General features: G+C 41.8%; 3 protein-coding genes across 4 annotated transcripts; 1 reads left to right on the forward strand and 2 right to left on the reverse strand.

The window, feature by feature from the left end:
- The first annotated feature begins 18,800 nt into the window (after nt 1-18,800).
- On the forward strand, nt 18,801-40,987 carry LOC117540494 (multidrug and toxin extrusion protein 1-like). Its single transcript, XM_034207210.1, has 17 exons — nt 18,801-18,932; nt 27,152-27,253; nt 27,344-27,412; nt 27,497-27,645; nt 29,144-29,186; nt 34,757-34,801; nt 35,360-35,457; nt 35,549-35,646; nt 37,024-37,137; nt 37,223-37,290; nt 37,404-37,512; nt 37,797-37,872; nt 39,259-39,328; nt 39,450-39,589; nt 39,705-39,799; nt 39,895-39,937; nt 40,900-40,987. The coding sequence occupies exons 1-15, from the start codon at nt 18,801-18,803 to the stop codon at nt 39,784-39,786; spliced, it is 1,395 nt and encodes a 464-aa protein (XP_034063101.1). The 3' UTR covers nt 39,787-39,799; nt 39,895-39,937; nt 40,900-40,987.
- A 399-nt stretch (nt 40,988-41,386) lies between these two features.
- LOC117540492 (multidrug and toxin extrusion protein 1-like) lies at nt 41,387-46,009 on the reverse strand. 2 transcript variants are annotated; one of them, XM_034207208.1, is made up of 17 exons: nt 45,643-46,009; nt 45,163-45,264; nt 44,918-44,986; nt 44,682-44,830; nt 44,326-44,368; nt 44,157-44,201; nt 43,943-44,040; nt 43,761-43,858; nt 43,532-43,645; nt 43,375-43,442; nt 43,114-43,222; nt 42,954-43,029; nt 42,770-42,839; nt 42,464-42,596; nt 42,282-42,376; nt 42,082-42,174; nt 41,387-41,910 (listed from the first exon to the last, which is right to left on the reverse strand). In XM_034207208.1, the coding sequence occupies exons 1-17, from the start codon at nt 45,760-45,762 to the stop codon at nt 41,611-41,613; spliced, it is 1,782 nt and encodes a 593-aa protein (XP_034063099.1). In that variant the 5' UTR covers nt 45,763-46,009; the 3' UTR covers nt 41,387-41,610. The 2 variants fall into 2 exon arrangements, with proteins under 2 accessions (XP_034063099.1, XP_034063098.1); XM_034207207.1 differs by having other exon boundaries at nt 42,067-42,174; nt 45,643-46,005.
- A 4,297-nt stretch (nt 46,010-50,306) lies between these two features.
- Nucleotides 50,307-54,537, reverse strand: LOC117540493 (multidrug and toxin extrusion protein 1-like). Its single transcript, XM_034207209.1, has 17 exons — nt 54,430-54,537; nt 54,185-54,286; nt 53,895-53,963; nt 53,658-53,806; nt 53,132-53,174; nt 52,970-53,014; nt 52,761-52,858; nt 52,578-52,675; nt 52,371-52,484; nt 52,207-52,274; nt 51,950-52,058; nt 51,770-51,845; nt 51,615-51,684; nt 51,395-51,527; nt 51,173-51,267; nt 50,974-51,048; nt 50,307-50,790 (listed from the first exon to the last, which is right to left on the reverse strand). Exons 1-17 carry the CDS (start codon nt 54,535-54,537, stop codon nt 50,491-50,493), a joined length of 1,752 nt encoding a protein of 583 aa, XP_034063100.1. The 3' UTR covers nt 50,307-50,490.
- Between the last annotated feature and the right edge of the window lie 1,701 nt (nt 54,538-56,238).

Consider the following 56,238-nt stretch of genomic DNA (forward strand, 5'->3'; position numbering starts at 1 on the left):
AAACCCTGATGCCATGTCACACACTAAAGCATCCTGAAACCCAAAAGACATGATGTGTCCCCCAAATAGCAGCGCAGAGCCAGCACACAGCTGGACCACAACAATGAATCAGCTGCTCAATGAGCACTACACAAACTTTTTAAATAAATAACCCGTTGGACGAGCCCCCATTTGTTGCGACCTGGCTCAAAAGGCCACAACAAAAAGGAGACACAACATGTCAACGGGTAGGTAAAGGTGTTTATTTTGCACAACACTGGTCAATTCAACACATTTATACTCATCAGAGCCGGGTGCCTGCAGGAAAACAGAGCGAGAGAGCAGACAGGAGCAGAGAGGCTTTAAGATAGCTGCAGAGCACCAGACCCAGGTGCCCTGAGTTACTGCAATCGGTGCAATCACTGGAGCCAATGCAGCACAGACAGAACAGCCACACCCTATCTACTGATGCACCCGCAGGGGCATCACAGTGGCGCTGTAACTTCCTCCCCAAAAGCAGCGAAGAAGCATGGTTGTCATGGTTTCCCTTCTGTTTATTCTCCGCGGTGGGGGCCGAGGGAACCGGGCAGAGTTTTTCGCCAGTCAACGTGTATTAAAGTTTAAATCTTCCGACAAAATTATAAAAGTGCCGGTCAAAGGTCTTCTAGACTTCACTCGCGTTTATGTCCATATCGAGAGAAAGATAAATAATCTGAATTCAGTGTGCAGTTTACTTTGACGCGGGGGTGAGCAGCAGAGGTGGGGATAGGCGGGGCTATTGCCTCATCATTATCAGAAAATGATCGTATAGGGCAGGGGTACTCAAATACAAATCTTAAAGGTCCAAAATAAATGTTTCAATAAGACAAAGGTCCGTTTATTACGATCATTCAAACTTTTAAACAATTGCAACAAGATTCTTAACACGAGGTTGCAAAAACAAAAATAATCTGTATGCAGCCGTTTTCATTGTTATTGTGTCTGTGCTTGACCCCTCAGAGTCGCAGTGTAAGAGCTGCACAGTTATGAATAAAGGCATTCCCATTCATTCAGCATTCCCATTATTGCTTTATAAATGTATGCCCCCTTGTGTGTCCACTGAGGTTCGTCAGGCCCAACACATCTTCAACAAACTCCCCCTTTGCCTCATCATACAAACTCACAAACACCAGCAACTGAGCATTGTCAGTGGTGTCGACTCACCCACAGCTAAGGAAATGCACTGTGCATTTTTTATTCCATCATAAAGCTGATGAATCAAATCACCAGCCAGTATTTATGTTCTTCTGGTTGCTGTGGAATCTGAGAGGAGATTTGCTTGATTTGACCTGTTATTTCCTCTTTTTGTTTGCCTTCAACATGGTCTCCATCACTTCAGTCATGCATTCTTTTATACTTCAGTTATTATCCAGTGGAAAGTCCTTACCTACTGGCCTAGTTAAATCAAAGTGGTTACTTTTTTTGGCTGGGCAGTGTAGTTTTACACAACGTCTGATTTGACTTTCTCAGGACTTAAAACAGTTTTTTGGGGGCAGACCCCCTCAAAGAAAAAAATATATTTACACACGTAAGGTCATCATCTTAATAGTTGTGTATGCTCATTCGTGAGCAGAGCATCAAGTTGGCATGTCTATTACAGCTGAATGCGGCGATTACCATTTTGTTCAGCAAAACGCCTCACAAACGTATTAAGATCAACAGCTGTAGTGCGTTTTGATTCAATGCTGAGTACAGCCAAACTGACAGTCTCTTCTATGTCATTGTAGACCGCAAATACCTCATTCCTTCAGCGCTTGGGTCCGAATGCTTCTCGTTTTGCGCCGTCCAGTTCAAAATGAAATCGCCGGCAATCATATGTCCACGCTCGCGCCAGGACCGGGGGAGGGGTTACATGACGTACATCTTGTGCTGCATTCACTTGCACTCGGACATTAGAGACTTTCTCTCATAAATGTCCGATGAGCCACAACTTTTCTTTCAAAACAAAGCTGCCAACTGGGGTGGCAGCTGGGGTGGCAAGGCCTATTTTCAGGGTGTCAGTTGCCACCCCAGTAGGTGAAACTAGGCTACTAGCTACAGTACATATGGAACTAGATGAGCTGTTAACTCTCGCTCTGAATTTTTTTGTTTTAATTCTCGCTCTGACTTAGACAGGTTGAAAGAGACACACACATTTTTCCCACCCGCAGTCCGTGAAGACCCGCCCTACTGTGCCTCTGATTCGCAGATTGTTTGGGGGGGAAAAAACGCTGACTGGATGCTGAATGTGATTGGACCAAAGCGTTGACACACACAGGTGGAACACAGTGGAACAGTCAGACATGCAGAGTGCTGTTTGCAGTGGACATAGCGGAGAATTTTGACTCGTTGCGAATGCGTTGTGGCGATGTCTCACATATAATACAGAGAGATAATACATATGAAAAGTATAATTTGCTCAGAGTCCGGAGACAGTGGTGGTTCGGTCCGGATCCGGACCGGAGTCCGTAGTTTGAGGATGCCTGGTATAGGGCATACACACGGAGCCGTTGGACCCCCCAGAGCGTTGCGTATGCCGTTCTATCCAACTTGGGACCCGTTATCGTTTCCGCAGTCGTTTAGTGCCGTATTTCGGTCATTCTCGTGTGGCCGAATGGTCTATATGACACTAAACAGTAACGCAAACGACCGTTTTCGTCCTCGTGTGGCCGGGGCATTAAATGATTACTAAGGTCACAATCACATTAATAAAACTGTACTTAGGTTTTAGTTTCACTTTTACAAAACAGAGTTCCACATGTACTTTCTAGCATGTATGGCCATCTCCTCACTAGCCGTATGCTGCTGCTCCCCTGCCAGCTCTGTATCTCCTTTACTCATCTTCATCTTAAAATAAGAAGAGATGTCTGTTTACTTTCTCTTCATTTTCTGCAAATTGACATTACACACAGCAGTGATTAATAGTAGCCTACGCATTACACCAGCCCAGCATACTAACATCAGCTAACGTTAGCTTAGCAAGCTAAACTAACACTAACTAGGATAGCTGCCAAAGTGTGTTTACAGACGAATTATACCTGAAGTCAAGCCAGCCTTTACTGAGCCCCGAGCCTGTTTTCCAGGTCTTCCAGCGTTTTTCTCGTTTTAATGCCATTGAACACAATATTTGATCAGAATAACAGTTAGGGTAAGCATATCTCCGTTTTTTGCTACCTAAAGCTAACACACTAAAGCCTAAAGTGTTGTGGGGCTTAACAGGAAACAAATTTATACGACTTACCTTCTAGAAGTCTGGTGGATTTTTGGCAACTCCAGTCCAGTCAGTAGAAAGAAACGTTTTGCTGCAACCTGCTGCTCTCTGTGCGAATCTCAGAGTGGTACGCGCGAGTATCAGAGTTGTGCGCCGAGTATCAGAGTGTTACCATGGTAGCAGAGGGAGAGGGAGGGGCTGCAGTATGAGCGTTAGAAGCTCAAATCAAGCGACTCGCTGGCTGTGTATTTGTTGTTAAATATCAGATAAACTACTGCGCATACGTGACTGGCGAGGCGGTGTGTGTGGTGGGGGGGGGCCAACAAATATATCAGGGTGGCCATGGCCCCCCCTGCTGGCGCCAATGCTGACATAATGATAATAATAATAATTCAAGTACATCCTTTCAAACTGCTAGTCACATTCTCATGTAAATGGCAATTTATCGAGTTCATTTTTATTTATCGTACGATAAGTCAATTAATTGCTTATTGCGACAGGCACACAATAAAACAGTGGAAACAAACATGTGTTTGACTTTCATGAGTGAATGAAACTTTGTGCCCTTTATAGTCTGTGTCCAATATTGTGTATTTGTATATATTGTATATATATCCTATATGCTAAGGTCCCGCTGCTGACACAATAGCAGTCATTTAGTGCACATATGTGTAATTAAACCCATGATATCAAAATCTCACTCCAGCCAGGTACCCAAAGTTGGCAACCCTGGTAAACGTTCCCTAAATCTACTAATTTAGGGATAATCCCCTGACATCCTTTAATACACATGTTAATTTGAATCAGATATACTGATAATATCCACAATATAAATCTTTAAACTTCTTCTTACCTTTAAAAGTCCGTCACGAACGGTCTATTATGCTGCAACTCTACAGCTCTGCTAGCCTTGGCGCTAACTTCCGGGGAACGATTGAGAGGCTCCACGATCCGCCATTACCGTAAAAAAGTGGTCCATTGGAGTGAACGGAGATGTCGTAACTCTTATATTATATGGCTATGGGGAGGTCCTAAGCTAAAGGAGGTTATAAAGGAAGTTTGAAACCTCCTTTCCTTTCATTTGGAGAATTGGAACGGCACTTATCATGGCTGCCAGTGACGTACTTCCGGGTCATTTCACTCCGTAAGGAAGGTTCCTAAGCTAAATGGACTATTGGAATGCATACAGTCGGCAAGCGAGGGAACGCCCACAAAACGTCACATCCGGTTCGCGCTGAGGGGGAAAACAAACCGGCTTCCACAATGCCCAGGGTTGCATTCCAATAGTCCATTTAGCTTAGGAACCTTCCTAACGGAGTGAAATGACCTGGAAGTACGTCACTGGCATCCATGCTAAGTGCCGTTCCAATTCTCCAAATGAAAGGAAAGGAGGTTTCAAACTTCCTTTATAACCTCCTTTAGCTTAGGAACCACTGGACCTCCCTAACCAAAAGGAGAGGAGAAAATGCTGCCCCACAATGCATTGCAGCCGCAGCATTTGCCATCACAACAGTCGGCCGTTCACGGAAACAACCGATTATGATGGAGAAATTATATCATGAAAGTTACGGTTCTTATTAAGCATTTAAAAACGTATGTGGTAAGTTGCCAAAGTGCTTTTTTCTGAACGTTCATCAGTATTATAATCAAAAAGAGAAATATGAACGTTAGTTTTTACTGAAATGATCAAATAAAGTCAACATCTCACAGTCTTTACTGAGCTGTGTGGGGTTTGTTCAACTTTTAAAAGATGTTTGAATGGTGATGTACACAGTGATAGATGTTAAGGACTAACGTTTATAATAAATACATTTGTATTGATTTTAAGATATTTTCATAGTTCATACAATCATACGTATTGGGATCATTTGTATTAATGTGGACCGGAGGGAGAGGGTGACGAGCACAAGTTTCACTTTCCTTTTTTATTTCAATTCCAACTTTGGTCATGAAGAATATGTTTCTCTGTTGTCCACGTTCATAAAGCATAAAACAACAGCATCAGAGCACTGTGCAGAGTCTCTAGATGAGTCCCTCGTTCTTATTAAACATCCATGTTGTAGTCCGCTGTATAGAAAACTGTAGTTTCCATAGTTTCCCCACAGCAGCAGATGCACATTCATGACGTCCACTGGCGCATCATAAACACGTCGGATAGTGAAAGTGCATTCGGATTCTCTAAAGTACCGCGGTCTCTTCTCCTAAGTCCTTTTGAATTCTCCTATCCACTATCCCTTAACCCTGTGACGTTTCACTCAGAGGTCAAGGAATAGGAGATAGGGTTAGAATTTAGGAGCTGATTTTTGGATTATCGGAACGCAACCCAGGAGCTGCTGTGTGCTCTTTTGTACAACTAACAAGCTTAAAAATCCAAATCTAAAATGTTACCCAACGGGAGCACAGAGCCCAGGAGAAGAACCCGGTGGCTTCAAGCGATCCGTCGGGAGGATGAATTTGGCCACCTGTGGGATCCAAAATCCAAACATGTGTACGTCTGTAGTCAGCACTTAATTATATGTATGACAACGTTATTCACACAATAACAGTGTTAAATTGTTTCGTAGTTAACATGAATGTTCAATTACTAGTTTTAAGAAAAGTTAACTAACTACTACGTTATGCAGGCTACCTTGCTTGAGTATACAAAAACACAGCTATGCTAACAACACTGGTGGTAGCTTCCGAGCTTTCTGCAGTTAAAATGTATTTCACCCCCTTCTATCCCCTTCTCATTTTGTTTGTGAACTGTCTTGCCCTAGGCTTAAAAAACGAGGACATAGCCCACCCAGACTACACACCCTCGCTGTTCCCACATAAAAAGACAAAGTCTCCCAGGTCAGTACTTCAGAGGCTAGAGAGAAGGAGGAAGCGTGAGGGTGTTCAGTCTGCCCAACCAGAATCCCCAACATCAGAGGGCCCAGCACCAGAAGCCCCGGCACCAGAATCCCCAACATCAGAAGCTCCCATACCTCTTCAGGAGTTAGAGAGAAAACAACTTTATGAAGAATTGTATAATTTAAGAAGAGAAAGAGATGAGGCCATGAAGGAGCGAGCTGAAGCCATCAGAGAATTGGAGACGTTCAAAATGTCGGTAAACACTGTGAGAGAAAATGACACTAAATGTAAAGTCATGACAGGCCTGTCATGGACAGTATTTGACACTCTTCATCAGTACCTGGTACCAGGCTTGGAATTTCGTCATTTTAGGGGCAAGGCCTTCCCGTTCACATTTTTTTTAAGGGCACAAAGGCCACAGGGCACAAAGGCCGTTTGGTTAAATTACGCTGGTCAATCAACATGACTGAAAAGTGTAGCACTAACGTCAACACCAGTCGTTTTACAAATGGCTGAATAGCAATAGTGTTTCTTAAACGTATACGTTAAGTTCAGCCATAAACCACATAAGTCAGTCATGTATTATATCAAAACCGCTTAGCAAGAAAAATACTAGATTCAAAGGTGACACCCCTTGAAGGGAAGACGTTAGCGCTATCCAAACTAGCTAGCTATCGCTAGTTTTCATGACAAAATGTAACGAGTCGACTTTAAATAGGCTAATACAATGGTAATTACCTATCAATAGTACTTTCTATAAACACGTAAATGTTAAGTCCTTTCAAATACTACCACATACTTCAGTTAAATCATATCAAAACAGCTTGGTCCGCTTGCTTACCTGTGCTTGTCTTGCTCCCGCGGCTGAGGAGGAGGCTGTCGGGCCCCTTCAGGCATTTCTGACGGAACAATCACAGCAGAGCAATCGCTCTGATCCACAGACACGGGACTATCCTACTGCGCGCACTAATATGACTTTACTAGCATTGTTTACACGGCATGTCTGACGGAACAATCACAGCAGAGCAATCACTCTGATCCACAGGCACGGGACTATCCTACTGCGCGCACTAGTATGAGTTCACTAGCGTTGTTTACACTGGAACTTTTGACAGGGGCACAAAGGCCACTTTGGCCGTGAATTGCATTTTTTTTCACAGTGCATTGATAGATTGATTGATTGGAAAGTTTATTAACAGCTTGTATATTGGGTACAGTACAGTACAGCTCAAAACATACAATTGTTAAGGGGATGCAGACCAGAGAAAGACTTTCGTCTTGTTTACATCAGGGTCCCCCATTTCCAATTCATCATATCATTTAAGACATATTTGACATACAGATGGCTTATTTACAATTTACATACAGGTGGTTTTTTACATACAGATTGCTTATTTACAATTTTCATTTTAGATTTCGTTCTAATACATCCTAACCGGACATTTAAGACATACCAAGTCTACAGATATACAGTTAGTAACAGAGTAACAGAGGTTCTCTTCCTTGGGTCGCCGCAGCGGGTATTACCAAGTCCCTCTTGCCCCGGAGGCCAGACCAAAAACGTCTTTCTGCACCGGCCGAGGACTATGGCAGTTCAAGGTCCTCAGTTTTGGGCTGTGTAATGCCCCGGCCACCTTCGTGCGGTTGATGGACAGGGTGCTGTCTGGGATTCCCCGCCAACAGTGTTTGGTTTACCTGGACGACATCCTGGTGCATGGCAGCTCGTTTGAGGCGGCCCTAGGATCGCTAAAAGTGGTGCTGGAGAGGATCAGAGCCGCTGGGTTGAAGCTACATCCAGATAAGTGCCATTTCCTACAGAGAGAGGTCACCTTCCTGGGCCACAAAGTGGGGGGGGAGGGCATCGGCACCCTGCACGAGAAAGTGCAGGCGGTCACAGGCTGGCCAAATCCTCGCAACCAGAAACAGCTGAAGAGTTTCCTGGGCCTGGCCTCGTACTACAGGAAGTTTGTACGGGGTTTTGCCTGCATTGCCGCACCCCTGTTCCAGCTGCTGCAGAAGGACAGGGAGTTCCTGAGGTCTGAACAATGTCAAGCAGCGTTTGACGGCCTTCGGCGTGCCCTGAGCGAAGCCCCGGTTCTCGTCCCAGCCAACCCCCGGCTGCCGTTCACCCTGGACACCGACGCTAGCGGCGTTGGTGTAGGCGGAGTGCTCTCCCAGACTACACCAGAGGGGGAGCGGGTAGTGGCATACTTCAGCCGGGCGTTCAACAAAGCGGAGCGACGATACTGCATTACCCGCAGAGAACTTTTGGCAGTGGTGCTGTCCATCAAGCACTTTAAGTACTACCTGTGCGGGCAAGCGTTCACGGTGAGGACGGATCACTCTGCATTACAGTGGCTCATGACGTTCAAAGAGCCAGAAGGGCAGGTCGCCAGGTGGCTAGAAGAGCTCCAATCGTTCGACTTCAGGGTGGAGCACCGGGCTGGGGTGCGCCACACCAATGCAGACGCCCTCTCCCGGCGGCCGTGTGCCGGCGGCGGATGCCACTACTGCGAGAAGAGAGAGACTCGCGAAAAGGAGCTGCTGGAGGAGGACATCGTCTGTGCGGCAGCGCAGCAAGTGGAGGAGGCTATCTGCAGGGAGCTCCAGACAGTGGATGCGTCAGAGTGGAAGCAACAGCAAGAGCTGGACGCCGTTCTTCAGCCTGTAGTGCAGTGGGTTGAGTCGCAGCAGCGGCCACCGTGGGAGGAAGTGGCAGCGCTCTCCAAAGCAACAAAGGGGCTGTGGTCTCAGTTTGAGTCTCTACGTCTGTGTCAGGGCGTACTGCAGCGGGCGTGGAAGGAGCCAGCAACGGGGGAGAACAGGTGGCAAGTGGTGGTTCCTAGGGTCCTGCAAGAGGTCGTACTCAAGGCCATGCATGGCACGGCAGGCTCTGGTCACTTTGGAGTCACTAAGACCCTCCACCGCCTTCGTCAGGGCTGCTACTGGGGACAGTGCAGGAGGGATGTCGAAGACTTCTGTCGACGCTGTGATCCGTGTACGGCACGGAAGGGCCCCCCGGGGCGTTCCCATGCTCTGCTGCAACAATCTCCCGTCGGGGACCCGATGGAGAGAGTAGCGGTTGATGTGGTGGGACCGCTACCCTTGTCAAACAGGGGTAACCGCTACGTTCTCACGGCCATAGACTACTTCACAAAGTGGACAGAGGCGTATGCGCTCCCTGACCAAGAAGCAGAGACAGTCGCGGATGCCTTGGTGTCCGGCATGTTCAGCCGGTTTGGAGTACCGGATACCCTGCACAGTGACCAGGGGAGGAATTTCGAGTCCCGGGTGTTCGCCTCCATGTGCTCTCAACTGGGCATTCACAAAACACGCACCTCCCCCCTGCGACCACAGAGCGACGGACTAGTAGAGAGATTTCATCGCACCATGGGACAGCAGCTGGCCATCCTCACGTCGCGGCATCAGCGCGACTGGGACGAGCATCTGCCCCTGGTGCTCATGGCATGTCGGTCTGCAGTCCAGGAGTCATCAGCCTGTTCGCCGGCCCTCCTCATGCTGGGGAGAGAGCTGCGAACCCCTGCGGTGTTGGCGTTTGGTCGGCCACCAGATTCACTGGACACGCCTCCTGGTCCTGAGTACGCAAGGAGGCTGCAGGACAGGCTTGAGTCCGCTCATACCTTTGCCCGCGAGCAGCAGAAAAGTGCTGCGGTGAGACAGAAGCGGAACTACGACATCAGGACCAGAGGGCAGCATTTCCGGGCCGAGGAACTGGTTTGGGTCTACAGCCCACAACGAACAAAAGGCCGGTGCCCAAAGTTGGACAGTCAGTGGGTGGGTCCTTGCCGAGTACTGGAGAGGGTGGGGGAAGTGGTCTACAGGGTGCAGCTGCCACCAAAGGGGAGAAAAGTGGTGCTCCACAGAGACAGGCTGGCTCCGTACAGAGGCGTCGCTTCCCCACAGACCGAAGGAACCTCGGGACACACAGACGTCCCATCGACATCCCTCCGCAGACCCCCCGGCGGACAGAGCAGCAGTCCCCCATCAAGGACTGAGAGTCCCCCAAGTCTTTCGGCGCCTGGGCCAGATCCGGCAACCCCAGCCCCCCTGCCGAGAAGGCAGACACGACCCCCGGGTCGTTTCAGAGACTTTGTGTGGTAGTAAGGTTATAGTGAGACCCCCCAGTTCCTGTAGAGGGCAAGAATGCGCCCTGGTCTCACTGGAAGGGATGGTAGTCCACCCAGCTCTTCCTAGTCAAAGTTCAGTGTGTAGGTGTAGTGTGGGGCTGTGTTTAGTTGTTCCTCGTAGGCGAGGAATTTTGTAGTGGGGGGGTAGACACTATAGAGGGCTGGGATTGTGGTGGGTTTTCTGTGTTTTCAAAGGCTACTGGCTTGGTTGGGGACAGCCAGTGGGGTAGTCCCTGCAGTGAGCTGGAGAGGGTGGGGGGAGTGTTTTGTACTGTGTTTTATATGTTCCTCGTGGGCGAGGAACTTTGTAGTGGGGGGTAGTGTAGCGATCCTGATAGGCTACTCAGGGTGTCACATAGGCATCCCCCGTCTCTCTGCCAATCATAGAGCTGCACCGTGATGGTGGCTGAGTTGCGGGCCGGTGGTTGGTGGAGCGGACGGGGGAGGGCGGGGAGTTGTGACGTAGACAGTGCTATATCTTGTGGTTGGTTCAGGAAATAAGTTAGTGTGCGGTAGAACCCACGAAGTGTACTTGACCTGTTATCATCTGTCTTCAAACTAGTTATTAAAGCCTAATAACTACAAGCCTGTCTCCGACTCATCTTGGGAACGTTACAATATGGACAAGAATCCGATCCTATTAAATAAAAAATGTTAAGGTATATATCCCTGTAAATGGGCTGCAATGAATCAATGTATGACATGTTTGTTTAACATTTAAAATCTGCGCGCTTACAGTGCTCCGGGCAAGGGGGAAAGGATTGTTTTCCCCCTCGAAATGCCCCACCCCCAACTGTGACGCGACGCCGACTGTATGAAAATAGCTGGAAATAAGGTCTGTGGAAAACAAACCTGTTTGATAAACGCACGTTTTGTTCAGCCGGATAATCTCCACATGTCTACCCTACTTTTATAATTTTCGAATCATAAATCTAATGGATAGATTATAAAAGGGTTTTAGGACGCGTCACTGCAGCCAACTCCATCGATCAAGCTGGCTGAAACTTTCTCTCCCTCTTCTTCTCATACTCCCTGTCACTCTCCTTTAACTCCTCCGGTGACTTTCTTTTATTTGAAGATTGTTTTTTGCCCGGCGCTTATATATCATAGAGCGACCAAGTAATTTCATTGGACGAGAGGCATACTATGAGAGCTGGTCACAGGGATGCGTTCAAATGTAGTCAGTAATTTGAGGAACTGTCGAAATGGCGAACGCAGATAAAGTTGAGCTGAAAATCCTCCAGCATCATTGAAGTCTCCGGTTTGGGAACATTTTGGTTTCGCAGTTACGTACAAGGATGACGGACAAAGACAGGTGGACCGAACCAAAGCTGTTTGTCGGTATTGTTCAACTAACATTGGTTACGCGGCTGGCAATACATCACACTCATTTGAAAAGGCATCACCCGAATGTGAATATCACCGGTACCAAAAGAAAAAAGACTGAAGTGCAAACCCAACTCCTACTAGCATGTAAGCCTCCACCACTCGCAGAAAGTTCAGACCGAGCCAAAGCTATTACAAACGCCAAATATCCTTATGTTGCCATGTTAGCAAAGCGCTACCTGGCTGTGCTACCTCTGTCCCTAGAGAGGGTGTTCTCCACAGCAGGAGACATTGTTAGTGCCAGCAGATCTGCCATTTCAGCAAGCAATGTGGACAAGTTAATCTTTCTTTAAACAACATGAAAATACAATGACAAGCAAGTCCTAATGTCAAGCTGGCTGCTTAGGTACTATTACAGTTCAAATACAGATTATTTCAGTTCATCGAAATGCTGCACCTTAATGTTTATTTTACTATATTTTGTATTTATTTGAATACATTAGTCACAGTTTAATAATAATAAAAAAAATGTTTTTAATGTTTTGTGATAATTTTTTCTGCTTTACCGAAAACGTAAGGAACCGAACCGTGACCTAAAAACGAGGTACGTACCGAACCGAAATGTTTGTGAACCGTTACACCCCTACAATCAATGTTAACTTGGAAAGCCACAATATTAATATTTTAACTCAATCACATAGGTGATATTATTGTGGCACATCAGTAAAGCCTTACATATAAGGTGGCAGACGTAATTTAATGAATTTTAACTGAACAATAACTGAATGAGTTTGTCTCACTCTTAGACCAGCAGGGGTACCAAATCTATGCAGACTGCTGCAATAAGTACATTAATTAACTGTCTCATCGATGTTTGTCTGAATGAATATGATACTATTAACAATCATATTATTCCTATCAGCTGTCAATCACTGTTAATAAATAATAATAATAATAATAATAGATTTAATTTGTTAGTGTTTTTACAGGTGCTCAAAGATGCTTTACAGATATAGTGAAGAACTGTTATGATTCACATATTCATTTATTATTGAATAAACTATATTTATTTTTTGGAGGAGTTAATGATGAATGTTCATCAAGATGCTTGCTCACCCTCCTTCAAATTTGAAAAACAAGTAATTATATCATTATTGATATACAGTTACAACCTTGACTTTACATCAGAAAGAACAAACATTAAAGAAGTGACTAACTGCATCAGTTAGGGTTAAAAAACGTGTATTCAGCTAAAACATCGCTGCAGTTATTATCCAGTGGAAGGTCCTTACCTACTGGCCTAGTTAAATCAAAGTGGTTACTTTCTGTTGGCTGGGCAGTGTAGTTTTACACACCGTCTTATTTGACTTTTTCAGGACTTACAATTGTTTTTTGGGGGCAGACCCCCTCAAAGAAAAAAATATATACACGCATACAAGGTCATCATCTTAACAGTTTGTTATTCTCATCGAGTCATCCGTGAGCAGAGCATCAAGTTGGCATGTCTATTACAGCTGAATGCGGCGATTACTATTTTGTTCAGCAAAACGCCTCACAAACCAGGGTCGGCTCTAGAACAAATCGAATGGGGGGGAAATCATTTACCAAGGGGGGGCACACACTGCCGTCAACAACCAACACACAAACACCAACGCAACTTCAATTTAAAAAAAAACATGCTGTAAAGTATATTGTCTTTCACACACATTGCAGCTGACATCCTCGTGGATTCATCTTCTTATTACAGACACATGCATTTCCTAACATTCGGTCTATATGCTATAAAATTATCTCTTCGATTTACACACGGCATCTATTGCACGTCTGTCCGTCCTGGGAGAGGGATCCCTCCTCTGTTGCTCTCCCTGAGGTTTCTCCCATGTTCCCCTTAAACTGTGGGTTTTCTCTGGAAGTGTTTCCTTGTACGATGTGAGGGTCTAAGGATAGAGGGTCTGATGACAGAGGGTCTAAGGACAGAGGGTCTAAGGACAGAGGGTCTAAGGACAGAGGGTCTAAGGACGGGGGTGTCGTTTTTCTCATACTGATATTCTGAACAATCTGTGCTGTTGTATCTGCTGTAAAGTGTCTCTACTGTAGGCTATTTTTATTATATGTACAGCACTTTGGCTCGACCAAAATCGTTTATAAATGTGCTATATAAATAAAACTTGATTTGACTTGATTGCAGGGGTGTAGTGCTATTTTATAGCGCACCTATGACTTGTGCATACATTCACGGTTGTGGCACGACCACCAAAACAGAAACATATGGACATAGGCCACCATGTAAAAAGTGTGCAAATGTATTTAGTATCCTATCCATGTGAACATGTTTTAGGTGGGGGTGGACGTGGACCTAACATTCTCTAGGAGGGTCTGGGGGCAAGCTCCATATAACAAAAAATATTGAAGTTAAATGCATCAATCTGGTGCACTTTGAGAGCAACATAAAGAGATCTATGGATAGCCTACATCTCTCAACACCCATTTGAAACAGAACTGTAAACAGATTTACTTTTTCTTTATGGATACTTTACTAATCACTCCCCTTTTAAACTGTATTCTTGTGTTACTGTCCTGTATTTCATACACGTTTTTCATTTATTCTCTTATTTTTTAATAACTATAATGATCATATAAAGGTGTTCCTCGCAAATACTTGTTTACATAAATGGTGACCAAACCGTTTGAGATCCACTGAGATAACTTACACCAAAGTTAACTATCTACACACTGAGAGAGTCCTTACCTCACTGAGCTGAGGTTATACGATCCTCTCAGTCTGACAGGAGAGGACTCTCCTCCACCTTGGTGTAGAAACAGCTCTTTATATCCGTTAGCATAGCGAGCTAACCAGATGCTAACAACAACATTCCACGTTACCGCTCGCGCACTCACAAAATGCGCTCGTGCCACACACACACAGAGCCGAGCTTGAATGAAACACAGAGACCCAGAAGTCGGCTACTTGTACTGTACTGTCAGTGTATATCATATTATTTTCTATGGCTTTACTGTATAATCACTAATCAGTATAACAGATGGACAGATCGCCACCGGGCTTTCATCTAAACACACAGCCACGTAATGATAACAAAACAAAGGTCGGGGGTCATTGGTCAAGCAACACACCAATCAGAGAGCAGCAGTGAGCACACCTCAGGCTGTGTTTTATATTTGTATTCTTTATTTCGGATGTATTTCACACAAAAAACCTTTAGTGGAAACGTTTTCACTTATGATTACAAAAAAAAAAACGGCAAAGTGGCAAGGCTTGCCCACCCTGCGTTGGGGGGGCACAGTGACTCATTTGGGGGGGCATGGCCCGCGAATGACCCCCCATGACACCGACCCTGTCACAAATTTATTAAGATCAACAGCTGTAGTGCGTTTTGATTCAATGCTGAGTACAGCCAAACTTGACATTCTCTTCTCTGTCATTGTAGACCGCAACTACCTCATTCCTTCAGTGCTTGGGTCCGAAAGGCTTCTCGTTTTGCGCCGTCCCGTTCAAAATGAATTCGCCACCAATCATATTTCCACTCTCGCGCCAGGACCGGGGGAGGGGTTACATGACGTGCATCTTGTGCTGCATTCACTTGCACTCGGACATTAGAGACTTTCTCTCATAAATGTCCGATGAGCAACAACTTTTCTTTCAAAACAAAGATGCCAACTGGGGTGGCAGCTGGGGTGGCAAGGCTATTGTTTAGGGTGGCAGTTGCCACCCCATGCCACCCCGGTAGATCCGCCCCTGGTTAGGTGGCGCGATAGTCTGTAGTGAAGGAGCGCGCTCCCGGAGCCTGCTCGCGCTGCGCTCCGCAGCAAACAGCTGTTTGCTTTTCACCCAACAACGACAACCCACTCACGGAACGCTATGTTGTAGCGTTAATAAACGAAACAATTTAACTAAATTGCTAGTCAAAATACCAATACCACAGGACAATTTTTTTAAATCAATATTTTTAGTGGGCCGAGCGGGCAAGTGGAAAGTACGTTATGCTGGCCCGGGGTGTCTACCGGCCCACTTCAGTACCGACCCATCGGGATTCGTCCCGAACGTCCCGATGGCCAGTCCGCCCTGGGTATAAGTTTCATCCCTGTGCGATCAAAACTCACTGTTCTGTATGATAAATAAAAGAACCTTGTACCTCGAAAATCAATAGAGGGTACATTTTACCCGTTGGCGGTTTTAGGTATACAGCGACCTCTGGCGGTTCTAGTGTTAATTATTCTTAGAATAAATCAAACCATCCTGGAATTTGATAATTGGGGTTTTAATGGAAAAGAGAATAAAATCCATTGGATACTTTTTGAGGCCAGCCACAACAATAGTTTTTGTCAGACCTCTAATATAACAATTTAAGGAGGCACGCACAAACTCAATTATCTTATCTAATAACCCGTTATATCTTAATTTAAGGGTATGAGTGTCATGATTTCTGAAAAATGGGATAGTGGAAATCCGCGAATTTTGGGTTTAATTTATGTATTTTTTATTAAAAATAAGCATAATAAACAATTTTTTTAAATTTCATGCGCCTAGTTTCATTTTATTTTCAATTTTACTGCGCCCTCTCAATGAAACGAAATACTTCGGGAATCGTCGGGAATCTTCGGGTGATGACGAGAGCATAGGAAGACGGGCACAAACAATGGCGGACATTCAATAGCATTTGCATGTGAATAGCCGACCTTTATTATGGTACCGAGTATATTGCCATAAATATGATGATTGATTATCAGTGAAAAATTCTACGTGACACAACGACATTGGATTAACCTTGAGATGCGTTTTTTATTCCGTTGAACACAACTTTTGATCACAAATCAAAAAAGGTAAGACGTAATTATTGTAATATTTTTGGAACCGGATGTTGTTTACTTTCTCTTTTCTGGCTGATAGCTCCAGGAATTCGAGGTCTTACAGTGATGACATTACATGTGTGGAATCTGTGGAGTCTCAGCTTTAAATCGTATATCTTGTTTGTGCAGTTAAGATAGTAATAAGGGCATTTCTTACCGTGTGTTGTGTGTAAAAAAGCGTTAGCATTAGTTAGCATTGTTTCGCTCAATGCTAATTCAAAGGCTTGGTATTACTCGTGTTTTTTTCTAGCTAACAATTGTTCTTATTGTCAGTTAGCGGAGTTTCTTACCTTTAAAAGGGTATGAAACATTAATAGTTTCATAATGTTAAGAAGCCCTGAGACATGTGAGAGAAAAAAAACTGTGGGAGGGGTCCACTGGGGGGACCTTCGGGCTTAACTGGTTAACAATGATTAATATTTGTAAAGGCTACAGGTGATCTTAAGATGCGTGAGCTATGCTTAGGGACCTACCAGTCAAGATTATTTGTGCGTAGGGGTGCATCATCTGGCGCCTGGTCCTGGTCATCCTCGCCATTGCCCATGCCGTGAACCATCACCTCGGGCTCGGGCTCGAACAAATAAGGACGTAATGGTCCATCGTCTGGTTCAATATTGTCACCATCGTCGCTTACTGAACCGGATTCAGATTCAGTTCCTAAAACGACATTTTCGTAGGAAAGCCGAGAGGATGTTTCTGACTCGCTATCATCACTGGATACCTCGTACAATCCTTCTTCTTTGTCTGGTATATTTGCCCTTCCACGTTCATTCTGCATAGACGCAATGATTTGTTATCGTATCGTCTTTGTTTTCGTCACTTCCGGTTTGTCGAACATTTCGTTTCTAAAAAACTTCGGGGAAGCTGCAATAAAGTGCTTCTAACATGCGTAAGGCAATTATTATATTTTTTTAATCAGGTGTAATTGTTTTGGTACGTAATTATGCTTGTATATAAGTTAAAACGAAACTATTTGAGGTTCCATTTCCACTATCCCTTTAATAGAAAAAAAACCGTTACAAATATATTTTGTACTTACATTTGTTAATTTTACTAACTTTCAGGTATTAATGTAGGAGTTATTTAATCGACCTTATTCTAAATGAGTCTAATAAGGCCAGTGACTCATTAGTTGCCCTGTAAATCATTAACAAAAGTCAAGTTATTTGTAACGCCTTATGAATCTAACAAGTCTTCAACAACATGTAGAGCTAAAATTACGTATTAGGGCTAAGTAGTAGATAAAACAACTAATACAAATTCAATAATAATAATTCTTAAAAAAAAGGCGATTTGGAAATAGGCCTATTACATGATTGAATAAGGACCAGCATCTTCAGTTAAGAGGTTTGGTGATGAATAATTTATTTGATCTGTGATGTGATATGTTTGTAAAGACTTTGGAAAGCACTGAGACACTTGAACTTGAAGAACTACGGTATGGTCAGATTGAATGTGTTGTTGGGAAATGGCTCCATCTGTTGGTACATAACAGCACCAACATCAATGTCTCTGGTTTATTGAGTATTTAATGCCAAATAATCAAGTTTCCATCGCTCTGTGGGATAAATTGTCTATCAGAGTTGATATATGCAATTTTATATAGGCTAAGTAGCTCTACTATGGTATAATTGCAAGTTAAAATGTAAAAATGTAAGATATAATTTAGGTCTCCTGTTTCGAAAATAATTTTTAAAAAAAAAATAATATTAGGCCAACTCCTAATTAGTTTTGCAGACACGCTATTTAAATGTAGTGTCATTATATTTGCGTCCAACAAAGTCAAGTCATGCTGCAACCTGCTCAAAATATTTAAACTATAGTAATAACTGAAGCTGAATTTCAGGCTCTGAGAATTAAATGTTGATATAGGCTACTGTTTTATTTTGTATTGAAACATAAATAAAGCGATAGGATTTTTAAAGTTTGAGCATGGATGTATTTAGTCAGTAGCTTGATTTCACCGTTCTCTGTTAGATTCACATTTTCCCAGATAGAATTTTTACAACATTTACAGCATTGCCATTATAATCCTCGTGTCTTTTATATTGAAATAAAAAAAATAAAAAAATTCCGGTCCACTTAGGCTAACTGCTTTTCTTCATTCTTCAATACAAAACGGAACATTTAATGAACCGTTTTTTAAAAATTGATATATAATGACAAGATTCGATTAAAGCTTATTTTTCTGGGAAAATGTACCGAAGTCTTGGTGAAACTGAAACCTAATAGATTTGCTGTCATGGGGATATCGGTGAGGCGGCATACCCCATTGAAATGTGACCTTTTCACCGCCAGGAAGTGACTAACTTACTTTCACGTGATTGTTTATTGCAGCGTTCATAGTACACACTCTCTTTGACTGAGCCGAGGGGCCCTGACAGCATGATTCAGTATAGACGGAGCAATACTGAATCATGGAGAGCAACACTCAGAGCTCCCCTCTGTCTTCATGGAGGGACTGCTTTGTATTAAAACGGATCCGCATGTTGGCCCCTGTTGGTTTCAAGACAGAAATAAAAGAGTTGTGCACGCTGGCCGGACCAGTGGTGAGTAGCCTGTATATATGTAGGCCTACCTACAGTCAATGTCCATGATGATCTATTCTAAATAATGTACTAAATAAAACAATCAAAAGTAACATTAGTTTAATTGGACTATTATTAATTAAATGTGTGTTGTGTAGACAGGCCATGTTAACATTGAACAAATAGGCTCATATCTTATTAGGCTATTATGTGTGGTCAGGGGCGGACTGGCCATTCGGAATACCGGGAGTTTCCCCGGTGGGCCGGTAGCCGTATACCGAAGTGGGCCAGTCGGACAATTCACTAGCACACTTTGAGCCGGTGTTATGCCGTAGGTTGAAGCCTTGCCGTGGATTGAAGCCCTGTTCGCGGGGACGCGCAAAGGTGACGTCATCGCCTGTATTGAGCGTTCGCCGTTTTCTACGCTTTTTTCTCTCTTTTGAATGATATATCAGATTAAACAGCAAACGGCTGAATAAATAATGTGCTGTGGTGACCACCTTTAATACACTGGGTGGGTTACATAATCCACACATGGAACTAGAGTTGGGGGTATTGTTTCCACACGGACATATATGTGGTTACCTTTATATGTTGTGTGCACTCCTGGCTCTTTCTCTTGTTGTCCCGGGCTGCGACCCGACAACACCTGCATTTCTGCTGCTCATTTAAAGACAGTTTTGCACCTTCGATGCACCGCCTCCGACTCCCTTTCTCTCGGCACTACACTGGTGACCCCGACAGCGTCTTGAGAAGTTTCCGAGACGGACCCGAACACGGCAAAGGAAACTCAGGTTTCTTTCTCGAAATGCCGGGGATTGATTGGAGACGTCCGTGGCTGCCACCGGCGCGCGGACTGAGGCTCGGTGCGCGCCCCGCGGAATGGCTGGGGACGTTGCTCGCCATTCCCGCATCGGCCCTTCCGGCTACAGGGAGACCATGCACGACCTGCTGGGTCGACCAGCAACCCGATTGCTGCCTCGTGGGCTTGTTACTTCGGGGCATGCGGCTGCACGTCCCAGCTGCGCTGGTTGACGGCAGCTAGTGGCTAACCACGTGGGGCTAACCACGTGGGGCTAACCACGTGGGGCTAACCACGTGGGGCTAACCACGTGGGGCTAACGACGGCTAGTGCTAACGGCTATCAGCCCTTTTGATTATTATTTTTTTTTTCTGGTGCCGGAGAGGAGGTTCGACCAGCCGGTTGACCTCATGTGGACACTCTCACCTTTTTCACCACCTCCACGGCGGTTCCAGACGCCACTCACGTTTTCATCGACGCCTGGGTGGTGCACTCCTGGACCCCGTCTCGCCTCGACGGTTTTGGACGTCGCCCATGCTGCCATCGGCCTGTGGGTGGCGCGCTCCGGAGCCTGTCTGGCCTCTCCTGCCTTCCGGGGATATCCAGACGCCACTCACGTTCATCGGCGCCTGGGTGGCGCACTTCTGGACCCCCTCTCGCCTCGACAGTTCCGGACGTCGCCCATGCTCCATCGGCCCATGGGTGGCGCGCTCCGGGACCCTGTCTGGCCTCTCCTGCTTCCCGGGGATGACTCAGCGCCTGCTGAGGACTTCATGCCCGCCGCCGCGGCACGTCTGCCTGCGGCCGGGTTGCTCTCCTGCTTCCCTGGGATACCTCGACACCTGCCGAGGACTTCGTGCCCGCCGCCGTTGTGCGTCTGCCTGCGGCCGGGTTGCGCTCCTTCCTCCCGGGGGGACTGCTCCTCTCTTCCGGGGATACCTCGACGCTTGCCGAGGACTTCGTGCCCGCCGCCGTTGTGTGTCTGCCTGCGGCCGGGTTGCGCTCTTTCCTGCTGGGTTCTCCGTGACACCTACTGCGGCCCCCTTACGACGGCCCGCCCCCGGTGTGGGTGCCCTCGCCCTCGTTAGGGCCCCTGCCCTCTCCTGCGGCCCCCTTTCGTGGCCCGTTCCATGGCCCGGTCCTCACCTACGGCCCCACCCTCCTCGGCCCTTGTGGTGCTTCCTCCACGGACGTGGGGATATTATTTTTTTTGCCATGTTTGAATTCTGGGGGGGGGCTTGTGTGGTGACCACCTATTTAACCACTGGGACATAATTCAAACTTGGAACTACAGTTGCGGTTATTGTTCCCACACGGACATGTTATGGGTTACCTATAAATAGTGTGTGCCCTCTTGGCTCTCTCTCTTGTCGACCCGGGCTGCGACCCGACAACATGTCCTTTACAGCTTGTGAATAAATTACTATTCTTGCACCTTCCTTGCACCGCCTCTGACTCCATATCTCTCGGCACTACAGTGCATACAATTGCGAGGAGGCTCGTTTTAAGGACACGTTTTTCAGATCTGTCACAATCTTCGTATTGGAATAAACTTCCGTTTTTGAGTGTATAGTCCCACTCTGTTATATTCCTCCTTCCTACAGAACAGACAATGACAGGATAATATGTGATTTGTCAGTATCGTCCTATTTCTTAAAACCTTCTCTGTTGTTTAAGTGTTGTTATGGAAATCTTAGACCTAGTCAATACTGTGGAGATACACAAGTCAGAATGATCAAACAATAACTGGTGAAACAAACAGAGTTGTCTTTCTGGTTATTTAATTGAAGCTTCAAAGACACAGGTCTCACAGAAAACAGGGTATTCTGAGAGAGTGCGCGTCGATTGAAAGATGCATACAGGTTATATAGGATCTTGCCAGTTCAACAACATTCCGTCACTTATTAGGAGGGGCCCTGGCAGGAGAGATAAGCTTTCCAAAGGAACCAAAACTGTCAATCACTAATAGGTTAAACCAGGAACCTGTTCAGCAAGAGGGAAGTGAGGAAACTTGTCAGCAGCAGATGGAGGGGCTAAGAAATGGGGAACTTGATTATAAGATTACCGCAGATGGTGTGACATCCACACGGGGCCATGAACATAATGTGTCGCATGTGATTCGTTTTGGAAATGTTTCTCATTAGAATTACTGCCCCTGGGTTCGCGAGATCTGTTGTTTTCCTGGGGCCTTCACCGTGGGAAACCCTACAGATGCCCTTTGCCAGTATTCTTCTTCTAACTCTTCTAGTCTCCCGACTATAACGAAATTTAAGCAGAAGTGCTTAATCATGTTGCTTCTACTTCTGTCTGGTATTCAGCCTAATCCTGGTCCTTTAATGGCATGTAATACCCCAACGGACTTTAAGAACTTGTCTGGGTTACACATCATCCATGTAAATGCTCGCAGCCTGCTTCCCAAAATGGAATGTTGCAAATTTGGTCAGAGTCAACTGGAGCTGATCTAATTATTGTTTCTGAGACTTGGCTTTCAAAGAAAATATTGGATAAAGATGTCGGAATTGACGGCTTCAATATTTATCGTTCGGACCGCCCCAGGAAAGGTGGTGGCGTGGCGATTTACGTAAAACATAATCTTGCTGCACAGGTCATCTTCTCCAAATCTGCTGTTAAGCAGTTTGAAATCTTAGCACTAAAGATTGATTTATCTGGTGGTCAGTTTTTAACTGTTGTTGGTTGCTATAGGCCCCCTTCTGCTACAAACGACACATTATCCTCGCTAATGCAGCTTTTATCTCAACTACAGTTTAAGGAAATCATCCTGGTAGGTGATTTTAACTGGGACTGGCTTTCACCAGTGTCTGATGATTTTAAAATTCATTGTATGTCGCTAAATTGTACACAATTAATTGAAAGTCCTACTCGTCTTAACACCAGGTGTCTAAATAAATCATCTCTTATCGATCTTTTAATTACTAATCAACCCCATAAATATACTGCAACCGGGGTCTTTGCTAATGACCTAAGTGATCATTGTCTAGTTGGTGCTATTAGGGATACCAAAATCCCCCGTACCAAACCCTGTGTTGTTCTGAAAAGAAATGTTAAGCACTTTATAGAGCAAGCCTTTCTTCATGACTTAGTTCATTTTAAATGGTATCGTATTTTATTGATTGGTGATGTTGACCATACTTGGAAGTATTTTTATGACAGTTTTAGTTATTTTTTAGATAAACATGCTCCGTTTCGCCGGTTCAGGGTGAAGGGCCGTGATAACCCCTGGTTCACTTCTGATCTGGCAGCCCTCTTACGCAAGAGGAATCTCCTTCGGGCTGCTACGAGGAAGACAGGTTCTGAGACTGACTGGCTTCTTTTTCGTCAACTGCGTAATCGCTGTACTGCTTCCATTAAAAAAGCCAAAAGCGATTTTTACTTATCCCAGACCACAGACAGTTTAAACGATCCTAGGAGATTTTGGCATACCATAAAATCCCTCTCTGCCAGCTCTCGCTCCTTAGAGCTGCCTCCTAACATTGTTGTTGACTCCACCCCTGTGTCAAATAAGACAGAGATGCTTAATTGTTTTAATAAACATTTTATTGCCTCCAGTTCCTTGTTTGACACATTATCTTTTGGTAAATCATCTCCCTCCATCACCACCAGTCATGCCACTAGTAGCCACACTTTCTCCTTCAACCCCTTCAATGTTGGGGAGGTTTGTAAGGCTCTAAAGGGCCTAGATCCCAAAAAATCAGCAGGTCCGGACGATCTCCCCCCTTATTTCTTACGGCTAGCTGCAGATATTATAGCCAAACCACTTTGTCATGTTTTTAATCTTTCTATAACAAGCAATGTCATTCCAGATGTTTGGAAAACTGCAAATGTTCTCCCCTTATTGAAAGGTGGTGATCCCATGGTGATGAATAATTACAGACCAATTTCCAAGCTCTCTATTTTAGCTAAAGTACTTGAAAGGCTGGTGAATGATCAAATCAAAGAATATTTAAGCTTGAACAACATTCTATCTCCTCACCAGTCAGGCTTTAGGAAGCAGCACAGTACAGTAACGGTTGCTTTGAAAGTAGTGAATGACATTGTTGAAGGCTTGGACGCAAAGAGCTACTGTGCTGCCCTTTTTATAGACTTATCCAAGGCATTTGATACTGTGGACCATGGCATTCTATGCCAGAAGTTATCCCATATAGGCCTGTCTGACCAAGCTGTTGGTTGATTTGCAAACTATTTTTCAAATCGCAAGCAATGTGTAAAAATCAGCGGTCTCTCCTCAAGCTTTCTTAATGTGCCCAGAGGCGTTCCTCAAGGTTCAGTCTTGGGACCGACCCCTTTTTACTATTTATATAAATGATGTGGGTCAAAGTATGGATGCCTCTGTACATCTATATGTAGATGATACTGTTGTGTACTGTTGTGCTAGCACTGTTGCCCTTGCATTTCAACGTCTGCAGTCTGCTTTTGACACTTTTCAGTCACATCTGTTCCACCTTAGGTTGGTGTTACATTCAGATAAGACAAAAGTCATGTTGTTTTCCAATAAGAAAAAGTTACCAACTGTTCTTCCCTGCATCATGTCTGCACAGCATAACCCCATTGAATCTGTTAACACCTACAGATACTTAGGCATCACTGTTGTGGAATATTTTCCAAGGCCCATAACTTTGACCCAGTGTATCAGTTCAAACTGTCCTGACTGAGCACAGGCACCTGTAACCTTGGCTGCTGTGCTCTCAGTGTTTTGTCTCCCTGTTCCTGCCTGTTGGCGTCAGCTGATAGAGGTGTTATCATTCTATCTTGTTATGCAGCATGTTGATGATGCTCTCTGAACTAGCTAAATACATGGGTCTGGGGTAGAGTTCTTCAGAATTGACGTGGCAACTCTACCGTGAAGTCAGAACCTCTGACTCTTGGACTTGTGATGTGAATCCTCCGGCCGTTAACTCCAAATAAACCACCAGTGTTTGACATCAAAGTTACTGCTCTTCCCGTGTCTCCTTCCTGAGTCGGTGACTCCCACTGCATTGCTACACAGAAGTTTCCTCTACAATCACTATAGATGAAAATCTCTGCTTCAAACCACACATTGACAATCTTTTAAGGAAATTGAAATTAAAGCTGGGATTCTTTTTTAGAAATAAGGCCTGCTTCTCCACAAGTGCGAGAAAACGGCTTGTAGCTGCCACATTTTTGCCGCTCTTGGACTCCGGGGATGTTGTGTACATGAACGCCTCAGCTCACTCCCTTCATCTGCTGGACGCTGTTTACCATGGGGCTCTGAGGTTCATAACCAACTGTAAACCCCTCACACACCATTGCACGCTGTACGCTTTAGTCAACTGGACATCATTATCAATGCGCAGATCACTGCACTGGTACAAACTGATCTATACCGCTATGCTTGGACTGCTACCCCTCTACATATCTACTTACATATCACACAAACAGTACAGCTATAGACTAAGATCTCAACATTACATCACTCTGTCCGTCCTCTCAGTACGCACGGTGCTTGGAAAAAAAGCCATATCATACTCTGCCCCCTCGACCTGGAACACACTTCAGCAGGAACTTAAGCTGACCACTTTGATACCCATCACGGATTTTAAACTCATTTTAAAAAAGCTGGAGAAATCATCTGTGGGTGTTTGCACCTGCTATATCTGACTGTATATGGATTTTAATGACTACTTTTTTACGATGTTGTATTTTAGTGTTGCCTCTGTGTTTAGTGTCCTGTCTGTCTGTAACTTTGTGTGGTAGTGTTACCACTGACAGGTCTCTCTTGAAAATGAGACCTTGTGTCTCAATGAGATCTACACCTGTATAAATAAAGGCTAAATAAAAATAAAAAAGACAGGGAAACTAACAGGAACTTGCCCATTGCCCTGCGCTTGGTACCCAGCCCCCTCATGAGGTTCAGACCTTAGGTGACCTTAAAATGTCACTCTCAAGGCAGGCAAAGGACATGAACTAGAACACATCACCCAGACCTTACTCCGACGTTTTAAAAGGTCATGAGTGTCAATACATCATTACAGAAACTGTTGCAAATGCTGACAGAGGTTATAAGCTAAAATACATTATTCTAGGAACTGCTGCAATTGATGTGTCCATGTAAGGTAAAATATAAAGTCTGCACTATAAGAAATATAAAGTCTGCACTATAAGAAAACTTTAAACTACATATATGTAAATGTTGCCATTACAGTGTCTGATAACCACGAATAGTAAGCAATGATATAACAGTAATGATATCATATATATGATCATGTCAGACACTGTGTTATTTTCAATCAAGCCTAAAAGATAATGTGTTCAAACTGGCTTAACTCACTTGAATTGCTCCTTTGAATATCATTTTTATATATTGCTACTCAACACATGTTTGTATTGTAATGCCACTCATATTTTTTTTAAATTGTATTTTAAGGTGACATTGAATGCTTTGAAAGCTGCCGTAAAATAAAGTGTATTATTGATCTTATATCTGTGCCTCTATTACATTACATTTCATTTTCTATCACACTATTAATGTTCCTTATTTTAGACTAGGTTAATCCTTGTAGCAATAGGGAAGATCTGCACTGTTCTCTACATAACATGTTCAGAGCAGGTATTTCTCCTGCCGGATTTGGAACCCCCACTATATCTTTCTCCAGGATAGTCACAACTTCACCAAAATCACACTGGTGCTTGCTGTTCCCCTGTAGTTTGTGCTCACAAAAGCATTTTACTCTGGGCCCTGCAGGTGAAAAACTAAAGAGGGGCTTCAAAATCCGGCAGATCAGGTGTTGGTGCTGCCGGCAGCACGACTGACAGTTAAGAAGTAGACAGAAGAACAAATACTTTATTAATGCCAAAAAGGGAAATTCAATCTGTCAATATATTACAAATGCACACATACAAACTGAAAGTAGTTCCAAGTTGTGTAATTAAGTGCAAGTCTATTGTAACATTGACTAAAAGACCTGTCCAGGGTTTCACTGATATTCATTTGATCAGCACTGCTGGAAAATGTCACACGATCATTTATGTCCTCTGCTCTGGTGTTTTGAGTGGTGTTGCCCTACACACCCACTATACGAAATGGAAATATGATGTCTTCAACAGCAAGTCTGACATTGTTTGAGGATACCAGCAAACACCACATATAACACTGCTCACACGTACCACAACACAGGGAATACGATTTAAAAAGAGTTAGCTTCTTTACAGTAGCTAACTCTGAGGATGCCCTATAGTCACAGTCCACCTGTTGAAGACCCATGGACTAAATAATAGGCTCGATGGTAAATGTAGTAAAACATTTATTTAAAAAGGCCCAAAATAGTTTGCAGGCAAAAAGGTAATTTAACTTACTCAAAGTTAAAGGTAGCTGAAACACTCCCCAACAGTGTAAACTACTACACTGAGTATGTGTTTGTTGTCTTAGTTACTTTTGATTCATTTTTATTTTTCTCAACAGTTCTTGTCCCATCTTATGGCTTATACATTGGGTTTTGTAAGTGCTATTTTCTGTGGCCATCTGGGTACGGTGGAGCTGGCAGGGGTGTCTTTGGCTACATCAGTAAGTACAGTACAGTAATGTTCTTCCAGTGAAAGGTGAACCAATAAATAAAACTGAAATCATCCACTAATGTTTTGGTTAAATCCTCAGGTTATTAATGTTATAGGTATATCTGTTGGAAGCGGTTTGGCTTCAGCATGTGATACTTTGATTTCTCAGGTATGAGCTTTAGCCTGACATATAATATTTTTCATCAGGTGTGATAAGTATCGACTGAAAAATTAAAATACTTTCTGTTTTTAGACTTATGGGAGCCAAAACTTTCTGAAGATTGGGGTCATTCTTCAGAGGGCAATCCTCATTTTGTTACTGGCTTGTTTCCCATGTTGGGCAATTCTCATCAACACAGAGGCCCTTCTTTTGGCTGTCAAACAAGAGCCAGAGGTAGCCAGGTAAGCTATGAACTGCTTTAGTTTGTTGTTTTATTCTTCTTGTTCTTTATTTATTGTAAGAAAAGAGTATACAGTGGAGGAAATACGTTTTTGATGCCCTGCAGATTTAGTTAGTTTGCCCACTTACAAAGACATTAACAGTCTATAATGTTATAGTTTTCTTTTACTAATGAGAGAGAAAATATAAAAAAGAAAATCCAGAAATTGACATTATATAAAAGATACAAATTGATTTGCATTTAACTGTGAGAAATAAGTATTTGATCCCCATGCAAAAACATGTCTTAGTACTTGGTGTACAGAAACCCTTGTTGGGCAGAGGTCTTGTAGTTAGTCTCCAGGTTTGTGCACATCTCAGGAAGGATTTTGGTCCACTCCTCTCTGAAGATCCTCTCAAAGCTTCAGCTCCCTCCACAGATTTTCTATGGGATTAAGGTCCGGAGACTGGCTAGGCCCCTCCATCACCTAAATGTGCTTCTTCTTTAGCTACTCCTGTGTTGCCTTGGCCGTATGTTCAGGTTTATTGTCCTGCTGGAAGACCCATCCATGACCCATTTTCAGTGTCCTGGCTGACGGAAGGAGGCTATCAGCCAATATTTTCCCGGTACACGTACATCCTCTCCTCGATGCAGTGAAGTCGTCCTGTCCCCTTAGCAGAGAAACCTCTCCAAAGCATAATGTTTCCACCTCCATGCTTGACAGTGGGGGTGGTGTTCTGGAGGTTATAGTCAGCATCTCTCTTCCGGCTTGTAGGCGCTGCATTATGGTGTAGTGTGTTACCAATAATTTTCTTGGTGACTGTGGTCCCAGCTGCCTTGAGATCATTAACATGTTCCTCCCGTGTAGTTCTTGGCTGATCCCTCACCTTTCTCATGATCATTGATACCCCATGGGGCGATATATTGTGTCGCCCGACTGAGGGCGATTGATGCTCATTTTGTCTTTCTTCCATTTCCGAATAATCGCACCAACAGTTGTCTCCTTCTCACCAAGCTGCTTTCTGAAGGTCTTGTAGCCCATTCCAGCCTTGTGCAGTCATCAGAGGGTGCGCAGCTCAGGGTCAATCTTGTCCCTGAGGTCTTTAGACAGCTCTTTAGTCTTGCCCATGGTGGAGAGGTTGGAATCTGATTGATTGATTCTGTGGACAGGTGTCTTTTATACAGGTAACAATTTGATATTAACAGTACATTTTAAAAAGAAACAGGACTTATGTAACCGGTCTGTGGGATTCATAATTCTTGTTTGTTGCAAGGGGATCAAATACTTACTTCCCACAGTTAAATACAAATACATCTTTTATATAATGTCAATTTCTGGATTTTCTTTTTGATATTCTCTCTCTCATTAGTCAAATAAACCTACCATTACAATTATAGACTTTTCATTTCTTTGTAAGTGGGTAAACTTACAAAATCAGCAAGCGATGAAATACTTATTTTCTCCACTGTATATTTCAAAGTATATTTAATGTTGATATTGAAGTAAGATTTTTTTCTAGGGTGTCCCAGTTGTATGTGAAGATCTTTTTGCCAGCTCTTCCTGTGAGTATTTCTAACCTCTTAGTATAAACCTATCCTGTCTGCATTCAAAAATAAAAATGTTCTATTTATTTATATATATATATATATTAGGGTGGTCCTTAAAATTGAAAGTCTAAGATCCAACCCCCAGAATTAATTCTATTAGTCGAGAAAACTCTCCTGGTGAATTATTTCCTCAATCTGACAACATTTACCCCTCCCTCATCGACCTTGAAGTTTCACCCTGAGGATCCCAGAGAGACGTTTTTTATCTGGGAATAAATATAGTTTATAAGGATTAAAATGAAAATAAAAAATGAAAATGAATAAAATCAATCCTCGAAAACAAGTGCCATTTATTCCCAAAATGTTAGCTTTTAACACACAACAACATCCAGTGTTTTATTGAGATTCAGATACCGTTGAATGCCATCTTTGCAATGAATACAAATAGGAACTTAGTGTGGCATTAAAAGTGCGACAGTGTAAACCATTTTTTCACAAGTGCAGACAAGACAAAACAGTGAATAATGAATAACAACAACATAAGACAAATCAGTGCAATGAGTGGACAAATCAGAGCAATGGAGTTGTATAAATGGTTACCTCATTACACAATTAAATGTATTAAACTATAACAAAAATCTTAAGCAAAATGTCTTTCTACCTCAAATACATTGTCCGACTTAGTGCTCCTGCTCCTGCTCCTGCTGGGCTGCCACACAGCTACTAAACTTCAAGGTTGATGAGGGAGGGGTAAATGCTGTTGGAATTTGAATACAATTCACCAGGAGAGTTTTCTTGACTATGATAACAAATTCCGGTGGTTGGAGCTTAAAATAAATGAATTCGAAAATGTACCTCTCACGAAGGACCACCCTAATATATATACACTGAACAAAAATATAAATGCAACACTTTTGTTTTTGCTCCCATTTTTCATGAGATGAACTCAAAGATCTAAAACATTTTCTATATACACAAAATAACCATTTCTCTCAAATATTGTTCAGCAATCTGAACAAATCTGTGATAGTGAGCACTTCTCCTTTGCCGAGATAATCCATCCCACCTCACAGGTGTGGCATATCAAGATGCTGATTAGACAGCATGATTATTGCACAAGTGTGCCTTAGGCTGGCCACAATAAAAGGCCACTCTGAAATGTGCAGTTTTGCTTTATTGGGGGGGTCCGAAAACCAGTCAGTATCTGGTGTGACCACCATTTGCCTCACGCAGTGCAACACATCTCCTTCGCATAGAGTTGATCAGGTTGTTGATTGTGGCCTGTGGAATGTTGGTCCACTCCTCTTCAATGGCTGTGCGAAGTTGCTGGATATTGGCAGGAACTGGAACACGCTGTCGATCCAGAGCATCCCAAACATGCTCAATGGGTGACATGTCCGGTGAGTATGCTGGCCATGCAAGAACTGGGATGTTTTCAGCCTCCAGGAATTGTGTACAGATCCTTGCAACATGGGGCCGTGCATTATCATGCAACACATCCTCACTCCCAGGTCGGCCTATGTTGACGTTATGTCAAGTTCCCTGTCGGCTTTTTCCAACGCAAGGGGGGGGGCCTTAGCGTCCATTTTCAACGCAAGGGGGGGGCCCTTAGCGTCCATTTTCAGCTTTCCGGGATGTCCATATGCTTCTATAGACGCTCATGGAAGCACGGCATTCGTTTGTGTCGGCTGCCCTTAAAGGCAATGTGAGCGTCCATTCTCATTGGATAACGGAGAATTGTACACCCGGAAGTAAGTATTCCCCTTACTGTCGATTGATTTTACAGTGATATCTGCACTACTCATCGACTAAAAAACACCAGATTATCCTTGTTAATTACACAACATTGATTGGTTTAAATTGTGTGCAATGCTTTTGTATTTTTCCCCTTCGATTCGGAGAAACAAATGTTTTTTCTGAGTAAAGGATGGCAGAAGACACTACACTACCCAGAATCCCCAGCTATCGTTTGGACTACACCATGTGCTCTGTTTGACAAACCCCGTGATAGTCCTCAAGCTCTGTGATTGGAGAGTGTGCTCCGAGGGTTACGCCGAGCCTCGAACAGCACTTGAAATGGGATGGAACCACGCAGACTGTCCAAAACTGGATTTGAACGGGTCCACCGCGTCCCCCCCTCCCCCACCCTGTCCCCAGAACTACAAATGCTGGCTATTCTGTTTCGCAACATGTTCTGTATCTATGGCACGTCTCTACTGGGAGTTGTAGTTTTAAAAGACGTTTTCGTATTTCCCATAATAAGAAGTTGCCAGTATTAAACTGTGTACATCCCTGGAGGTTTAGGGGATAGGAAACACTCACATTTAAAACATATAATTAATAAATGGGTGAAAATTGCTTGTGCCCATAATGGGCAGCATTAATATATATATACACACATGCCAGCTAAGGTCAGAAGAGCTTTATTTAACAGCTGGTCTTATGTTTGTGACCCCTGTTGTTAATTGATAACATTACATTACATTACATTAATTGATAAGCCTGAAACATGCACTTGTTAAGGTTCAGAGGCACATTTTGCAAATATGGCAGTATAGCCATCGATCAGCTTAAGATAAGATATACTTTATTGATCTCAAGTTGGAACATTTGCGTTACATCAGCATGTGTAACAGTTAAATATGCAGTGGTGTTTATTTATAAATAATTTAGTATAATCACACAAATTCTGTGTTTTATATTCAACAATTCTGTGTTCTTTATTTATTGATTGTTCAATACCTGACAAGGTCGGAGATGAAATATCTACATACATCTTATAAGAGTATAATACATTATGTATAATATCAGTTAAAATAAGTGCTTCAACATAGTTAACATTGCTGGAGGTACGCACAAATATTGATAGATGTCTTGTAATGCACTATTGAGGAACCTGCGACCCAAGTTTTTCATTCAATGCATAACTACACCATAGTTGTGTAGGCCTATATGATATGTCAATAAACCTTAGAAAATCTTGAAATCTTGAAAGGGATGTGCAAAATAGTCATTATATACAGTCTTTAATGGACTATTAGTAGAGAATAACGAGTAATTAATATACTTTATAGGGATCCTATTAATATCTAATGATACAAATAATGAAATTCAATAACATGCTTTAACCACTAGGTGTCCCTTTATATCAGCTGTGCACCTTTATGGTGTAAATACAGCCTATCTACCAATTGGATCAAATATAAAAGTCAGCCGAATTAGTGTTGATACTGCAAGGAGACGTATTGTGTGAAAAGAAATGTAAGATGTTGTTTAATGGTTGATATATTTATGATCCACGTCACGTTTTCAGTTCCTCATGTTTGTCTAGAAGTCTTCTCATCAGGGCTCTATAAATACAGAACTACGGCAGATATGTAATATGTAATGCAGCCGAACCGTGTATTACAATGCCGTTATGTGATGACTTCCAAAGAGAAAAGCAAGCACACTCGGAATAAAGTATTATTGTATTTTTTTTCAATGTTTTCGGTCTGTTTCCGTTATTTGTTCATGACGATGTGCTGTGAGATGTGAGACTGGAATTGCACAGGGGAAAATAACGTAGGCTATCTTTAGATGCGGATTTTGTTAAACTAATATGTTTTCGCTGTGGACCAACACTATACATTGACGGGGAAGGGGGTAGCAATAAATATAACACCATTAAACAGTTAAACAACATAACAGAAATAATATCGATAGCAGCGTCCCTAGCAACCACCTTGGTAACAATGAAAACGTTATGGACGCAATTTCCTGAAGTAATCTTCGTAATAACTAGCAAACTAAAGATCATGTACATCCACTGCACACATAATCTGAAATAACAACTCATATTTCTCGCATCAAATGACATCAAAACGCATTTTAATGGCCAAACTAACTTTAAAATAGGCATTTTCCATCGAGAATAAAACGAAGTTCGGCCATGTTTTTTTTTTTCTTCAGGGAGAAATTTGAAGATCACGTGACGTCAAACAGAGCACATGGTGTAGTCCAAACGATAGCTGGGGATTCTGGGTAGTGTAGTGTCTTCTGCCATCCTTTACTCCGAAAACATATTTGTTTCTCCGAATCGAAGGGGAAAAATACAAAAGCATTGCACACAATTTAAACCAATCAATGTTGTGTAATTAACAAGGATAATCTGGTGTTTTTTAGTCGATGAGTAGTGCAGATATCACTGTAAAATCAATCGACAGTAAGGGGAATACTTACTTCCGGGTGTACAATTCTCCGTTATCCAATGAGAATGGACGCTCACATTGCCTTTAAGGGCAGCCGACACAAACGAATGCCGTGCTTCCATGAGCGTCTATAGAAGCATATGGACATCCCGGAAAGCTGAAAATGGACGCTAAGGGCCCCCCCCTTGCGTTGAAAATGGACGCTAAGGCCCCCCCCCTTGCGTTGGAAAAAGCCGACAGGGAACTTGACATAACGTCAACATAGGCCGACCTGGGAGTGAGGATGTGTTGTATCATGCTGCAACATGAGGTGATTATTGTGGATGAATGGCACAACAATGGGCCTCAGGATCTCGTCACGGTATCTCTGTGCATTCACAATGCCATCAATAAAATGCACCTGTGTTTGTCGTCCATAACATACGCCTGCCCATACCATAACCCCACCACCACCATGGGCCACTCGATTGACATCAGAAAACCGCTCACCCACACGACGCCACACACGCTGTCTGCCATCTGCCCTGAACAGTGAAAACCGGGATTCATCCGTGAAGAGAACACCTCTCCAACGTGCCAGACGCCATCGAATGTGAGCATTTGCCCACTCAAGTCGGTTACGACGACTAACCGGAGTCAGGTCGAGACCCCGATGAGGACGACGAGCATGTAGATGAGCTTCCCTGAGACGGTTTCTGACAGTTTGTGCAGAAATTCTTTGGTTATGCAAACCGATTGTTGCAGCAGCTGTCCGAGTGGCTGGTCTCAGACGATCTTGGAGGTGAACATGCTGGATGTGGAGGTCCTGGGCTGGTGTGGTTACACGTGGTCTGCGGTTGTGAGGCCGGTTGGATGTACTGCCAAATTCTCTGAAACGCCTTTGGAGACGGCTTATGGTAGAGAAATGAACATTCAATTCACGGGCAACAGCTCTGGTGGACTTTCCTGCTGTCAGCATGCCAATTGCACGCTCCCTCAAAACTTGCGCCATCTGTAGCATTGTGCTGTGTGATAAAACTGAACATTTTTAGAGGGGCCTTTTATTGTGGCCAGCCTAAGGCACACCTGTGCAATAATCATGCTGTCTAATCAGCATATTGATATGCCACACCTGTGAGGTGGGATGGATTATCTCGGCAAAGGAGGAGTGCTCACTATCACAGATTTTTTTCAGATTTCTGAACAATATTTGAGAGAAATGGTTATTTTGTGTATATAGAAAATGTTTTAGATCTTTGAGTTCATCTCATGAAAAATGGGAGCAAAAACAAAAGAGTTGCATTTATATTTTTGTTCAGTGTGTGTGTGTGTGTGTGTGTGTGTGTGTGTGTGTGTGTGTGTGTGTGTGTGTGTGTGTCCAAATATATAATTGAGATATTTTCTTCTTTGTTGTAGGCTACATTCATGTATGCATTACAAACAAGTTATCTGCAAAACCAGGTAAGTTCATTAGATAACTATCTGATGAGATGAATTAAGAACAGGACAGGCTGATTACATGAAAGAGAAGTCATAAAGCCAAAATGTATCCAAAAAGGATATTAGCTGAAATGCTATTCGTCAGACTTCTATTGCAGTAATACAGAGTTGCACCAGGTTGCAAGTTGATGTGATATTAGAGGTCAGCGTCCGAATTATGATGAAAATGAGGTCAGGGCATACTAATGTGTATCAAATCTACATTTGGACCACGGTTTTGTTTTGCATTTATTGACTTTGGTAAATCAAATTCACATATTTCCTGTCCAGGTGCTGAGTTCAAAACCTGTAAATTCTGCATCTCAAGGACTCAACAACGCTATAGAATGGTCCCTTTACATTTAAAAGTTACAAATGCTCTTTATCAGGTACAAGGTATCATTTGATAATCATACTTCTGTGATGGGATGATGACTCAGTGTAGGACAACCCTTCTTCTGTAGTAATCTTTGTGTTCTCACTTTGCCAATGTCTAACAAGACTATATGTCATTTATATTATATGTGGCTCTTTTCTCAGAGCATCATATGGCCGCCGGTAATCACAGGCCTTATAGTCAACATTCTCAATGCTGTCATCCAGTATATCTTCATCTTTGTATTACATCTGGGAATAGCGTGAGTATTGCCTATTGACTTGTTTAGTAACGCCAATATTGCTTTTTTTCTCCCACAAAACCAATATTTTGTTATGAAATACTCTTTACAGTGGTTCTGCTGCTGCCAACGCCTTATCCGAATACTGCATGGCTACAACTCTGTTTGCTTATATCATTTGGAAAGGTCTTCATAAGCCCACCTGGGGAGGTGAGTAACACATAGACTGACAGGGTTTGGCAAGAGTGCGGACCCAAATGCAGAACAAACAGGGGAGGCAGATATACTGTAAGGACAGGAACAAAAAGCTACGTTTATTAAATGAAAGCTGTACTTACAAAAAAATGGCAGGAGCAGGCGAGGTGGAACAAAAATAAAAGAAACAAAGAAAGAAAGAACTAAACGGGAACACTCGGGAGACACGGGAGGACAGACCAGGGAAATCCAGAAAAGACTGTGACTACTCAAAAATAAAACAGAATATAAACCGATCAGGACATATAAGAGGCCCAGCATATCATTAGCAGATGCTAATGAATCATTCCAGGGTTGAAGAAATCTCAAAGTGGTAGGATTGTAGCTCAGAAGAAACAAAGTGTTTAGATTATACATAGTTTGGAAATAATAATGATTATTGCTGGGACGGGTGGTGCAGTGGTCTGTGCATCCGATCATCAGATCAAGGGGGGTGCTGAGGAACTCCAGTTCGAAACCCGCTCCTGCTGCCACTGCGTCAGGCCGTTGTGTCCTTGGGCAAGACACTTCACCCGGATTTGCTCCTGTGGGTAATGTCCACAGTACATGTATAATACCAATGTGTACTTGTAAAAGCACCTCGATGACTTCGAGGCGTGAAGATGGACGGTGTGGCGCAGTGCGCTGTGCAATGATCATCAGATCAAGGGGTGAAACCCATCGCTGCTGCGTCTGTAAAGCCGTTGTGTCCTTGGGCAAGACACTTCACCTGAACTTGCTCCTGTGGGTATTGTCCACAGTACATGACCATTGCATGTATGATATGTGTAATGTGTATTTGTAAAGCGCTTTGAGCATCTGGAAAAGCGCTATAATAAATGTAAGGAATTATTATTATTATTGGATTTCTTATTTGACTGTTACAATATATGGAAAGCAAACATTGAATTATGATAGAAGTCCTCCAAGACAACATAACACTTCCTACTATATTAAGAGACAGATTCAAGGCTGTATGTGCAATATGTTGGTTCAGAAGCATCTTGTGACAGTTATTGATATATTGTAAAATAAAAGAACGTCAATAAAGTGAAGGATAGTGTGGTTACATTCTTTAATTTATGAAGAAAAGTATCAATTTCCCCATATTTTGTCCTACAAAGCAATATAAAGTGCATTCAGACTTCTCTCTGTTTTATTTAATATTTCAGCCTTTCTGCATACTGCAAAGGAACCCTTTACTGTGTATTGCTGTTTTTTCCTAATTATTTATTTGCTTTTACATTTTTTATCGGAAGTTAAGATAATTTATATCATAGTTGATCAGACCGACTCAAAGATGAAATGATTGAGAGATTGAATTATTTATTGATTTGTTATTCTTCCAAACAGGCTGGACCAAAGAGTGCCTGCAGGACTGGGGCTCATACATGTACTTGGCCATCCCCAGCATGGTCATGACGTGTGTTGAGTGGTGGTCGCATGAGATTGGAAGCCTTTTGGCAGGTAATGCTACAGTCCACTTTGTGGTTTAAAGCATTTGTGTGAACTAAAGTTAGTAAGAAATCTAACGGCTGTTTGTCATTAACAGGTCTAATAAGTGAGGTGGAGCTTGGGGCTCAATCAATTGTGTACCAACTGGCAAATATTGCATATATGGTAATCTGTCCTCTAAAAATGACTAAATCTGCATAAACGGTTATGGTGTCAAATGAATGACCAATTTTTACACGCAGTGTCACAGCATTTTAACGTAGTATTTTTGTTATTAGTTCCCTTTGGGTTTCAGTATAGCTGGCAATGTAAGAGTTGGACAAGCGCTGGGAGGCGGAGACACAGAGCAGGCTAAGCTGTCTGCTAAACTGACAATATTCTGTGCAGGTCAGTATGCTCTTCAAAACTATTAATGTGGTTTATAATATCTTATACAAATATATTTTAAGTCAAGATAATTGTAGAATAATTTATATTTATAACTGTTATTTCACTAAAGAAATACTACAAGGTTGTCTTTGACCTGGAATAGCATGCCTTGAGCCAAAACGTTTTCAAATGGCTAGCTGAGCTAATTATTGTCACAAGATTCTCAGTATATTTACAGAAAATAAACATTCTTTAAAATGATGAAACCTGTTGAAAATAAGGTGTGTTACTCTTTAACACAGGGTCCATGTCTATATGTTGGTCAATTCTCCTTGGCAGCCTGAAGGGCCAGATGTCATATGTCTTTTCAGATGATGAGTGAGTAAAAAAACAAAAACCTTTGCAACCACAACCATATTCTTTACTTATGTTAACAAACACAGAGTAAACTTTTGTCTGAGGGAGATAATCGGTCTCCTAAATGACCTTTCACTATTACAGTATATCATTTATTCTCTACAAAGAAAACAGTGAACTTTGTCTACATATTCCTTTAAATATTAACTTGAAGGAAATGTTTTGCTCATTATCACTGTGACTGAATTGAAAGGTTTAAAATAGTTATTTTTACGTTATCATACTTTGCTTGAGTATTTTCATTTAATGCTATGCTTTTACTCTACTACATTTCAGTGGCAAATATTGTACTTTTTACTCTACTAGATGTATTAAAACACTGATACAACACGTGTATTTTGTATTTAACAAAAGAAATGTGTCTAAAATTGGATCCACTTTGCCAAACTACATTATTAATATGATTTGACATTTATAAGAATCATATTATTCTACATCACTGTAAAAGAGAGTATGTGTTTTTACCTTTAAAACACAAAGTACATTTTAATAATAATACTTCCATACTTAATTTCAGGATTTTTACTTGAGTATTTTAAGACGACAGTAAGTAAAGGAACTGAGAACTATTTCCACCACTCCATATTACAGAGAACATGTTTGGATATCTCTTCTTATGAAAGCCAGTTTAAAAAAATCATTATTCACCATCTTTAAGAATAAAATGTTAAATCAGGCTATTCATTATATATGTAGAAACCACTCTTTAAAAATCTTCAGAATATAAGCTTGTTGTATGTACAGCTACTGAAGTAGAGATTTATGGCTCAGATTCTAGAAAAAAAACATTTTGAGGAAACTGATGTTAAGGAAATTGTTACAGTGAGTGAAGCAAATGCAGATAACGCTGAAAAATGCCTTTATTTCAAGGATAAATAAAAAATAACTTGGACAAAACAGAACTCTCATCGGTGAACTCATTCACGAACAAAAGACGAACCAACACTGAACACAGGAAAATACAAGACTAAATACAGGGAGGGGTAATCACAAGACGAGAAACAGCCGGGCAGGGGAGGAGAAACACAAGGGCCACAGGTGAACACAATCAGACAATTAGACACACCAGGGAAACCAGAGAGAAGGATCAGACAATAAACAAGGAGGAAAACATGACAGGGAGAACCGAACAGCAAAATAAACCCAAACCAAGAACATACAAAACTAAAAACGTGACATATCAAGAGAATCCTGACAGAAATGTCATACATTTGGCAAAATACTATATTAGAATAAGGGTTCAAATTGTATCTAAAATATATTCAACTCCCGCAGTGGATTGAATCCAATCTCATGATGTCATTTTTACCTCCCACACACTGAACATTTGAGTCTCACTTCTTTCAGACAAATCCGGCAAAGGGTTACTGATGTTTTGTCTATATATGCTCCATTCATGATCCTAGATGCACTATCAGTAAGTATTACGGAAATGTCATGCAAACAATATCTTATGATAAACCTATAGATTGCCTTTGCAAAATACCAGGTGCTTTCTTTCCTGTCTCACCATCTCTTCATTCTGTGCGCATGGCTAGGCTTCCTTGGGAGGCATTTTAAGAGGAGTAGGTAAACAGAAGATTGGAGCCATTTGTAACATTTTGGGATTTTATGGTGTCGGTTTTCCCATTGGTGTGCCACTGATGTTTGCAGCCAAATTGGGAATCATTGGTAAGATGTACAGCATGTTTGTGAGCCTTCAGCTTTTTGTTTCCACAATGATGCTAACTGGTTCTTTTAAAGTTTTTAAACCGGTGTCTTTTTTTAAGTGTGAGAAATGATTATTCCCTCAGGACTATGGATAGGCCTTGTTACCGGTGTCTTTATGCAGGTCATATTCCTATCTTCTTATTTGTTAAGAATGAACTGGAATAAAACTACAACAGAGGTAAGGAATTAAGAGTCTTCACATTCAGAGTCTAATAAATCTTCGCATTGTAAAAGGTCTTTATGAATAAACATTCGTACATTGTTTTCTTGCAGGCTCAAATCAGAGCAGGAGTGGTTGGGAGCTCTAGAGACACAAGTAAGACTCCACAAAACACTGCTAGAGTCTCTGTTCTTGAAATGGCTTGAGAAAAATGTTGAAACATGCTCAAAGTGACAGGTGCAGGGGACATCTTCAATAATATACCTAGTATATATACACAGTATTTATATAGTTTAGGTCATTTATCAAAGCTTCATATATGACTTTAACTATTTAACAATTGTTAAATAGAGTCAGCCCTATATAGATAATTAATCTTCAGCAATTAGCTGTGAAATGAAGAATCCCATATATTAAACATGCTGCTGTCATCTCAATAGAAGTCACTGTAATGCAGGGGTGTCCAAACTTTTTTCACCGAGGGCCACACAAATATACGAAGGGCTGGGCCACTCACTAGACTATATTGCCTCATAAGTTCAGTTATAAGTTAGCAAAATCAATCAAATGTAGGTAAATGATGCTTGTGAGTGTTGGCAGCTCATCCCTTACAACAGAAGCCTCAGAGTGATTATAATAAGGATAAATAGGAAGGGTGTATTTCAAGCTTGTTATGTAAATAAGTCACTGGGCTTTTTTCTTATCAACTAAGATATGTTAGAAAATGTTTCAAACTTTAATTGACTGAATGTATTTGAAAAGTGGTCTTATTAACACATGAATACTACTGTGTAATATATGTTTACATTTATATTTAAGAAGTACAATATAAGACAAGCACAAGTTTCATTTGTGGGCCATATTTCATTATACTTTTTTTATTTGCTGAGGGCCGATTCAAAATGGTCCGCAGGCCGCATTTGGCCCCCGCTCCGTAGTTTGGACACCCCTGCTGTAACGTATTAAACTAAGTTAGGAATCAATAAAAACTAGTATCGTGCATCAAATGTTAACGCAAAATAGGAAGAGTTGAACGTAAAACACATATTTACAAAAATGTCAGATGAAATATTTTCTAAGTTAGAAAGTTTATATATATTTATATGTTGTATGTCCAGGTCCACAACCAGAGGATCCAGGTCACTCACAGGACAGTGCAGGAACAGACACCGTGGAGCTGGTGGACTGCGCCGCAGTGAGTCCGGGGGAGGAGGAGCTGTCTCTCAGAAGTCTGCTTCTGCGCAGAGGCCTGGTTCTGGCTGTCATGCTATTCATCCTGGCTGCTGGAATCATTATTAACCTGCTGATCAATAACTTGGTTACTTGATTGTGAGCAAAGTCTATTCTATTCATCAACTCGAAGTATTCGAGGTAACCCCTAAGGCACTGCTGCACCGTCTGATGCGGATGTTTGTACTGTATCGCACGATGCCAAAGAAGAACATGCAGAAGACAGTCACAGGTGCAGGCGGGCAGAAAGTAATGAATGCAATACATAACTCTTGAGTCATTATTTTACTAGATGACCCTTTGCATCTGCTACGGTCTCTAGTGAATCCTCTCACAAACACATTCTGTCAAAGAAATTAAGTCAAACTACAGACATTGCCAAAACATTTGTATTTAATAAATAAAGTTTTGTGGTATTCTTGGAATCAACATTTTATTTGGACTTTTGGAGACACAAGTGCAGATGTAACATAAATATGTAATTATCTATTAATAATTTAATTGCGTAAAGGAAAATATTATTTCATCCATTGCCAAGAATTCATAATATTTTATGACATCGAGTGGGAACAATGATTTAGTGATTAATGATCTTATGGTTATCCTTCTATTGGGACCAGTGCAGTGGAGAACATTTCATCAGGGGTATATGTCGTATTGGTCCAGTCCAAAGTAAAGTTGGACTCTGAATGCAGCATCTCTGGCAAAGGCACCAGGAAGTGCACGCTTGCTCCCACAGCCAGAAGTGAAACTGCCACAAACATAACGGGGCCTCGTCTGAGGATCAGCTGTGTAGTGGAGAGACGTCCACCCTTCAGCTGCTGGACCACATGTCCCCTCTCTGTCTCTGTGTTCCCGTCATGGCAACCGGAGCTCACAGACATGTAGCCGTCTACTGACTTTGGAGAAAGACATTGCCCGTTATTTTACTTGGTTGAGTCATATAGATGGCGAGCAGTGTCAAACTAGCCAAAGATAGCAAATATGTCAATTGATAACAAGAGGAAGCAGGCTTTGAAAATAAATATAGATTAATTGTTGGGTTTGGCACTTACATTCACATTACTCACTCTCTGGTAATCAGTGTTGTCACCCGCAGTGTCTGACAGGGCATCCGTGCTTAATAAAGTCATGGGAGTGTTTTTCTGTGCTCGCTCCACAGCCTGCAAACAAATACAAACAACAACTTTACATTTCTCAAAATCTTACAATAGGTTTTAAATGCAAAATGTGTAAATAAGTCCAAATCATGAGACGCTGCTGAACATGCCTCCTCTGTAATTGTCTTCCAGTTGAGCTTGAAGATGACAATGGTGTAGAAGGTGGATAATAAAACGACACAAATGAGTAGTCCCAGCCAAAAACCTGCAAAGAAAAATGTGTCTGTTATGGGAAGAGAAGGTTTCAAGTGAATGTTTTTTTAGTAAGTAAAAGGTCACTTCATGTAATTACCAATTATTCCCATTTTTGCAACAAAGGTCAAAGTAATGCCGATTGGAAGTGCTATGCCGTAGTATCCAAGGAAGTTGGACACAGCAGGAATCTTCTGTTTGCCTGTTCCCAAGAAGATGCCTGTGCACACACTCTAGGATGTAAATAAAAATATCTCAAATTATTAAGCAGTCTCTCCATTGGCCGAGATATTGTATTTTCGGGATAGCTCAAATAAATGATATTTGCCTGGTTATGCTCGCACAATGCAAATATAATCTGGTAATATACTATGTATGCCTAACTAACAAAAAATGGTCGACTCACCACAATACCATCAAAGAACTGAAGGAAACAGTAAGCATTCATCAAGTGCGAAACCAGACCTATGATCTTCCTGAAAAAAGGTTTTATAATTAACATCTATTTTTGTTGTTCAATATTTGTATGTAGCAATAGCAGTATAACGATCGTAGTTTTACAGTTATTGAATAGTGAGTGCAGTTCTCACTCATCAGAGGTAAAGATGTAGCCAATCACTGTTTTAGTAGAGCCGAGCACAACACCTTCCACAACTGCGATGCTTGCTGGAAAAGAGGGGCAGTGAAATCTGTCAAATGTAAAATGTTGAAGAAATGAAATACAGATTAACAACATTTTTTATAACTGACCTGCAAGAGCGAAAGAGATCTTGCTGGTGAGGAGGGCCCTGGCAGTGTTTCCCGCACCAAGGGCATTTCCCACTCGGGCGCATGCTGCAGCTTGAATACCTAGAGGGAACTATGGATTCATTTAAAGAACAAGTGTTAAAAAGAGTCGGCTCGTTAGAGTCTTTGGAAGTACGCTGACTCAAATTGAACATTCTTTGAGATCAAATATGTTTACAGAAAGTTTAAAAGTAAGAATATAATGCTCTGAGTTGTGGTTAGTACCATGTAGGTGATGAAAGCCACCATTATCACAGCATGTTGGGCTGCCAGCTGGTCTTCACCCAACATTCCTGATTATCAGAGACAAGAATCACGATTTAAGAATGTAATCTAGTTTCATAAAATCAAATGTCTTACTAATATATATTAGTTGTGTTACCTGCAAAGAATCCACCAAACTCATAAAGCCACCACTCAAAGCACTTCATCATTGTACTGGGAACGGCCAGTTTCATGTAGGAGCCCCAGTGCTGCAGCGATTCTACAGACCAGCCTGCAGGGGGAGAGAGACTTAGTTGTGAACAGGGAAAAAACTTGGAAGATCAACAAATTGTTCCATGAGATCGTAAGGTCACCACAACTATCTTCCAAATATAACTGTCCCTCACCTCCCCATGTTTTTACATGGAGCTTCTTCCAGCGAATGTAAGCAAACAGAAATCCACAGATGTAAATCTGAGACAGAGCATTGGCTGCTGCAGATCCGCTGTAAGACATGCACACAGACACGGTGTTATCAGTGTGTTATAGTTGACATCAGATTCAAACTGAAATATGTGAGGACACTTACCCTACACCCAGATCCAGCCAGTATATTAAGATGTAGTTTGTCACCAAGTTTGCTATGTTTGCCAAAGCAGCAGCGTACATTTGTGGTAGTATTATACCCTGAGTACACAAACAGCAGATGATGCAATGAGGAACACTTATTGAATCATATTGAAAAAGATTTACTACGGTTTTATAAACTGAAACATCATACATGGTTTAGAACATAAATGCACCTGGTTCTGCAGGTAAGACACTTGAAGAAGTTGTAGAAACATTGCCTACAGAGAAACATGATTAAGTTGTTTCTTATTTATTTGACAGCTTATGGAGCTGAAAAAACTGGAAAATAATGGAAACGTGTGTAATATTCAGCTGAAAGGTTAGAGAAAAGGTAAGACTTACTGGTACTGCAGGAAGGAAGCTTATAATATACACTTGGGCTATTCTGAAATCAAGATATTTTAATTAAAAAACATACAGGCACTTATCAATCAATGACACTGATCAATATCATTCAATCTATTTTATATCCTGCCACCATTAGGATGATAGTGTTATCCTGTTTCCTTGTGGCCAAAGATAAATAATACAGCTTTAAAGACACATTTTAAAACCTTTAAATATTTTTTGCAATTAAACTGTGATACTTCATACAATTGGTAATTTGTTTAACATTTGGAAAACTGATTCCAGTGAATGGGGGTTTAAACCTTCCCCCACCAATAGCAATAGTATCACTTCATGTTTGGTGCTGTTACCTGGTCACTTCAGGGCTCTGGCCCATGCACAATAGGATGGCCTGGGCATTAATGAGCAGACCCCAGCAGGGCAGACAGAACAACAGCAGGATGATGATGCCCCGCTGCAGGATCACTCCCACCCGACGCAGGTTCTTACCACCAAATGTCTGCAAACAGAACAGACCATGTTAAACATTTTAGAAAAGGGTGTAATAAACAGTTCACGTCTGGAGGAAAATATTCATTGGGCAAACCTGAGACACCAAAGTATCACACGCCAGCCCCAGACCAGTTCCTGTTGCTGCAGTCGTGACATTAATGGTCTGAAATGAATATGAAACATACTTGATTGAATGAGTCTTTTGTACACTCAAAGACTCAGATGCAAGCAATATTAATATGAATCATACAAGTAAAAATACTACAAATACTTTTGATTGAATCATCATTTTCTTATTCTCTTGATAACTTGCACACATCAAGCATGATTAGCACTTACAGCACAAGCTAATCCATAGCCAGCCATCACTTCATTTCCCAGACGCCCAGAGAACATCGTAACCACAAATGGCAACAGGTAATTGAGGATTCGAGAGCACAGCTAGAAAGACAAACATTGACAATGGTTAACTTGATGCAGTTACAGTACTAGCTCACAGATGACACTTTGTACATTTCAGTAAATACAAGTTGCAATTAATTAGCATGGCTCTCAGGCCGCGCTTGGCAAATGACAAAACAAACTGACAAATCTTTGGCATCTTGCAGCCACCTCGCAGCCTCTGTGTAAAACCTGCCAACAATGTTTTAGGCCAATTGATTTCTGCTCCTCAGTCTCAGAGCTGTTTGCCTGACATTTTAAACTATTCTTTGGCAAAGTAAAAATGCTCATCAATCTTTTCATCAACATTTTAGCAATAACAGCCTCAATCCACACAATCCCTTAGCGACAGAAAAAGGTATGAAAACAGTGCCTTACCAGAGGCCCTGTCATCCTCAGGATGTGGTACAGTTCCTCTCTGTGGGCCGCAGGAACCCTGCGGTGCACCCACCTGCAGATTAAATTCCTGTCACTGGACCCCTCCATGTCTGCTGGCATTATTGCAGGTCCTTCTCCTGGATTATCTGTCTTTTCTGTCGTCTTGTCTTGTCTTCGTGGCCCTCCAGGATGTTGGAGAGGACAGAAATATTTGTTGCTGTCACAGCTGCTCTGGAATCAAGCCAACACCAGCTGAAACAACGCTGATTGTGAAAAACCAGAACAAAGCTTGCAGTCGCAACAAAGACAAAGACTTGAAAGCAAGAATGTTTTGATCTTGGTTAAACAAATCAAAAACAATGCACTGCCTACAACATGGTTTGGGTCAATGATTCACTGCTCAGGTGTACCATTACTCCAAAGATAAAACATGTACACAATGGCAGACTATAGACGGTTGGCATTGATTGTGATGATGTGATCATTCATTCTTTTCACGTGTTTTGTAAATGTCTAAAAGTTAATTGAAATGAAACTCATAACATAAATGAAGTATGGGATTATAAATAATAGTTTCATTTAATAAATGCTGTGACCAAACTTTATGCTCAAGAAAAGTGTTTGACAGGGATTGTAAAAAAAGACATTTAGGAGACATTTCTTTCGGACAGTTTTGATTAATTTGTTTAGTATTGGACAAAGTGGAGACTGCATTTGAACATAAACTAAAGTATAATAAGGAGGGTCCACCCAGCCCTTTATGTATATGGTTTTCCTTGACGTGGCGCTTACATGAATACTTTTAAAAATAATTACATTTTTGGAACATGAGGAGCTATATTAAACTTTACATGGTCAACTTTTAAAACCCCACACTTTCATTTTAATCTTTCTTTTTAATTTACTTTATTTAAATTGTATTTTTGGCAACAAAATAGCACAAGTGGTTATGAATGATAATGGATGACATTACCTTAGCCTACACACATAAACAATCAGGAAGAGTGTTAGAGTTCAATGATTTATTGTCAATGCGTATGAATGACTCAGGCTGATGGGACCAGTGTATTGATTAAAGTAGAAGATACCAAAGCTCACAGAGAAACAAGTCGGGTAAAGTCCAAAACCAAGAAGGCAGTCCCACAGTTCCACTGGTCACAAGATAACAGGGATCAGTAGCTCAAAAGCTTATGGCAAGAAGCAACAGTCAAATTGCAACTTTGACTAAATAGCAAACAGGTGTAAATGGAAAAAGGATTATTGTAAATTGATTTATTAAAGGCGTGAGAACCGGTAAGAAGGAGGGCAGCGAAGGTAATGAAGTTGGAGGGTAATGATCTATTCAGGAGGGAGGTGACTTGGATAGGATAAAAAAACTGCAGGAAAAGAATGACAATGAACGGTGGAATGTGGCTCAAGAGGGGGAAAGGAAGGACGTGATAGTTTTTATACATCATTCAATAGTAAAACGTTTTGGAAAAATATTTTTGATGGAGATCTCAACAGTGACTTATATTTAGGGATGTACAGAGTTACTATAGTACAAGGAAAATGTATCATCATTTTACAACACAGGGTTGTGGTTCCCAATCAATTTGAAGGAAATACAACCCCAGTGCAAAGTGAATCCAAGATGGAATACTATAAGTGCATCTTCATACTTTGCCCTGTTGTTCTTATAATATTGTTTTATGCAAGAAATTAAAATGTGGAAAACGTATGGTTGTCATGTTGAGAATCATTGCCCCACTAACTCTCAACCTCCTGTCGACTCATATTATTCTTCACAAATCCAGATGAATATGATTTCCTATTGAATCATAATGGTTAACAAGAGAAGACTACAAACATGGCCTCTGGGACATCTGCAACATGGCAGGATGGCTTTTCAAAACCATGAATACAAACGGAAAATCAACAATTAAATTATCTTAGTAATATTATATCTCTGCATTGCTTTTGTTGTGTTTTTTCCTTTGTGTTTGCTCTCTCCCCCATCACTTCTGTGTTCTCCTTCTCTGCAGGACTTGTGTGTGTGGCAGTGGGTGTGGTTGGCAATCGCCTGGCTACAGATAAGGCACACCTGTTTCCACTCACCTCATCAACCTGCTCCATAAAAGCCCGGTCCTCACTCGACGAATCTGCCAGATAATTACATGTTGTTGGACGATCCAGAGGGCCTCTCTGCAGCCCTAAGCCCTGTGTCTCCAGATCCTCTAGTGTTTTTTCTTGGACGACTCTCTCTGCTCACTGGAGACTCTTTCTGCTACCAGCCAGCTCCCCTCCTTTACTGCCATCCTTTTTGTTTGCATTTTTCTATTAAACTCCTAAAGATCCTTACACATGCCAGTCTCTGCTTTGGGATCCAGTAATTATCAGATTGTCACAAGTTCACAACCATTTGCTAAGCCATGTTTCGTGGCTGTGCTAATGCTGTGCTATCACAGTCTCACGGCATTTTGTGATGTAGTCACGAAATTCATCTATTGATTTGTGTATACCAACACGATTTTGCCATTTTCTTCGTGTCCCAGAATGATTTTAAAAGCAATGTATTTCTATTGGTAATATGTTTCGTGCCTGCACCAAATAATAACAAATTAGAAGGAAAAAAGAATGACAAAAAATACAGATTTCAGTATTCTGAGGCTCTGAGCCCCATTTATTTTCTTCGCGGACGGCAACAAAACTCAGACATTATACAGTTTAAAATAAAAGGGATAGGGTTAGGATTAGGGTAAGATATTGAGTAAGAAAATGTTTTTATGAACCCCACAGCTTCCGGTATTCCAAGACCCGACCGGACAAAAAGATGTGGTGCAGGCACGAAACATACTACCAATATAAATACATTGCTTTTAAAATCGTTCTGTGTGACACGAAAAAAATGCAATAATCGTGTTGGTGAACACGAATCAATAGATTAAATACATTTCGTGACTATAACACGAAATGCCGTGAGACTGGGTTGGTGCTATGCAGGGCCGTCCCATGGGGCCTCACATTGCGTAGGGGGCCTCGGCTTATGAGCTCGGCTTGTGCGCAGTTCTCAGCGCACCAAGTTAATCAAGTCAATTTGCACATTTCATGGTGATACTCAGCCTCTCCCCTTAACTCCTAACAGTCATCATCATGTCAACCACAACACAGAGAAATACTGATAGAAATGTGTGTGTAGTTGTTGATACATTGCTGACAGAGGGAACTACATTTGAATACAGATTTAAGAAATATCAGTTTTTGAGCATGTCATAAGCATGTTTTGTCTTGACTATATTACAACTATATTATAAAAATATAGTATAAAATATCGATAGCCTTAGAGGGCTACGCCTATACTCATAGAAGCTGGAGTTACAGTAGGTAACTTCATTTTTGAGAGCCTGGCTGGAAAAAGTAACAGTTCTGTTATCAAATGATGTTGTCTTTGCTGTGCTGTTTTGATTATGTTGAAGGTAACCAGTTGCTCTAGTCTTTGTTGTCCTGAAATTCCAGCTAGCTCTGAGCCAATTTGAATTTGAGGCTTTTGTTGCTCTTAAAATTTGCTTAACATACTTTGTGTAGCCACTTATGCTAAACCAACCTACTTTAGGCCAGCGCTTGCATTTATCTGCTCTGAAAACAGGCCAGTCATGAGATTCAATGAGGCTCTTATTCTTATCATTGGTAAATATGTGGTAACCTGTAAGATATAATGCATTTATTACACTGCAGATAACCATTAACTTTGGTCGTATGTGTGAGACAGGACTTCTGTAGTATGGGAAAAGCAGGAACCGACCCTCAGCCCTCAGGTCACCCATTTGTTAGATTCCCTGCTGTGGAGGGTGATGTGATTTCCTGCTTGGGAGAACCTGCTTCTGGAATGTGGTTATAGCAAGGAGCTGTTTTATTTGTTTTTTGTTGTATTTATAAGTCTGTATGTAGCAAATAGGGCTCTCATATAAAGGGGCGCCATGCGTGCATGCTTTAAAGGTATGTAAGACAAATACTGTGTTTGTGGATTTTGCAACATAACCTAAGAATAACCGGGGAAATATTATTTAAGCTGCCACAACAATATCACCCAAAGCTCTGATAAGTCATAATTGAATTTAAATTGCAAACAAGTATTTTCACCCACCATCAGTACAATATAAGCATTTAATATTAAGATGGGAACACTTACAGTATTGTAGCCACCCTGTATATAACCTGTATAGGGTGCTCTGTGTGTCAGTCTACCATCTCCCATCTCTCAGCCAATCACAGAGGTGCTCAGTAATGCTGGTCAGTGTGCAGGTCTGTGGTTGGGGGAGCAGAGGGGGAGGGCTGGCCAGCGTATGACGTTGACCCCACTCTTGGAGTTGGAAGTTAAAGAGTTTAGTAGTGCTGCTGATGAAGTTGTGACCTGTTCTGCATGTATTGAACGTTCTCTGCCCTGTTCCCAGTGAGTTATTAAACCAAATAACTACACTCCTGTCTCTGACTCCTGTGGAACATTACAGTATGTTACTTCGACTTATTTTACACCAAGGGTAAATAAATACTGAAACTTAATTATTCAACAACATCTATTAACATTTCAACAAACACCACTTTTATTTTGCCATGACAAGAGAGATGGTCTAAAGATCAATTGAAACCTTGTTCACTTGCAGATAAAAGGAAGAAGGACTGTAACAAATGTTTACTGCTGTTTTCAAATCATTATTGAATCTCTTGAATACAAATATTAGTTCAACCTTTCACTTACTGTATTTTTCATAAAATCTGCCACTATTTTAGTCGATTTTCTCACAGATAACGAGTTTTAATGCTTTATGACATTATGCACAAACAATGATTGTATGATCTAGGATCTTAGGGTTAGCCTTCTATTGGGACCAGTGCAGTGGAGAACATTTCATCAGGGGTATATGTCGTATTGGTCCAGTCCAAAGTAAAGTTGGCCTCTGAATGCAGCATCTCTGGCAAAGGCACCAGGAAGTGCACGCTTGCTCCCACAGCCAGAAGTGAAACTGCCGCAAACATAACTGGGCCTCGTCTGAGGATCAGCTGTGTAGTGGAGAGACGTCCACCCTTCAGCTGCTGGACCACATGTCCCCTCTCTGTCTCTGTGTTCCCGTCATGGCAACCGGAGCTCACAGACACATAGCCGTCCACTGGCTTTGGAGAAAGACATTGCCCGTTATTTTTTATTTAATTGAGTTGCATAGAGAACAAGCACAGTGAGATTTAAAGAGAGATTATCAGATATTTGGTTTCTTGGATTTCACTGTCCTATAGGAAATAGTTAATAGCAAAACATTTAGGTTGGTAGTTAAAGAATAAAACATAGGCCTAACTTACGTTTCCATTACTCGTTCCGTTGTCCGACAGATCCGATAATGTCATGTGTGCCTTTTTTTGAGCTCGTTTCACAGCCTGAAGAAAAGAAGATATGAAGAACATAACTGCCAATTTGTCTTGGCAGCTGATGCTGTAGAACTAAAACAACTTTTGCATGTCTTGACAGCTAATTATTATTTATCATTGGTCAATTGCATACCTCCTCTGTCATCCGCTTCCAGTTGAACTTAAAGATGACAATAATGTAGAATGTGGATTGTATGACAACACAAATGAGCAGTCCTAGCCAAAAACCTGGAGAGAAAAATAAGACTTAGTGCACAAAAGGCTTCATTTATAATAACCTGCTATTAATACCCATTTTAATATTTGTCATGGATGATTGTGTTAATAACAAACAACAATAACTTATTATGATTACCTAAAATTCCTAATTTCGCAACAAACATTAGAGTGACGCTCAGTGAAAGTCCTATAAGGTAGTATCCAATGAAGTTGGCCACAGCTGGTATCATCTGTCTTCCCGTACCCAAGAAGACGCCTGTGCACACACACTAGGATGCGGAAAAACAACATTTCATGTTTCACATATATGACTTATTTTGGCATCATACTACTATTGTGCAGGCTTGTAGACTCACCACAAGACCATCAAAGAATTGAAGGAAACAGTAAGCATCCATCAAATGTGAAACAAGACCTATGATCTTCCTGAAACGATAATTGAGATCTTTCATGCAGCAGATGTACTTTATCAACTATAATGTAGTTATTGAATAGTGAGTGCAGTTCTCACTCATCAGAGGTAAAGATGTAGCCAATCACTGTTTTAGTAGAGCCGAGCACAACACCTTCAACAACTGCGATGCTTGCTGGAAAAGAGGGGCAGTGAAATCTGTCAAACAGTCAAATGTTGAAGAAATGAAAGGCTATTTACCAATATAGGCTTCAACAGCAGAACATTTTAATAACTGACCTGAAAGAGCGAATGAGATCTTGCTGGTGAAGATGGCCCTGGCAGTGTCTCCCGCACCGAGGGCATTTCCCACTCGGGCGCATGCTGCAGCTTGAATACTTAGAGGGAACTATGGATTCATTTAGGAATCAGAAAGTATGAACACAAAACAGTGGGCCATTGAGAGTGCTCAAAAGATTAAAAAAAACGTTAGTTTATGAGTACCTTTACAGTAAGAATATAATGCTTTATACATCTTAATGAGTTGTAGTTAGTACCATGTAGGTGATGAAAGCCACCATAATCACAACATGTTGGGCTGCCAGCTGGTCTTCACCCAGCATTCCTGATCAAAAGAAACAAAGACAAAGGCTTTGATGAAATATCACTGTTTACTTCTCAAATAATAGGTTCAAAGTAGTTATTCATATATTTGCATTACCTGCAAAGAATCCACCAAACTCATAAACCCACCACTCGAAACATGTCATCATTGTACTGGGAACAGCCAGTTTCATGTAGGAGCCCCACTCGTGCAGCGATTCTACAGACCAGCCTGCAGGGGGAGAGAGAGACTGAGATATGAAGAGGGAAAAAGATAGAGTGTACAGAGTGATGCATGGGGAAATCATGAAAATGAAATCCGCACCTCCCCATGTTTTTACATGGAGCTTCTTCCAGCGAATGTAAGCAAACAGAAATCCACAGATGTAAATCTGAGACAGAGCATTGGCTGCTGCAGATCCGCTGTAAGACATGCACACAGACACGGTGATATCAGTGTGTTTGATTGTTGAAATGGATTCAAACTGAAATATGTGAGGACACTTACCTTACACCCAGATCCAGCCAGTAAATGAAGATGTAGTTTGTCACCAGGTTTGCTATGTTTGCCAAAGCAGCAGTGTACATTTGTGGTAGTATTATACCCTGAGTACATAAACAGCAGATGATGAGGAGCACTTATACCGTTCCCTTCCGTAATTACATTAAATACGACAACATGCTTTCATTTTTTTAAATCAAATAACATTGGCGCACCTGGTTCTGCAAATAAGACACCTGAAGCTGATGGAGAAACATTGCCTATAAGAAAACAAAATATATTTGTAAGCTCTTTTGACAGATTTGAAGGATAACAGTATCCCTACATCAGTGAATATGTATGTAGTTTGCTCATAAAGGTGAAATATTACAACTCACTGGTACGGCAGGAAGAAAGGCTGTAATATACAGCTGGGCTATTCTGAAATCAAAAAGTGTAGAGACAGTGCAGAGACAAAGACTCTAAATGCTTCAGAAATGACAAAGTGGTGTTAATATGTTGAGATGATCCTGCTTAACATAACGTGTAAGTATCCTAAATGTGTGTTGGCCACGAAGTTTGTTGTTCCATATGCGGAAATCTAATGGTCAATGCTTTTTGTCGAAGAATACCTTGCCATGCTAACTTTCGGGTCTGGCCTTCCAAAATACGTGAACACTGCACCACTCGACAGAAGCACGAGTTACATAGTGATGTCATTATGCTATGGAATAAAACAAAGAAATCCAATGGAGGCTAGGAGGCGGGGGATTGCAGAAAACAAACTCCCTCTGGCCTGAACTTTGGAATCTTGGCAGCTTCCGACCATTTACATGCAAGAAGCACATACATATATAACACACTACAGGAAAAAGGGTCTTGTGTTGGAAATGAGTTTTCCATGTGTTTGGTGCTGTTAGTTACCTGGTCACTTCAGGGCTCTGGCCCATGCACAATAGGATGGCCTGGGCATTCATGAGCAGACCCCAGCAGGGCAGACAGAACAACAGCAGGATGATGATGCCCCGCTGCAGGATCACTCCCACCCGACGCAGATTCTTACCACCAAATGTCTGCAAACAGAACAGACCATGTTAAAAAAAATTGGAAAAGCGTGTAATAAACAGTTCACGTCAGGAGGAAAATATTCATTGGGCAAACCTGAGACACCAAAGTATCACACGCCAGCCCCAGACCAGTTCCTGTTGCTGCAGTGGTGACATTAATGGTCTGAAATTAACATGAAACATACTGGAATGAGTCTTACACTTGAGGATTCTTATGTAACCAATATTATTATTATACAAGTAACTATAAAACATATTGATTAAATCATCAGGTTTGGAGAGGATTGTAAGATCTATATTTTGTTTATAGTTCTAAAATTTCAAATTTCTACCTTAAAATTAGACATTTCATTAAGTCTGTGGAGCATATAATTGACCACTTACAGCACAAGCTAATCCATAGCCAGCAATCACTTCATTTCCCAGACGCCCACAGAACATTGTAACCACAAATGGCAACAGGTAGTTGAGGATTCGAGAGAGCAGCTGGAAAGACAAACATCGACAATGGTTCACTTGATGCAGTTACTTGCTCACATTGTTTGAAAGCCATGCTTCAGCTTTTTTTTAAACTAAGAAACATTAGCCATTTCCTTACATTTCAAACCAAAACTTAAATGAATCCTTACCAGAGGCCCTATCATCCTCAGGATGTGGTACAGTTCCTCTCTGTGGGCCAGAGGAATCCTGTAGCGCACCCACCTGCAGCAGAACAGCTTGTCACTGGACACCTCCATGTCTGCACGGCTGGACATTAATGCACGTTTTTCCACCACAGCGTTGGTCTTTTCTGTTGAAGACTTGTGTTGATGCTCTCCAGGGACAGAATTCATCAATGTTGTACAAAATATTTCAAAACCTTTAAATAGTAACTCATTAGGTTGCTTGTGGTTGGTTTCACGAATGCACGTGTTGGTTAGACATGGTAACATATAAGGCAAAAATAAAATAATTACAATACTTATACAGAGTTCCTTTTATGACCCACAAGGCACAACTCCACAAGGTGGATACCAGGGACGCACATAAATGACATACACAATTATATCTCAAATTAAAATGCAGTTAGAATGTCCTTTTGTGTTTCATTCCATTCTCTGAGTGAATGATTACATGGCCACAGATGCACTTGTGGGAAGCATATTAAATAACCATAATCTGCCTTTGTTCTACCTCAGTGTTGTCAAATATGATATGTGAACAGACAGAAGGTGTGAGAGCCTGAATATTCAAGAGCCTCCCTTGCATATAAATGACTGGCACAGGTTTAATTTGAAGAAGTAAAAATCCGGCCAATCCGTCTCCATCAATTCAGGTTGACATGTTCATTAAAGTAGGGATATAACACATTAACACGTCATATGGTTATGCATCCTACTGGAGCGCAGTAAAGGTTAACCATTCAGAGCTCTGGCTCAATCTGAAATGAGATGCTGCCACTGCTGATATCAGGCACAACAAAACATTCAACTAGCCTTCTGTGGCAGAGTGATTGCATGTATCAGTGGAGGTAGAATTCCTATTTTCTAGAAAACATGTTTGCACTTGACTGTTGTGCCTCAAATAAGTGTGTGGAAATAAGATTACAGTAGACTTTTGTTGATTTTAATTCAGGCTTTCTAGAAGTGCTCTCTTACAAATAATAGACTGTGGGCAACATGCTCTAAAGTGTAGGGGATTCTGCTTTTGGTGATTCAGCTTTCGTGCTGGTTTGATGAATCTCTGTGGTGCATCCCTGATTTCCATACACAACTTTAGGATGAAACCTTCAATCCTTGGTATACAGTGTTACAAGAAGACTCAGACCAACTGTTTAGGTCACACTGGAAAGTCGTTACACCCCTCTTTCATTTCTCACTTTGTGAGAGCAGAAATTGATGATTTAGATTTTAAATGTATGATCACACTTTTCCAAAACATTTAGTTTTTGGCATAATGATGGTGCAAAAATAATAATGATTTGTGAAACGATGCAAAAGGTGAGTGACTTCTGGCTGTTAATGCATCTCTGCTAACAGGGAAGCCTAACGTGACATTTCTGTTCCCTGCGCGTTGTCTGTGAGGCCCCCCTCAGTGTGACACCCCACAGCCTCCTGGGCTTTACGTTGGTTGAATCAATCAGCCTGTTGCAATGACAGATACCATGTGCTGCAGCGCCAGTGATTTGCATCTGTCACTTGCTATTTTCCGTAACACTGCTCTTGCCTTTGTGTTTTCTAAGTCCATCGGATGGCTCCTCGTATCTCTGCTTCCCTCTCATAGCCTCATCTTCTCACTCTCACTATTCTTTCCCAGAATTGTTTTCTTGTATACTTTTGAATCTTTTGATGTTCATTTATATCTTGATATGATATATTGTTCATTTATTTGAGATACGTTCATAACGAACGTAACGTGGGAGAAAATACGTTTCTAGCTAAACGTAATTGAGAATGCAG

Source organism: Gymnodraco acuticeps, unplaced genomic scaffold (genome assembly GCF_902827175.1).
Source record: "Gymnodraco acuticeps unplaced genomic scaffold, fGymAcu1.1, whole genome shotgun sequence".
Classification (NCBI taxonomy): Eukaryota; Metazoa; Chordata; class Actinopteri; order Perciformes; family Bathydraconidae; genus Gymnodraco; species Gymnodraco acuticeps.

Excerpts from the sequence above, each read along its gene's own strand:
- LOC117540494 (XM_034207210.1), top strand. The coding sequence starts at position 18,801 with ATGGAGAGCAACACTCAGAGCTCCCCTCTGTCTTCATGGAGGGACTGC. Across the intron at positions 18,933-27,151 it reads GCACGCTGGCCGGACCAGTG|TTCTTGTCCCATCTTATGGC; the intron begins GTGAGTAGCCTG and ends TTTTCTCAACAG. Across the intron at positions 39,590-39,704 it reads TTGGGAATCATTGGTAAGAT|GACTATGGATAGGCCTTGTT; the intron begins GTACAGCATGTT and ends TTATTCCCTCAG.
- LOC117540492 (XM_034207207.1), bottom strand. The coding sequence starts at position 45,762 with ATGCCAGCAGACATGGAGGGGTCCAGTGACAGGAATTTAATCTGCAGG. Across the intron at positions 44,987-45,162 it reads GCTATGGATTAGCTTGTGCT|ACCATTAATGTCACGACTGC; the intron begins GTAAGTGCTAAT and ends TATTCATTTCAG. Across the intron at positions 42,840-42,953 it reads TACATCTTTACCTCTGATGA|GAAGATCATAGGTCTGGTTT; the intron begins GTGAGAACTGCA and ends ACCTTTTTTCAG.
- LOC117540493 (XM_034207209.1), bottom strand. The coding sequence starts at position 54,537 with ATGGAGGTGTCCAGTGACAAGCTGTTCTGCTGCAGGTGGGTGCGCTAC. Across the intron at positions 54,287-54,429 it reads TGAGGATGATAGGGCCTCTG|CTGCTCTCTCGAATCCTCAA; the intron begins GTAAGGATTCAT and ends TTGTCTTTCCAG. Across the intron at positions 52,485-52,577 it reads CCATGTAAAAACATGGGGAG|GCTGGTCTGTAGAATCGCTG; the intron begins GTGCGGATTTCA and ends CTCCCCCTGCAG.